Here is a 70,391-nt window from a genome sequence, read left to right as displayed (position 1 = left end):
AAAGACGCAAAGTAAAGAAAAAAGAACAGTTTACAGATTAAAAGCCAGTTTCAACATCTCTTCACAATTTGTTGTTGTTACAAAAGAAATTTATTAGACTTGCCACTGCCTCGTGTTACTTAGCACCAACTACTTTTTTGTTTAAGCAACTTAAAATCTTGACCATTTCTGAAATTAACACTTATCAAATATGTATTTTTATGTTTAATTGCACTACAAATGCTGCATCTTTTCCTATTGTTTTCAATTACTTTTTTGTTGCAAATTCCATTATTCACTCATACATATTTATCCTAAATTTTCTCATACAACATTAGGGCAGTTCAGTATTAAATTCAGAGGTCCTTTAATCTGGAATTCTATACCTCATATAATTACTAAGTGTAGGTCTATTTCAGTGCTCAAATGTAGACTTAAAAATGTTCTACTAAGTGACTGTATGTTAATATTGGAGTGATTTGTGTTGTCTCGTTAATTAATAAAAAGTTTGAAAATGTGTGTTTTTAGGATTTGAAGATGTGGGGGTCTGTACAGGGGGTGTAGTGGTGGAGCAGGTCTGTGAGGTAGATGGGGGCCAGGTTGGTGAGTGATTTGTAGATGAGCTGAAGGATTTTGAATTGTATGCGGTGTGAGATGGGGAGCCAGTGCAGTTTTTGGAGGACAGGGGTGATGTGTTCTCGGGAGCGGGTGTGGGTGAGCAGGCGGGCAGCGGAGTTCTGAATGTATTGGAGTTTATGGAGGAGTTTGGTTGATGAGCCGTATAGGATGCTGTTGCAGTAGTCAAGTCCGGATGTTATGAAAGCATGGATCAGGGTTTCAGCAGCAGAGAAGGTGAGTGAGGGGCAGAGACGGGCGATGTTCTTGAGGTGAAAGAAGGCGGTCCTGGTGATGTGGTTTATGTGGTGGTCAAACTTGTGAGGGGAGGAGGACAGAGTGCAGTTGTTGAAGGTGAGGCTGAAGTTTTGGGTGGTTCTGGTGTGGGATGTGGGACCAATGATGATGATGTCTGATTTGTCACTGTTGAGTTGGAGATAGTTTCTTTGCATCCATTTTTTAATTTCAGTGAGACAGCTGCTGAGTGTGGAGTGGGTGGTGTTGGTGATGGTGTTGGTGGAGATGTAAAGTTGGATGTCGTCGGCATAACAGTGAAACTGGAGGCCGTAATGATGGATGATTTTGCCAAGAGGGAGCATGTAGAGCAGTGGTTCCCAACCTTTTTCTTAAGGGACCCATATTTTTACCATTGAAAACTTTGGAGTTGATGAGCTTTCAGGACATTCTTCACTTTGACCTCACAGTGAAGTCAGATCTGGGGTTATATTCATGTAACATAACTTAAGTGTTTGGGGTGATGAGGTTTTGGTAACTTGTAAAGAAGCATGCTGAACATAATGTAGCATGCTAGCCAGTAGGCCTATTTGATTGAACAAGTTGATGTATCAGCCAATGCTAAACTGAAATATTGTGTTTGTATTTTTTATTAATTCAATCACTCAGCTCATACTCGCTACAGATGATGACATTCCCTGCATAACTTCATAGGAAGATCAGCAGTTTTATTCTCTTTTTTTTGCTGCTAGCTTAGCTTTTTGATCAATTATAAATGTATTAACTTCTGTAACCAAAAATACTATTATCAGTAGTATTTGTTGTGACTGATATTGCCCTGCTGTATATTATGTATTTAGGGCCGGATTTACTAAAGGTTTGCGTGTATTAAAACGTGTGCAAACGTGATTGCACGCGCAAACACATGTGGAACCTGATCTACCAACCGGACGCACCGAGGATTGCGTCTCTCAAATGGGCAAAATAGCACGTGTGATCCAATTAGCGTGTTTGCCTTGATGAATATGTAAATATGGGCGTTTCAGCCAGAACGTGCTAAATACTGGGAGGAGTAGATGCAAATCTATTGATTTAGCGCATGCAATGTGATTTACCAAACCAGGAAGAGATTGCGGTGGCTGTTTTTGCGTCTTTATTTACCACGTCTGAAAACCATGTACTAACTGATACAACTTTGCCAAAACTTATGCGTTTATTGGTTTGATACTTGTCAGAGCCCCATGATCTCACATCTCTGCATTTCCTCACGTCTGGGTAATTCTGTAACAGTTTTTCAGCCGTGTTAAAAGTCTTTTACGCGCCGTTACGCACGGGGCACGTCTGTCCTGCAGTGCGCTCCTCTCCTCTCCTCTCCTCTCCTCTCCTCTCCAGTACCTGGCTGCTCAGCTCCGTCTCTCGGTCCCGGTCCCGGACTGGGACACGTCACCGCTGCCTTCACCCGTCTTTGATCCCTCTGGTCGGTGGTCAGAGTGTTTAGATCCGTGTGTCCCACCTGAGCTCTCTATTAATCCACTCGATCATGGGCGGCACACACACACACACACACACACACACACACACACACACACATATTCTAGGTGTGTGATTGTCGCTGCAGCTGCTGCCTGTTCGTCACTATATGACGAGTTGGGCCCTGTAGCGATTCGTGTTTATTTATCTAAACAGAGCGCGAGAGAGATGAACACACATGCTGTCATTGTATGCATCGGATCAAATGTCATTCTGTCCCTTCGTCCGTCCAGCTCTCTGTCCACTCTCTCCATGGCGGAAACGATTACCACGCGCAAAACCCTCATTTACATATTGCGGTTTGCACGTGTTTTCATTTAGCGGGTTTCTCTTAGTAGATCACCTGTTTTGCGTGCACTAACCAAACACGCAATATTTTAGCGGGCGCAAACAATATAGCGCCCGTTATCTGGGACCTTAGTAAATCCGGCCCTTAATGTTTTAAAACTGTTGATATTCAATCATCTATTGATATAGGCCTATAATTTATTTGTTTATCTATTTAAATACACAAATAAATGTTTAATGTGGCCCTTGAATTTAGTTGATTTTGTCACATATGAATTAAATGCTTAGTCTACTCATTTATTTAACATTTTAATTACATTAAAATTATTAAACCCCTCAAAATCAAGAGGGCTTTGCGACCCCCCCTGGATCTTTGGCGACCCCCTTGGGGGGTCCCACCCCCCAGGTTGGGAACCACTGATGTAGAGGATGAAGAGGAGGGGAGTTTTGTACCTTGATGTATTGAGATGTCCTTCAGTCTTCCGAAGAAGGAGACAACAAACACTGAAAAGTCTTTATTACACTGCCCTATTTTTCTTACTAAACTCAAATTTCAGACTCCAGAATGTCAGCATGTATTGGAGTTGGCCTTATGGGAGTGGGAGAAAGACAAGTGCTGCTCTCTCACTGGCCTCACCCAGATTTATTTTACTGGTCGTCAAACTTTCATTTCTAAAGAAAATTCTTCAAACATTTGATCCAACATTTCAAACGATGGACATTTTTATATTTCTATTCATTATTTGTTGCAGAATCGTGCACCATCCACATCCCTACTCATCCAACCTTGGAAACGATTGGGTGTTTGCAAAGTGAGGCTGTGGAACTTAAAGTGAAATTCCGGCGTAAGTGTAAACCATGGTCAAACACACCGTAACACCGAGTTAGACCCCCCCTCGAGAGATCAATTTGCCCGACCGCTACATTCACGAGATCCACCAACTTCAGCAAATACCGCAATATCGCCACACACGGCGCTCTCCGGATCCACTGTGACCGCAACCAAAACGCCACCATTTGCCCAAAATAATGCTCAGAACTGCACCAAATGTCATCAATAGTACACACAGGGTCCCAGCACGTAGTACGAGTTGTCAAACATCTGCTAGCTTTGCCTGTTTTCTTTAGCAAGGAGATGCAACTCAACTCACCTACTTCTCCTCCGGGAGCCGCTCGTTGGTGAGGAAGCCCTGACGAGTCGATCACCGAGTGCACCGGAGTTCCGCAGCTCTTAAAAATGCTCACTTGCGCCTATATCGTGGCCAGCACTCGATAATAATAGTTATAAAGTGATATGCAAGATAAAAAAAAAAAAACTCTGATTGTATTTCCATGAGGTAATTGTTGATTGAGCTGCGGAACTCCGGTGCACTCGGTGATCGACTCGTCAGGGCTTCCTCACCAACGAGCGGCTCCCGGAGGAGAAGTAGGTGAGTTGAGTTGCATCTCCTTGCTAAAGAAAACAGGTAAAGCTAGCAGATGTTTGACAACTCGTACTACGTGCTGGGACCCTGTGTGTACTATTGATGACATTTGGTGCAGTTCTGAGCATTATTTTGGGCAAATGGTGGCGTTTTGGTTGCGGTCAGACAGTGGATCCGGAGAGCGCCGTGTGTGGCGATATTGCGGTATTTGCTGAAGTTGGTGGATCTCGTGAATGTAGCGGTCGGGCAAATTGATCTCTCGAGGGGGGGTCTAACTCGGTGTTACGGTGTGTTTGACCATGGTTTACACTTACGCCGGAATTTCACTTTAATCCATTTAAGTTCCATCAGTTTATCTATGACTTACTATATTATTATATAAGTATTTAAACAACTGATTATATATTTTCAGCCACAATAATGACACAAAGGATTATTATGTCAGTGTTTGTGTGTTGGTAAAATAATCGTTGGAGAAGCCTTCTGGATTATCCCACAATGTCACACTGTAGACCTCAGTGATCTTCAAACAGGATTAGAACTTAATCTTCTTATTAAATTGTCATTCACATGTTATATCAAGTTACAACCCTGCTGCAAAATGAATCCAATCTTTATTAGAGATGTCAAATGTGACCTGCATTTTGTACGCATTTGCTCACAGAGCATACTGTGCCATCACTTCTGCTTAAAATGAGGCCAAGTAATTTATCATAATTAATCTGCCTTAATATGATGGATTTGTACAAAACACAGTTTAATAATCATCATTCCAGGTTTAAAGTCAAACACTTTCCCAGATGATATTTTAATTTCAAGCAACACTTGCAGACTCCAGATGATTCACGTCAAGGATGTTAACTGAAATAAAGTGTCCTTTTTAAAATAAAAAAAAGTTGGAGCACCAAGTGTACATGCTTCACTCGGTGTAACAATTTAGAATTGACTCCACATCACAGCATTCAATTGATTTCTCCTGAACACCTCTATAGGTGGAATATTGAGTGAATGGAGCACTGAATGGCTTCAGGGTAAAGGTAAAAGGAAATCCATGCATGCAGGAGAGAGATAATGAAATAGAGTGAAGTCAGACCCTTAAGGCACATAACAGTGACTCGCTCTGGGTCCCATGACAATAAAGATTTTCCTCTTTAATTGAAATCTGGTTATTCTCTAGTCATGACGGACAACTTCTCAAATAAAGGCAGTGTCTCCTGGCTTCATGTTAATCTCCCTGACACTGCAGCAGCCTGTCCTCTGACCTCTCTCTAATGTCTGCTTCTCTGTGAGATTAATGTTTATATCCAAATATTATAATCATATTGTGTTTAATGCACAAACAGCCATTTTATTACCAAACTGCAGTTTACTCAGCCCACTTGCCTTGGCTATAACACTATAACACTAGAATATGGTGGCTCTGGGAGAAACAGGCTCAAAACAAGATGCTGGACTAACACATTTACATGCCTCTAGCCATGAGTCCTCTAGGGAGGCAAAGTTGGCACTGAGTCTTGGTAGATGGTTGTAGCCTCGTCTTGTAATTCTAAGATTACGGCAGCAGTGGAAAGTATAAGTACAGATCTGTGAGTGTTATATTTCCATTTTATATGACGCCTCATTTAAAAAAGGAACGTTTTTACCCTTTCTATCTGAAATATTTTGTATTTTTTTATTCTTTTTTTATTATTATTCTTTTGGGTATAGATTTTAAGTGAGATTTTTAACCCATGCTTGTGTGGGTTATTCAGGCTTCCAATCACAGTCCATAGACATGCTGGTTTAGGTAAAGTGGTGAATCTTACCTAAAAGTATGAATGAGACTGTTTGTCCCTATGTATTAAGCCTGTAATGGACTGGTGACATGTCCATGGTGTGGGATCACCTATAGACCCTGGCCCCCAGTCTCCCCACAACCATAGGGTAGTCTATATGGTATAAAAAAATATACATATTATGAATATAATGCAGGGCTCAGTCTGTCTTTTTTGTCGGCCTGCAGGATGACAGGTTATATTTGAAATGATGCTATATGGGACCAAAGAGCAACAGCTTCTTTAGCTGAAGCGTCAATAGCATACCAATAAAAACTTCTTTGTGGAGGGGTTTAGGACCTAACCTAACCACAGCCTGTCAGTTTGGTGTAGGCCTAATTCACATTACAAACTGAAATCTGTCAGATTAAGGTTTTCTTGAGAAATATTCTTTCTGAGCTTGGTGTAACGCACACTCGAGTACTATCAGTCATATCACTGAAAAATTAGGCCCTTCAGTCCTCCAAGCATGCATAAATAATGATAATGACTTGTAGGAGCTTTGATGAGGAGCCATCTCTGTGTTTTGGTGGTCAAAGTGCCCTTGAAAATAATAAGGGGATCTGAAAAATGGCTTTCTTGAAGCAATTTGTGCAATATTCCTTAGTTGAATCTTACAGCTCATTATGCATTTTGCAGCTAGGTAACCTTAAATTGCATTGTTGCTGTAATGTGTCTGATTAATCTATTTCAGTGTTACAAATGCCTGAGAGTGCAAGAAATAGAATGCTAAATTAGTTTGAGATTAGGTTTTTATAATAGGTTTCACATGAGGGGCATGTCCACGTTCTTCCAGAAACCCCAGCTCATTTAACACTTCCATCACAGCCAACAGTTCATGAGGTGGAGAGAGATTTGTGGTAAATTGTGGAGTTTGTGGAACAGCGCATTTAGCCCGGGGGGGATTTCTTTTGAATGCACTTTCAACTCCAAATGAGAGCACTTCTTTGGTCAAAAACCAAGCTTGGAAATCCACCCATTACATTTTTTCTGTTTGTTCTGACTAAGCCGCACTTGGCAGAAGTTCTCGTTTGACCATGAATGTTTTTCAAGGTATACACAGATTGTCCTTTTCCGTGTCAGAGATGCATGTTCTGGCAAATCCATCATGTGTCATCAGCTGTCAGAATCCGGGAAAAACAATTAAAGGCTCTGCTCACAGGTCGAGCTGCTCCAATAGTCAATGAGGTAACCTCTCTGTGTGTGCCCAGGAACGATAAATTCATTAGGAAATGCCAGTGAAGGAGGGATGCATGTGGAAGACAATTAAATGACCTACAATATATGAGGTTGAGGACACAGGGGACTGAAAAGACAAGCGATATGGAAAAACATGCACAGAACAAAGTTTGCTCATTTAAAACAATTAAAACAACTTAAGTCCAAAACAACTAAATGACACATACTGTAATTAAAGTCAGTGTGGTGGGAGAAACTCCTCTGGGCTGCAGGAGCTCTGGGAGAACCTCTGTAAACAAAACCTGAGGTTTTGGGGATGCAAAAGGCAATTATTATAATACACTCAGACACAACATTCATTTGCATGGAAACAATGCAAACATTCTTGGCATCTGGCCAAGTCACAGACAATTTACGGCCACTGATGCTGCCGTTATGCTGGTGCATGAAAGTGGATGCCCCATAATAGTCCACGCATGCAGTCAATCACAATGCTCAGTACATTAATGCTGCTTGTCAGTGTTGTCTACAATGCAATCAAGAAAGTGTGGACTATTGAATCACTGAGCATATTGTTCACTAACAATACTTGGCATGGCATTGATTTCAACCAATAGTCCTTAAGCCTCCAGGCACTGGGATGTAGCCCATTGATGAGACACTTTATCAAAGGGAAAAAAGGTCAGTTGAAGTGATTGATATCTTCTTTTATGAGTCGTAATACAGATGGTATTACTTACTCTCCATGGCATTTGTTCCAGTTGGGCCATAAAAGGCCAATATAGAGTGAGACTGAGTAATAACATCCTTATTTTTGTGTTTGAATGCTATGCATCTATAAAACATGCCTGGCTGTGATGTACGTGATGGTAGGGGAGTCGAGAGCCCCCGGCTCAATGTGCAAGTTCCTGTTGTTTATGGCCACCACCCTCAGGTAGCCTGGATATGGATTATTTGTTGAAACATTGATCCACACACAGTGTAGCTGTAAGGTGATGTGTCATTAATCTAATCCACCTCCTGTTCTTTTAGGAATACATGTGATGAATTGGCTAACAGAATTTGAAATGCACATTTAGGAGCACAAATGCAGAGATAAGCTGTGTGGGGATGGCAATGTCAGTGGGTCTGCTATACATTTGTCTAGAATTGAATAGTGACAATTGCATGGATGGTCATGAATTTTTCAGTTAACACTTACTAGATTGGTTATAGTAATTTGGCATAAAAGTTAGGGATATTGATGATATGATATCATGAAATTAGGGCATTTTTATAGAAGTAGACTATGGAATGGTAATTTCTTGATATCAAACAACTGATTGAAACAAAAGCTAACAACAGTGGTGTGTAGCCTATACCACAACAAAACATGTCAATGCCAAGTTGTCATGTGGCCAAAGGATGTCCACTTCTCTGTCTTTCTGTGACTCTTCCAGTCTCTCTGTGTCTCTGGTCAACCTGCTGATGACACTCTGTGACGCTCTGAGCTCAGTGGACACTTCCCTCTGACAACATCCCGTGTGAAGCCTCGGCATGTCCGTGTACTGTTGATGGATTGTAAGGTGTCGTCTTGGTCTCATGATGTCAGAATGTGAACAACCTGATGAAGAGCACTGTTTTAATATAAACTGTCATTGAACCATAACATTTAGTGGTCTATTCATGGATCAGACACTTGTTGTGGTTTTTGTATGTTGAAAATCACAGCAGCATGTTATGTTGTAAACTACTGAAACATTGAACAGTTGGACATGTGCATTCAAAAGTTTAGAGAAGGGCACATTAGGTTCACCTGTAAAGGTTATAGTGCATTTTAGATGCATTTTGAAATTTCATCCGAAAACTGAATATCCCTAACTTGTCCCGTGGGTGAAATAAAATAATGTAGCCTAGTCACCATTGGTCAAAACTGTACAAAGTCAATAAAAGTGAAAACAATACTAATACAAGTTGACATTTCCAGTCTTAGCAGTAGGCTACTTTCTGTTGTGCGAATTAGCAACTTCTAGCATGTACACATGCTTGATAATAAAGGCTAATACTTGTTAAACATCAACATGTTAGCGTTTTGGTCATTAGCCATGTTTACTCAAAGCTGTATACAGCATTGAGTTATTAAATGAACATCCCCTTGCAACATTTAAGACACTAAGAATCATCTCACTTTACAGTGAAGTCTATCAATAATTGTACAGACATAAGATATTTTATAAAATGAAGAACAGATGAAAGCTATGTCAGCATTCAGACTGTATACAGCTACCTTCTCATAAATTGGTTAAATTTAACTTCATTTCTTGACAAGATGACATCTGACTATAAGCACTGAACTAGATTGCATTGTATTTGCATAATGCATATTTCTCATCCCGTTCTGCTTACAGTGGCAAATTCACTTCTCAGCGTGATACCGAAGGATCCATGCATAGCTAATGCACAACGGTAAATTACATTAATTGTTTTAAACCCTGACATATCAGCACAATTAGACCCGTCTCAGCAGGCCAGGCAAATGTATTATTGATCAAAATGTTCACTGGTTAAATGATATCTGTCTTCAGCAAGAAAGGTGGAAAGGTGGAGAACTGAGAGATGGATGCACACGGGGAAAAAACAGATTTTCTACCTGGTCCATTCAGCTGTGATAAACCTCTTACCTTCCTCTCATCCCCACTCTCCTTTATCACTTCATTCGGTTTATCAAACTGACAAGATACATGACTCACTGTCAGGTTCATGTCTTGACTAACTGGAGTCTCATCCTCACTGAGAACTGCTGTCTTGCAAAATGAGCAGATTGAGGAGCAGGCATTCTTTAGAAGTACCCATATACTCTGTCACTGTGTAATATGTTCTATCTATCAAAGCCTTAATACTTTTGCTTTATCTTAATTGTCTGCTTGGTAACAGAACTCATCAAGCCGATGAAAAAAGCCTTCCACAAATTCTGCTTTGAACTCGCGTTCATAAAGATTTTCACATTAATTTTAGATGAAAAGACCCTTTAAAATTAAAGCGCTTTCTTGCATGCTGAAAACACAGAAAATCATCAACCAAGTTGACAGTCCTACAGGGTTCACCTCATTGTTTCACATCCAAGACAACCACAGTTACTGATGCTTTTCAGTGTTGCCAAGTCATTCACACGTTTTGATCGCATCTGACACATTTTCTGTCTTTCTCCGTTCTTCTCATATAAAAGCTAGTATCCTGACATTCTCTATCCATTCTACACCAACCACGTGTGAGATTCCATCCTCTTCCTACATCCACGGTGTGATCAAAAAGTCTCTCTTTGTTGCTAATACTGAATATTGTTAAACTGATTTCCTCCATTGAGTTTTAGCCCCAGTAGCAGTTTCCTGCAGTATGACTGATTAAACCTGCTTTATCCTACCTGTTAAAGTTAGACAAACCGTATAGTGATCACATTCAAACATCTATTTCGAGTCATCTTTCTCAGACGGAGCTATTAGAGGCAGGAACTGAGATAAAAGGTTATTAAATTCTGGATTTCTGTAATGTGGCCAGAAGAACTTCAGATGAATACTGATTTTGCACAAGTCAATGCCGACATTTTAGCTTTGACCAATTTTGTTTCTGTGCCTGAAGACTAAAATGGACTGATAAAAAAGTAGTTTAAAACTGTCTTGACAGAGTGTTCATCAATACAACTTAAGAAGGCTATAGATCTGAAATCCTTTTAACTTCTGTCATTTAGGTTTCCAATTAGAAAGAAACTATTATGTACAGATTGTGTGTTCAGATGGAGTCTGGCTCATTAACTTTGAGGCGGCATTGTGAGTTTTGTTGGATGACGTCATGACTTCAATTGTAAAGCTACAAAACATTACATATTCTTCAATGTCATAAGTTAATCACAAATGACATAACCAGTTTTGTCCAGCTAACATTTAAAGACAATTCTTAACAATATCTTGCTCTCTAGAAGTTCTTATAAATTCTACTTTTTGAGAGGGGAAATTGCATGTGCATCGTTTCAGCGAGCAGATATCATTTTTTTTCCATCAGGCCCCATATGTAATGAATTTCACACTCTGAAAAACAGATCCTGTCATCCTGAAACTCTAAATGTCCTTAGCCCATAACCGCAGTTGATGTAAGGTCTGCACTTTCCTCAAGTAAAGAGCATGCTGATGCTAATATTGCATAATCCTCATTTCGTGACCATTTTTACTCGGTCTTGGGCCATTTGCCTCCAACTGTTCTAATTTATGTCTGGACTTTAAATCGCTATTGAACATCACGGAGGCCAAGAAGTGCAAGCAATAACATGAATAATCCATTGGCAGTTCCTGTTAGACCGATGGAGAATGAGAGCTCAATCACCATTACACTCGGGGGGGAGTAAAACCAGCCAGGCCGTAGCAGCATTAACCTTTCCACCTAAAAAACGGAATGTGCTTTGCATATTGTGGTTGTAAACATACATCTTGCTGAGGGTTTGTGCTCAGTGATATCAGTGATCATTTCACTGCAAATGTATGATTGTCTTGTAAAAAACATAGACTGACCTCTTGCATTTTTATGTTTTTTTTTTTTTTTTAACTGCATCCAAAGAGCAAACTACAATGTGAAGACACTTTTGTAAGAGGGATTGGCAATTTATAAACCATCCATTCACATCTGCAGAACATCACCCAACACTGAGTAAAATGTCCTGAGGCCTAAAAGGATCTATCATTTGATTTGTCTGCAACCTTTCCCAGATAAAAAAAACCAAACAAAATCTTAAATTTACTTCTCAATATTTCGCAGTACGAGCATTAATTGCCTAAGACGCAGATGTAATGGAGTCAGTCGGCTGTGATTGGTTTCTTCACATCACGAAACTGAGCTTTAGATTACCTTCTTTCCTAAAAACACCGAAAACGTTTCCCACACTCGCTGCACACACCGCAGTTCCTTGACAAGAAAAATGGATAAATCTAACAGCTCCTTAACATCGAGCCCCGTTTTAAATTCATCGTGCAGACCTGCTGCCTATTCCCGGCACGTCTGTCAATCTGCCTGTGAAATGAAGAGCCAGAGGCTACTGACCCAGACACATCAGCTCCTTTTTGGCCATCTAACAACACTTTCTGAAGTCTTCACACTCACACATTGATTTCTTATTTTCAGCTTGCTTGCTGCCTTCTAGGACACGGCTCACGCATCAGTCTTTGTGTGGAGTCAGTGGGCAACAAATACAGTTTATGCAAAGCAGTTATGAAAAAGGATCAGAAACTATTCTAAAATCAAAAGGGAGATAATGGAAGAAAAGAGCTTCCGAGATAGAAAGGAACTGCAGCCAGGCATGAAAATAATTTCATTATACCGCAATTCATCTTCCTTTTTTTTACTGATACTTAATTGCTGTAATTTCATCAGGCTTCAGCAACACAGTATTAAGATGTTCTTTTAATATAAAGTGTATTCGCATCTACAAGTAGTGTACATTTACTTAATTGGGCAATGGATCACATTTACAATGCTTTGACATTTTCCATTCAACATCATAACGAGCGTATAAAATCCCAAGATTCTACAAACTGTATCATAGCGTTTAATCATCTGAGAACATTCAACTTTTATAAAATATTTATTTCCCAAACATTTGAGTGTTTTTCCTTTTAGCAGTCCAACATTAAACCCACAGATTTTACGTCGTTACAATCTTCAATTACATTGTTACAATCTCCAACAAATAGTGCAAATGTTTGCTAAACCGCAGATTTCATGACACTAACTGGCTTGATTAGAAACTAACTGCCGTCTATGACACTGTTCCAGTTCTAGGAAAATGTGCGTGAAGTTAGAGAAATGACTTAAATACCATAACAATGTACAGCAAACAAAGCTACGAGACTCCCATACCAGAGTATATGAAATGATGACATGTTAAACATCCAAAGTGCTGAGGTCAAACAATAATAAATACTGATCTATGAGTTTAAAAGTTCTCAACACTAATAAAGTACCGTAATAATAACAATGATGAACATTCTGGTGTACCTAATGAGTACCTGAAAATAACAATAACAACTTGTTTTCTATGATATACTGCATTGACAAAAATACACCTGTATACAACATTATATTAAAACAACTCTAATAAAAAATAGTCTCCATAAGAACGGTGTGTTTAAGTGCCGTTGTGTTTCTTTTCACAAAGATCTTGGACAATTGTAAAACGTGATTGTAGGTTCTCCCTAAAAAAACAAAACATTATCCCCTGATTGTCTGAAATACAGTAAGTCTGTTTATCAGGTATGAAGTCCATAAGCAGACAGGATGCTCTGTTTTAAACTCTTGGTAAACAGATGGCTGGTTCTTCCACAGTAGGAATGTGTGGTGGCCTGGAGTGATGCTTCTAGCGGCTGGAGCAACGAGGCCTCCATGTTCTCGCCAAACGGGTGCTGTGATGAAAAGAGGAAGAGAAACATACAGGTATTATATTTCTATATTTCTGATTGCAGAGATCCTGTAATAACCATATACATTAGATTTATTAACAGAGCTGCGCTGCTATTGTACAGTTAATAATTTCAGCTCTTGGAAAAAAAAAAAGTGAAAAATCAAATTAAGCAGATATATATTTCAACACCTGTTTCCTCCTGTGTCAATCATGACGGAACAATAAAACCTGCATTCAAATCAAATATATTCAGAGTCGCTCTCAAGACAATAACACTCTGCATTTGATTCATATCTGTCAATTCACCGTGTTTATCTATCTGAATATCTAGAACCACGGTGACACACAGAATGGGTTCAGCAGGGTGTGACAGCTCCAGCTGCAGAATTCCTCATCTCCTTCATCAGTGCATCCCTTTGTGTCAGCAGGTAAACAGCAAAGATAAAACTTCCTGCTCTCCAGCCAGTTTGATATCAACGATGGAGGCTTTTGTTAAATGAAAAGAAAGATCACTATTCCACAGCATCTCATTTGACTCTAGCTTTGCCAGGCATAAGCAAGCTTTCTTTATTATCATTCATATACTGCAGCAGGCAATAAAACACCATTAACAGCCTCCTATTGATTTTTATGTGGATGCTGCTGCTGCGTTGTCCACACAGCCATCATGATGTCTCAAACCGGCATCAGCACTAAAAATTTTACAACTCTTCTGTGGGCTTGGCTGCGTAATGGTAGTGCCCTTTATTGCAAGCTCCTCTGCTGGCTGGGAGAGTCTGCCATGGGAGCCAGGCTCTTGGTGAGATGGAAATGAGAGTTTCCTCCAGAATTGCCTGCTCCAGGCTTCAGGATGCCGTCCTCAAAGGACTGAGTGGGAACAAAGTGGGAGGGGGCCAGAGGAGCTGGAGCAACAGGAAGTTGATAAAAGCTTCAACAAAAACATAGCTTAGCACAACAAAGGATGAAACCGTCTTCGGTTAGACCAGGCTGTGTTTTAATAAGCTAATTGTACAACAAAGCCTCATATCTTACATCCATCTACTTAATACAGCGCACATTTTATGATAACTAATGAGAAACCGCAGCATTCTTCAACCTCCTGAAATAATTCCAAGTCTGTTGTGTGCTGTCTTGTGCTCCTATGTGTGTGTGTTTGTGCTGTCGGAGAGAGTGATGGAGGCGTGGGGGCCGAGTGCCCCGTAATGAAGCCTGCTCGTTTACTTAATGGCTGAGAACATTGCCCGCACTGATAGTGGCCAGGCCGGGCCCTGTGGCGGTAATGGATGGAGACCGGCTAATGAAGCTTCCCTCGCTCGACCCAGTGCTGCCTGCGCGTTGACCGGTGTGCTGGAATCAAAAAGAGCAGATCGAAGGCGAGCCGCCAATGCGACAGAGAGGGAGGGAGAGGGAGAGGGAGAGGGAGAGGGAGAGGGAGAGGGAGAGGGAGAGGGAGAGGGAGAGAGAGAGCTCTGCGGCTGACTTGCTTTGTCGCTGGTGATGGATGTGTAGTGGACTTTTAAGCTCTAAAAGCTGAAAAGCATTGTGAGGAGTAAATCTGACAGATGTCATACTTTCTTTCTTTCTTTCTTGCACCGGCAGCGCTCTGTCGGGTGTCACACCTGAATTTAGACTGCTACAATTGTGAAAATGTTTGGCTGTTCAGGTGCCAAAAAGCAAGAAGTTATTTTAGTTTTGAAAGATTGAAAGAACACTTCGATTGCAGCCAATTAATTGAATGCTTTTTCACAAGAATGAAAAAAGTCAGCCACCTGTGGGACGGAGTCGGACAATCCTGTAAAAACAGCATCCAATCATATTTAATGTCATAAAAATCAATTGGATCGGGATGTGTCAATCAAGCTGCCATCTCTCTGACTCTCTCCCTCCTCCCTCACCTAGGTGAAAAGTGAAGGTGCCAGAGAAGTCTGAGGAAATGGCCTGGGACTTTTGACTTGTGTATTTTAAAAATGTGACCGATTTCCAATCCTACCTTTAAAGGGATAGTTCACCCTAGAATGATATTTCGCTCATTATCTACTCACCCTCATGTTGACTAAGGGCTGGAAGAATTTTCAGAGTCCACCGTCCCTTCTCTGAGTTACAGGGGGTCTTGGCGTAGCAGTGCATTTCAATGCAATGGTTGCAAAGGGACACCAGAGCTCTTCGTAAAAAAACACACACAAAAAAACATCCAAATACCTCCATGATGCTCGTATGTAATGTCCGTCTTGTGCTGAAGCCCCAAATTGCGTAATTGTCCCGAAAAAAATTAAATAAGTCTATATTTTGTTTGTAGCGGAAGCTTCTCGAAGCTCCTCTTCCTGGTCCGTCCAAATCTCGCGTGATTTGCGCCGGCGTCAGTGTGGTTACTGCGAATCACGCGAGATTTGGACGGACCAGGAAGAGGAGCTTCGAGAAGCTTCCGCTACAAACAAGCTTAAAATATAGACTTATTTAATTTTTTTCGGGACAATTACGCAATTTGGGGCTTCAGCACAAGACGGACATTACATACGAGCATCATGGAGGTATTTGGATGTTTTTTTGTGTGTGTTTTTTTACGAAGAGCTCTGGTGTCCCTTTGCAACCGTTGCATTGAAATGCACTGCTACGCTGAGACCCCCTGTAACTCAGAGAAGGGACGGTGGACTCTGAAAATTCTTCCAGCCCTTAGTCAACATGAGGGTGAGTAGATAATGAGCGAAATATCATTCTAGGGTGAACTATCCCTTTAACTATGACAAGAAAAATAAAAAAAATAAAAATCGAATAGAGACAGTTTTTCAGTTACCATTTACAATTTCCTTTAGTTTTATCTGTCACACTGAAAAACATCTACAGTACATTTAATACTAAACATGGAGTAAAGCTAAAATGCTGTTGTTTTTAAGCATAATTGCTTTTGTCAAATAATTCTTGGTAATGGTGACACTGACTGTTTTATGAATAATTTACCACTGACCTACCAGTAATGATCCAGAAGAATCCAGACCTCTTTTGACCTGAACCAGTGTGACACTACAATTAGTGCTCAAAGAAATGTCAGATTAAGTGCTTTGAATTATAAGTTGCATCACATCTGCAACAAACCTGGTGGTATTTAGCCTTACAGTTAACAACATCTCAAGCAACCTGTGCACTGGTTCAAACTGGGAGGGGATCATTTGTCTGGTTTGGGAGAGCTGAGACAGGATGACGGAAATGTTTAACAGTCTATTGATTAAGCACTGGTGGACGGAGGCACCCATAGGAGAAAAGCAATGGTCTGGAGTGGCTATCGATGACATAATGACGAGTAAATGTCTCTCCAAATAGTCTGGTCCATTTACACAAATGCCCCCTAAAGAAACACCGGCACCAGAAAGACAGTCTATAAAGACTCAATAAAATAAACAAAGCTTTACAAATATAACTTCCCCTACATTAAAGGGATACTTCACCCAAAATCAATAATTCACGAATCATCTACTCACCGTCATGCCGTCAAGGAAGGGTTTGGAGAACAAAACTTTTTAGGAGTTCCAGGGGGGGTCTGGCTGGCAACAGATTTTCATATAATGGCGGCGGATAGAGCTCAGTTTTGAATTGTCCAAAACACACACTATGAAACATCCAAACCCCTCCATACTGCTTGTCTGTTCTGACCCAAGTGTCCTGAAGCCCCGACATGAAAAAGTTGTTAGGAAAAAAATAATTTGATCTCTGTTTTTAGCCTTGTTGTAGCAGTAGCCCCCAGTGACTCTGTTGATGTTTGTGCGCATGTGTGAGATTTGCTGTGAGATGTTTGTTCGTCGTTGTAAACCACTGGATGTATGATATAAACACGGAAGAACATCTCGCAGCAAATCTTGTGCATCTCGCACAGCCACTGGGAGCTACTACTACAACAAGGCTAAAAACAGAGATCAAATTATTTTTTTCTGAACAACTTTTTCATGTGGCGGCTTCAGGACACTTGGGTCAGTACAGATGAGCAGTATGGAGGTATCTGGATGTTTCATAGTGTGTGTTTTGGACGATTCAAAACTGAGCTCTATCCGCTGCCATTACAAGAAAATCCGTTGCCAGCCGGACCCCCCCTGGAACTCCAAAAGCGTTTTGATGACTCCAGAAGTTCTCCAAACCCTTCCTTGGCATGATTGGTGAATTATTGATTTTGGGTGAAGTATCCCTTTAAGTTTTCAGCTTGCCTTTGTCTGAAGTACTCTCAATAGAGTGGTTTGGAAGAATGAATATACTCAGTTCTATTCTTTTGCAAGACTTGAAGATTGTTAAGAAAAAAACCAAGAGCCCTTCAGAAACACTGGTGTTTTTTTGGTTCTGGTTAGTTGAGGCTTTCTCTACCTTCTGGATGGCCTCGTAGACAGCTCGAAACGCTGGCTGCTTGTCATCATGGTACACCCCCCTGTTACCATGGAGAATGAAGACACCTTCTTGTTCAGCCTCTTGACAGTTGCTGCCATAGATACAGTGGTCTGGACGGTAGTTCCACTGGCAGGGGAACACATACAGGCTCTCTGTAACACAGGATTGATGAGAAGTCTTAATAACTGGGTTTACTGAACAAACAAATGTTGGTTTATTTGATGGTAAATGTCTGAAAAAAAACTAAAATTGTTCAGGTGTCATAACATTCAAGACTTAAAATGTTTCTATATTGTTGTCACATGAACCTGGGTTATGATGAAATATGATATTCAGAAGGTCCTGGTCGCCCCAGGTGATATTAAGTTTGTACTTCTGGAGAAGAGGCATCAGAATTTCCTCCCACCGCAGTTCAACTGTTGTCATGTCATTCTGCAAGAACAAAACACAGCCCATTATATTAACCATATTATTTTACATGAGGGAACCGTGAGCCTGCAGTTCTGGGAAATGAATCTCTCTGTCAACACTTCAACTCAAAGTAACTGTTTCATCTGTCAGACATGTACGCTCACGGTGAGGCTTTTCAAAGGAACTACAAGAGTGACCTCAACTGGTCAATATCGGTGGTACAGCTTCTCCTGAGAAACCTCCTTTCAGTATTCACAATTCTTTATAGCAAGATTAAAAATGTAACACCTCTCAAAGGATTTTCTAATTAACGTAATATTAAAAAGTCAATGTTCAATAAAGTAGGATAAGGCAGCATCATATTACTCAATAAAAATAAATATCAAAGTAACTGACACAGCCCACTTACACTGATTGACTGACTGTTGCATTTGAGCTGCACGTGCTTTAGAAACATTCCTTTGCAATTATGATAAAATTCAAATATGGAAATAATAATATTCCTGTTTTCTTACATTTTAGATAATTCATGGTACTCTATGCCTTCTTAAAGGGATAGTTCAACATTTTGGCAAATTGGCCCATTGGCATAATCCATATAGTCATAGCAGTAGGTTCGTTACTTTTAATTGTCGGTGCAAGCTGTTTTTAGAACGGCGGAGCAGAGCCGCGAGTTGCTCAGAGCTACGCTACGGAGGCTCATGGGATTTCTTGGTTTCGCTCATCAAACTCATCGAATACACAGTACAACGACTCCAAAACGCTCTTGAGAACAAGTTGTGACCTGAACATTCACCACGCTATGAAATAATAACAGAACGATGAGGGAAACCAAGAAATCCCATTAGCCTCCGTAGCGTAGCTCTGAGCAGCTCGCAGCTCTGCTCCGCCGTTCTAAAAAATAGCTTGCACCGACAATTAAAAGTAACAAACCTACTGCTATGACTATAGGGATTATGGGAATGGGCCAATTTGCCAAAATGTTGAACTATCCCTTTAAGTGAGTCCTAATCAATGGATGTTATGACACACTAGTATTCTAAGTGACAACAGAGGTACTAATGTTGTTTACATCCTGCACACTGCTGTTTACAAGTACCTTAAAATGTTTCTCCCTGAGTCGTGTCATGTTCATGAGCATGACGCCTGAGTTGACGCCCGTCTTGCCATAATAAGGGTGACGGGCGAAGCGGTTGTACCAGCCGATGCGTGGCTCCTCGTGCTCTGGAGCCATGGCAGCTAGGTGGCTTGAGTTGAACTGAGAAAGCAAGGCCCAGATGTCCTCTACTGGCCGCAGGAAAAGGATATCTGTGTCCACATAGAGTAAAGAATCCACCTCCTTCAGGATCAGCTGGAAACAAGACGGCGATATTATAAGAATATGTTGCAAACGTGTAGCTATTACAAATCATACATCTATGGGAGATGACGCTACGCTTACTGGCAGGAAGAGCCTCTGAGAAGCACAGGGTTTGAAGAGCTTCTTCCACTCTTTCGCATTATCCTTGGGGAAGGTGATGGGATAGACGGTAAAGTTAAACTTGTTCTGAACTGCCCTCGGCCAGGAGTCCAGCTTTAAGAAAAGATAAGCACAAAGATGACAGAAGGTCAGATTTTGTCTCAACTCGGGTATATACTGTATCTAAGAAACTCACTTTAAGTGCTTGCGCAGTGACAATGAGAGACCACTTACTGCACTTCTGAAGCCGTCATGCAGATTATCCTCAGCAAAGATGTAAAAGTGCAGAGGCTTTTTGCTGAAGAGAACAGCGGACTTCAACATGGTGAGAGTCTCCTCTAGCCGGGGGCCACAGGCCACCACAGCCAGGTGACTCCTCTCATCACCGTGTCCCTTGACTGCTGAGCCCGGCCTCTCTCTAAGAGCCAAGACAAAGTTAAATGATTCAGTAATGAACCCCGTCTCTCATTATTTCAACAGCATGGATTCAGTGACATATAGTACAAGTAATGAAGGCATCAGCAGGCTCAGCTGACAGCCCTGTAGGGTTGAAACTGTCATTAGATGTAATGAAGAGATGTTCTATCACTCATGTGCTGTGCTGCCTCCAAGTGTTCCTTGTAAACTTGTACTTACAAGATTGAAACTCATAAATTTAAATGGACCGATTTTTAATCATATATCATAATATGGCAAGTTTAGCATAGATCAAGAGGTAGCAAGACAGATTTGCCCCAAGACCTATATTATCATGCTCTTTGCTACCTGAGATAACAATGTTGCACTGAATCCAGAAATTGCTACAGCTCCCAAAATGCCCCCTAAATCGGGACATTTTGCCACTAAAATGTGAGACAGTGCAAGTAAATTTTTCATCTACTTGCTCATGTGCACCCCAGTATTTTAATTTTAACACATGAACACATCCAACATGGAAGGGGCGACTCAAAGACTCTTGAATCTCGCATTACAGGTGGCAGGCCAATATGTGTGAGGATCCAGAATGAAAAAGAATGTACCATAAATATTTGATTTGCAAGTTGATTTATGGTTTTCTGCTTGCACTCCTAAAATTTTAAATTAGGGGCCACTGTGCTCCTAGTAAAAAAAGCGCAGAGCCCTGGTATTACTGTGTGTGGGATTAGAGATTATGAATAATCTGTCAGGGATTTATTGGCAGTCTTAACAGGATTATGTAGGAATGTCGATGACAGATATAACAGAGAGTAATGGTTATAATACAGTGCAGATAAATGTGTTTTCCACTAGATTATCTTTACATTCAGATGTAAAGGCAATCTGGTGGAAAACACTCAGTTGTCAGCATGTGTGATTTATGATAACTACGATTTATGACTTCAACAACTCATGAGCAGTCACAAGGAACACTGAGATAGCAGCACTGGGCTCATCTGAACTGTGAACCAAGAACAAGTAAGTGAAAGGTAAAATCTATGAGTCTATTCAAAGGTGGTATAGAGGCTTTATCACATAGAGAGGCACAAAATCGGTCATACCTAAGAAGAGAAGACTCCAATAAGCAGTTCACTCCACAAACATCAGCAGCCAGTCTCCCATACGGACTCCAGTAAGAAACTGACAGTGACTTACACCTGTCAGGATGAAAACGTGAGCTTTGCCACACTCAAAGAGTTAAATTAATCTGTCGGACATCAGACCGTGATGATGCTTAAAGGGATTATATACTGTATCTCCCCTGAGCTGCTTCCTACAGTTAGTCGTTCAACAGATGGCGGCGTTTGAAATCCAGCCGAGAAGCTAATGAGGCACAGTATTAGTTAGTTAGCAGCCACGTTGTAATGGTTCATCAATTATCAAGCTAACAGAAGGTAGATAAAAGGTTCAACTGAAAGTCAGCACTTGTAATTAAGCACACATAACGTTGTAAACAGTGGGTGTAAAACAGCACAAATAAACACTACATTTATCCTAAGTTATCCATTTTAAATTATTATTAGCCCGGTAGCTAACCTAAATCAGGTAACGTTGACTTTAGCCGTAAGGAGGATAGAAACCTTTCACCGGCAACTTTAGCTATAAGTATTTTTTTAAACCCATATTGTGCTAACTTACTAGCAACTGCGAACGCATCTTTATCTAACCACTACTTCTGCCGACAGTGAGGTGATGAAGCCGGCTAAGCTACCTGTGAAGCCCCGTTTCACCGTCTCGGAGGCCCGCTGCCAGTCCCGGCCTTTTCCTGAGGAGGTGGCCGGTGTCATGGCCGCTCCTGTCGGCCGCCCCCTGCTCCCTCAGGCGCCACTCGTCGCCCTCCTCCAGGGTGGAGGCGAGCTGGTTGAACACATACAGCAGCGAGCAGAAGGTGAAGAGCACGCACAGGAGAAATGCGTGAAGATAGCATCGCATTTTGCGTTCCCGGGTTTGTTGTGAGCTATCGATTCATGTTTGTTGATCTTTGCTGCCATCCGATGTACCAACTCTTACGTTAAGCAGCTATCCCCATAAGTCACGTCAGGAAGTAACACCAAAGAGCACGGCTGGTGTTTACTGTGGTCCGCCCCACCCACTGATCTCACACGTGTGTTTTGCTCGAACAACCACCTGTCAGTGCAGCATGTGTGTACAGTTCAACAGCTGCATTGTCAGATCTATATGCTGCAGACCCCTGCACAGTCAGACCACCGCACTTGTGGACCCGCACGTTCAGACCCCTTATGGTTTTTCGACAGTGCCACCTAGTGGTTGACTGTAAAAGTGTTTTTTTGACAGGGCAAATCCTAATAAAACGCCAAGATCTAATTGTTTGTGAAGCTTGGAACACTTTTACAACTTTTGGAAGACTTTTAAGGTTTTTTTTTAATGGCACCCCTCTGCTGAAGGACTCCAAAGTTTCAGAGAAAGTTAAGCAAAAATGAAATTTGACATCTGAGTGCCGTCGTTTATTGCACCTTTAATTATTGTTACAAGACATTAAAGATGAACTGAGAATGCACAAATTATGTTTAGGCTTCAACTGCTACTTCACATGCTCAGTTGCTTCACACAGGAACATTCTCCAACACCTCTGCTTCCACTCTAAAGGGATGTGGTTTTAATATACCATGACAAGATCTGAAAAATGCATTTAATTTCTGATCACAAAGCTACAGTATCATGCAATTCTTGGATTTCTGTTTAAAAGGCTTGTGGGGTGTTGACCATTGTTATTTCATTAGGCATGTAGTGCTATAAAGCTCATCCTTTCAGACTCTCCCTTGTCCACTATAGTAAACAAGTAATGCCACTAAGATATTCATAAATATACAGTATATAATAATAATAACTGCCCACTGTCCAGAAATCATATGAGGCTTCTTTGTTTTAACCTTATGGTAAAAAGGTAATATCTTGCTTTTCTAATGCAACCACTGCATGTTCTAGTTTCCTAAACCATACCACATATCATGGGGTATACAGTAGCTACAGACTATATACTGTCCATATAATCATATCATCTTTCAGAGCGAAGATGATTGAGATTTTGATATTTATCATCAAGAAGCAGCTGGTTGTCTTTGAAACAAAAATGGAGAGATGGATCTGTCAAATCAGTTATAATATTGACTATTATTACCAGTAGTTTTTTCAATGTGATTTTTCAAGTATAGGCAGCAAAAGAAGTTCAACAAGTTCTTCACTTCACACCTAACTTTGTCAGTTGATATTTAGAAAAAAACGTGTTCCTTTGAAACAATCTCCAGTTAAAATCTTATGATAATGTGTTATTCATTTTGAATATCATTTTTCATTGACAGAGGAAGAGGCCAATGTTCCAGTGAGTATTACATTCAATTAAATCATTCAACATTGCCCTCCTTGAGCCACAAGGTGAATAGACATGAGAATGAACATGCTGTTTTTTTATGTGGCAAAGCAGTAGAGAAACAGCAATAAAACACACTTATCTGTGTTGTTACCTGGAGGCATCAAGCTTTACTGATTGGATGTTTTAGATCAGTGGATACCAACAGCTCTTAAAGCTTCAGACAGAGTTTATCTGGTTTAGTGTGCTGTTAAAGGAGACACACTTGTCTTGAGGAAGGTGATAATCATTCAATATTAAGGACATCCAAAAAACATGAATGCATATTCAAATACAAAGCCAAGAATCCACACAGGTTGTGATTACAATTTACAGCTGGAAAAAAAAACAAAAAACAAAAAAAACACTTGGATAAGATGGACAATTTAAAAAAATATTTATAATATGATACATGTGATATTTTGTGCAAGAGGTTTTTGGGGCTGCAAAACCTGTACATTATGAACAAAGCACTTAAAACTCATTAGCGACCTGAAGGCAGAACACAGCTACAGAGCCATGATTGTGTCAAACGGCTAACTATGAAGATACTTGCTGTTTTTATCCACCTTTTTCTGAATGTCAAAAACGTAAGCCGGTTGTAAAACGTATGGATCATCACACCAGATTTTAACAATGGATATCACACAAATGGACATCCGTGTTAAAAGCCAGCATTAATAGATCCATGCGTCTACCGCAACTATAACAACAACTGAAACCATGGAAACGTAAACATACAATTCCCACCGGAAGTGCAAAACCGGCTTCCGGTTTTGACGTTCGGAATAAGGTGGATACAAATGGTTTCCATCAGTATACAATGGCTGTATAGAATTAGATTACATTTTTATATAAAGTGCAGAAGAAAAAAACACTTACAGTGAAGGCCTGAAGTGCCTCGTGACTAAGTGTAAACCCACCACCACACACTGAAAGCCTTCTCGTCATATAGCCAGGTGGTTGAGCTAAGTTAATTCAAAGACATGGCAGGGCAGTATTGCAAACTGTTGGCCTTAGTTCTGCTACAGAATATACACTGTTTATAAAATGTATGAAAAGGGTTACCAATATGTGCAACATATTGGATTTTACAAATATAATCAATATGAGCATTTGTGTAAAGTTGCCTATCTTCCCCTCTTATATATAGACACGACTTGGTTATGGTTCCTTCTGCACTGATGTATAGCACCATGGGCTCTCATTTGTCTCAACCTTGAAGATGAAATGACCTGAAATAAATGAAAGGCTTCATTCCTTTTTCAGGGGAAAAATACATTTTTGACATAAAGATATAAGAAAATATATGCACTGTTAGTGACTAGATTACATGTTTTCTTTATAGTTCATAATTCTAGTTTGTCTTAATGTTTCAAGATTACAAAAAAGAAGTGAATTCATAATCACAGTTAAGTCTCAAGAAGACAAGAGAGCAAAGAGGCATCAAGTGGTCCATCAGACTCTGTGGCACCTCTCCACATCAAAAACACCAGCAGCAGGGGATTCTGAGGGATTATCTAGGTCTGCTGGGAACCCTGTTAAAAGATGACATGAACAAGAGGTACACATTAGGAAGGAAGAATTGGAGTTAATGATTTAACAGGTCAGTATATAATCTGAAAAAATGTTATTGTTTCTGTGACCTCAGTCCTTACTGAATTGGTTCTTTTACGTTTCCAGCAGTCTGGATTTAGTCTTTTCTGCTCTTCAGCCAGAGCTTTGGCCTCCATGGTGTACATCCTTCTCTCCTCATTCTTCATCTTCTTCCACTTATCACCCAGGATGACGCTAATGGCTCTGGAGTGAAAGGTTAGAGACAGAAAATGAAATACTCCAAAACACACATAAACAGGTGTGGATCTATATTGCTCTTTAAAATGAGAATCACATTTTAAGCCTCTGTTCCTATGTGAGGACATATTATGGAATATAATGGTTCACAAAAATGAAATTGCAGGCGGTGGTGCCTGATGATAATTCTACACTTCAAAAAATATCCTGTGCAGTCATGTAGTACAGCAGGTCTTGTGTCTCAATAAAGGAAGATGAATTGGTCCAGCTCTGGTTCAGAAATAAGTCAATTGCTCACTTAGTTTTGAATGGTAAGATGCAAGCATTATTAATTTAATTGAGCCACTGATCATCCACAGCTTATCCAGGTATCACTTCACTAATCAATACACTGGTTAAATAATTGCAGAAGTGCAAATGTGACCCCAAGAGTCCCCATGTAACAGACTGTAACACTTTGACTCTGGCCAACATGATGGATGAGATTGAGCATGTGCTTTTTTAGTTATTTTCAGTCCTGAAAATGGACATCTCACATTTCTAATGATGATAATTAAATATAGATCAGAGCAAGTACAAGGGATGCTGCAGTAACTACAAAAGGTGATATAACAGCAAGGATGACAACCTTTCAATTTCCAAACACTTTGCAGTACCTCTAGTCATTAAGTGTTGAACAAAGGTGAAATTTGACCTGTGAATCTGCTGGAGCTGGCTAGGACAGCAGTTAAACAGGTGCTTGAATTTATCAGCTATTTGGGTTTTAAATATCTAGACAATTTTGCTTTTCAAAAGAGACCACCATTTTACATGTGTGAATAAATGCACCTGAGAGTATTGACTTTTACCTGTTATCCTTCCCAGGATACATCTGTGTGTATTCCACTCTGTACTTCTTGGCAAAGAGCATGAAGGCATTCATTGGCCTCTTGCATTTTGTAGGCGTGGCACTGCTGGCTGTCCCTGAGCTGTGCATCCTGTTTGATTTGCTACTTGAGGACTGTGGAAAGCTGGAGTGCTCAAGCTTATCACAGTCTGGACTGACAGCACCGCCGCTGGACAGGGAGGTCCTGCGCTGACGAGCCATGCTGCTGAGAACATACACTGCTGAGGAATCTAGTGGGGTGAAGTCATAACTGCGTAAAGAAGGAAAGAAAACAGTGTTTTGTGTTAATTGTGTGAATTCCAAGACTAGTTCACACTTTTATATACACTACGTACAATTACAACTGACCCTAACCATAGGTAAACAAAAATGGAAGAGAGAAATTAACACCATGAAACAAAATAATGAGTTCATAAATATGTTGGTGGCATATTTATGAACTCATCATTTTGTTTTCATGGTGTAAATGTCTATCTTCCATTTTTGTTTACTTTGATGTAAAAAAAAAGATTGCACTTTTCTTATACAGTGTAATTATTTCTGCAAGTCTTTCTAACCTGAATTGATGCTTACACGTTATCAGCTACACTTGCCAAGATAAGCAAAACTTTGTTGTTAGAAGGAAAATTCACTTTGCTTTTCTGATGATGACTTACACCAAAGTATTTTATTTCCCCAAATGAAGTACACATTATTTAGGAGAATGCACCTTCTGAAAGTGTCAAAGACCACGGAGTCATCACAGTTAATTGCATCTGGGTGGTTTGGTGGCAGGCACACGTCGCCAAGCTGCATTTCATAGCAAGGGATCCCATGGTGCACCACAGTAAGGCTTGGATAAAAGGAAGACCAACCTGGAGAGAGCAGACGACAGAAAAAAAAACACTTTGACCACAATGGAGGTATGTGTTGGCACATTTCTAAATAGTGCTCAAAATCAAAAGTTTTTATCTTTTACCAACAGATCTGACTTCTTTTTTTTATCAATCACATTTATCAAATACAAATGTTAACTTTTTGCAGTATATCAGGAAACAAAGTTATGAATTACCTTTATTTTTGACAAAAAAAGGGTGATCTAGTCGACACTCAGCTGTTAAAAGACCATCATCAGGTGAACCAGGGTCAAAGGTCAGCTTCAGAACTGCCTGGCCAAAAGATACCGTCTCTTCATGGCTCACCAACTTCAACCCATCTGATCCATATCTCTGTAAATGAAGCAAAAGGCCAATAAGAGAAGTCTTTATTGCAACTCAATCTAATTCAACACAATACTGAATATTTGGTGCCTGATTATCTGTTCAAAATGTTCTATCATGGCTATTAGAACAATCACCACTGAAAAAAATCATCAACACAAGAATGTGCTTCAAGACTTATTGCTGCAATTTTAGGCCTTGTTCACACTGCCACACAATCTGAACACATGAGATCCAATTTTTACAAATCGGTTTCAAACCACACATGGAGGTGGTTTCAAATGCTGTTCTGATTAGATTTTGAACAGATCCAATTGAATGTGAATGGCTCTGTTCAAATATGCAGAGTGTCCTCTGTGTCACTCGCAGCGCGACATGAACAAAAGCAACAACAATGGCGACGGCGCGTTAAACGACCAACATCACATGCTCTTGCATCCAGAAATGTGAGTGCCACATCACATCGTCCAACGTCCACCAGGCATCACTGCTCCACCTGCACCAAATCTGTGCCACTGTCATTCCAGTGGTGACGGCAGCACCACTCAGCAGTCACCTCAGCTGCTGTCGCTTCTCTTCACTTAACAGACTTTTATTGTTTATTATCAGACTATTTGTGGTGCAGCTCCACATGATTTGGGACAGAAACAAGTACAGTTCACTGTCATCTGTTTTGTTTTGTTTTTTTCTGGGAATAGCCTGTTACCATAGAAATCAATGTGGATAAAACACACGCAGAATGGATCTAATGCCCTACAACGGAAGAAAGGGGTAACTCCACAGAGTGCAGTTCTCAGAAAAATGTGTTTAAAGTATTTTTGTTGTCTAGTCAACTGTATTGAACTTAGTTGGTCAAATCCTTGCTTTTGCAAGTAATAGTAGTAAAATATTTAACTCAAACTTAACATTTTACCATTATTTCAGAGTTACCTCTGTCTATCTGTGCATTGAGGCAAAATATAAGCTGGCCATACAACACAAGAAAGGCCATTGGTTCATAAAATGGTAGTAGCCTGTTGTACAGTAGGGCGTGTTGTGCATTCTATACACAGATAGAAAAGGGTAACTCATGTTACGGTGTTCTGTTTCCCCACAGCTTTGGGTAGTTCTATACACAGACAGAATAAGGTAACTGGTGTTAAGGTGTTCTCTTCTCACCACAGTTTTTGGGAGTTACAGTGAAAACCACCCACAAATATATCCCAAATAAGATAACTTTGAGTCAAGATATTTATCCACATGATGTTGCAGACCTTTAATGTCCCAAAAATGACAACCCTCTTGCATTGTAGGGCAGTAATGCAGTCTGAACAAGGCCTTATACTCACCTAATGATGTTTTACTGTTAGCCTGCCACCTTGTGGCTATTCCAAGCCACTGACAACCAAAGACAATGAATGTGTCACATTGTATTTAACAATGCAACACTACTACGTATGATGGGCATAGGTGGGAGGTTTTCCACCCTATAGCAAATTGTACAGATATTTTAAGACACAGTGAAATAACTTACCTTTCGAGAGGAGGAACATGGCATCATGGTTTCATCATCTGAGTCATCATCTGAATCCCGGAGTTCATCCGCTTCCTGCCACTCAACATTAGGACCTCGATGGAAGCGCAGGCGAGTCCCTAAATATCACAGCAACATGATAAAAAAAGCAGATGTCCATTGATACTGATAGGAGAATACTGGTGAATAAATGCAATGCAGCTATTTGGAAACTACAAGTCAGGATCGCTGTACAAATGTCTGAGAGTCTTGTTTAATGTGACTCCGGAAGTTTTTGAAAGGAGAATCCTTTTAGAAAACAAAACGAGATTACTGTCAACGCCTAAACAGCTCCTGTCCAGAACAGTTTTGATTGCATGTTTGGTTTTCATCAGTAGAGTTTTAGGCCATAACAAACTAACAGGTAAGGCCTTTTATTGTTTGTTTTTTAACAGACAGGTATAACAAATCTTACAAAAAAACATCCTCATCCTCATCATATTTGAAAATTAATATTTGATCTATGTTGCATTTGCTTATAAACATTGTTGATGTCAACATTAAAAGGTTTGAGAACATTCATTCATTCGAATTGCACCCTAATGGAGACAACATGTTTACAGATGGACAGTGCCTTTAAGCTAAGAGGTTTACTTATCAAGAACATGCTTTTCTGCCAAAAAAATGTGTATTTATGCACCTTTAAGAAAGCAATGCCACGCTGTAGAGGGCCAGGAGTGGGACCAGGCCATGTCTTCATCATCAGAGAAGGATGAGGACATTGAGAACACTCCAGACTCCGACTCACTGCTGGCCTGTTGCAGATGATAAAACATCTTACAATGACATCAGTAAAACCAACAGTTTCATCGTGCATGTTATACAAAAATTGATTTGGAAATAATCACTGATTCTACAACAATGGATGAGGCTCAAGGCTCAAGGTTACCCTGACACGCCTGCGCTCCCTAAGGTGGCCTCTGGACGGGTTGGGTGCGCTACTGGCTAATGGGGGCCGCGCGTAGGAATGTAAACTATTACTGCTGCCAAAGATGTGGACTGGAGATGATCTGAAAAAAAAAAGACAATGATATTAATACAAAGTGTTTGTCAGTTGGTTGGTTAGTTAATTAGCTAAGGTGTCATTCACATACAAAATCCTTCTTTTGCAGTTGCAGTGGTGATTCATTTGTCAGAATATGAGCATAATTTCTGACATTACATGATAAACAAAGAACGAAAAGGGTCAGGAAAAGAGAACATAATGGTGACACTGTATAACTCTAAAATAGCAGCTTAATGCATTCCTGTAAGAGTTCAGTTGGCCGGATTTACTGATTGTCTGACATCCAGTCACATTTATCGGCGTTGTTTCATGTCTTGTATGTGACTATCCATGCAATTTGGAATACCCACAGCTATACAAGGGTTTACTTATGTTGTTATATGCACAGTTGATCTATTTTTGTGTAATGTCTCTTGTGTGTAATCATTAAAGTAGCTAGACTGTGGCCAAAACTGTTGCTGCAGTCAAATTCAAAATACTGCAGCGCGTTGTTTCCCCTCCCCCCTCGCCCCCAGACTTGAGGTTGCCAGAGAGCCACACGCTAACCTCCGCCTTGCTCCGGCTTTGTGGCTATGGTACCCCGAGGCACACTCAAGTCTCTATAGTCTCAAAGTTAAGATGATCATGCCTCTCTATAATATGTTAGACTGCATCATTGAGAGCGATGAAGCAGCAGTACATCTACATCTGTTATCATAAAATATCTCCAGCCGAACTGACCAGGCCGGACTCATCTCATGAACCGTTCCACACGTTCACCATCACTTTATTTGCCATTGGCTCCACTTTCACTCACTTCCTCCGTCTTTTCCTACTTTCACTTTATAATTCTTCCCTTTAGCGTAAGCTGAGATCTTTTTTTTTATCTCCATAGCTCAGTGGGAACTGGCAACCTGGAGGCCGAAATGCCACTGACTCTGTGACATAGTGAGTGATTGTATGATTACTTTCCATACATTTCTTATATATAGCTCCTTTAAAGTAGCTGAAAACTACTACATATTTACAAACCTCTTATGAGGGGCATCCTTCAGCAAAGGGCTTTGAGGACTTGTAGCAATATTAGCCAGCTCAGCAAGCCAATTGGTGCTGGGGGAGCAGCTGAGATCTTGGTGAGACACTGCTGCTCCAACCTGAAATAAACCTGGTGATCTCTGGTCTTCCTCCACCTCCTGCAGCTCTGGCATGTCATCTGATAAAAGGTTAAAATTAATATTCACAAAACACATTAGATTAAAAAAAAAAAAAAAAAGCTCAGTCTGCTTAAATGTGACTTCTTGTTGGTATAGTATTTTACCATAGTCCATGTGGCACCCAGGTGGGGATGGCAGGTCTTCAATACACTTGAGGGGATCAAAGGGCTCGTCCATTCCTACTTCTGTCGTTTACTCTATCGTTTATTTGTATTTTTTACTTAAACTGGCTACAGGTCCGGTTACTCAGCCTCCATCATCATCCTCTGTCACGTCAGCTGGTTAAGGCAAAAACAAAAGACAAAATTAGAATTTCACACAGTGAAACTGCAACAGTTTTACAACGCTGTTCCAATAATACCCACTAATAATGAAAATGGGATGTGATAGATCTGAATAGTATGAGTATTTTTTGTGGTAATACTTTAGACATAATGAAGGGATCAATGGAATGAAAAATATTAACATAGCTTGTTAGATATAGCATAACAGCAAATGAAATGTGATTCCCATAGCCTACTGCAATAAATCATTTCCAGAAACGTCACGTATTGCGTTAATACAACGTAAAAGGTAGACAGTCTTTAGGAGATCCTTTGTCTCTGTATCGACACAGTTAACCACTGTAACTGGTCATGTGACACGCTGCGTGGAGGCCTTGTTTGTAAACTAAAAGGGATTTTAGCGCATGCGTACCACAGCTCATTCATTCATAACTGCGTAGCAAAAGTGACTAATATGCAAAAATCGTCTTTAAAGCGTCGTGTTGAGGCTCGAAAATAAAAAGTTAACGATAAATACGACATAACATTAAGGACACACTTGATTTCATGTTTATAGAGGCGCAACGTAAAGAGAAAAAACCATACAAAATGATTTTTAAAAAGTCCCCAGAGTATTGAATATATACATTAAAAAAAAAGGAAGAACTAACTGTCATTTGCGAACTGTGACAACCGATCAACGTTTGCTCTCTGGGCTACGGGTGGATAACCCCACGGCGCTTCCATTTCTTATGTAAATTTTTTTTTTTTTTTTTTAAATAAAACAACATGTAGCCTAATTAATAAAACATTTCTTTAGTAGTATCATATCCAAAAGAGCGCGTGAGACCCAGGCTTGTTATTGTCTCACTCCTTATTAAAAACAACAACAGTCTGCTGAAACCTAGGGGCTGTCGGGTTTAACACTGTAAACAAAAGAATGTCAACAAGTTGAGGCATGACGCAACCGCTCTGCCTCGCGCAAAATGAATGACACGAAACACTCCGCAGACCTAACAACAACATTTACATGCCACCTAGAGCACATTTAACCGATTCAATGTCGTACTTCGGTCTACAAAACTGCTGTCGGATGGGTTTGTCAACAGAAGAACAACAAGCACCGACCGAGCGAAGAAAACACGTCGAGCACAAACCTGCGATTCGACAACACACAAGCGCGTGACAACCCTACTAAAACACGGTGTAAGAATCGCAGTTACACGGATTACACAATGCAACGAGTTTGAAATTATTGTGAACCTTTTATTTCTTCGAAAAGAAGTAGTCAACTTCCCCACTTACCAGACCTGTCGCCATCAAAAAACTCTCTGGCATTCACTCGAGGGGTGGGAATGAATGGCTGCAGAGGACGCCTGCTATTGGTTATTAGGGACGTCAATCATAGGAATCCAGGCTATATATTGGTCAATGTTGTTGAGAAAAATGTACAAGGCGGGGCCTAGTTTGTTATTTATCATATTATTGGTTGAAAGTACATGCCTGTTACTACCCAGTAACAGCTGATTGGCAATAACAGGAACAATACACGATTTTTTTTTAATCTGCAATGTTGCAATTTCAGCAAAAAAGTAAAAGTAGGCACTTGGTAACATGTAATTTTAGATTTGTTTATGTTTGATCACTTTTACTATTTACCACAAGATCTGGCGAATAACAGTATAGATACAGAATGATGAATGCATGAGTGGTGAATGGACAAGCTTAAATCTTGTACTATTTTCTTGTCTTCACAAACAAACTCATGTGACACGAAAAATAGAAACAAATGTTCTTTATTGACATGAAAAGTGAAACATACAGTACTTTCAGCCAGTATTATGGGTTTGCCCTCCGAAATAACAAGTAGCCTACTTCTACCTGCATAAAGGGGGTAAATAAATCTAGAATATTTAAAATTTAAACCAGCTTTAAACAGCTTAAGATGCAGTATACCACAAACACAATACGGGGGACTTCAATTAATAAGACAGAGGACCCATGTTAAATTTCTGCTCAGATGGAAGTTCAGAATATGTGTTTTCAAATTGTTTAAGTTGGCAGAGGTAGACAGCAATAATCAATGTAATAAAATAGTAATATGTTTCACTAACACAAAAAACATGATGAGTTAAATCTGATACTAAAACACAGGAAAATCAGTTGTGTCAAGACAATGTAGTGGGGCACCTTATCAAATTAAAAGTGAGCCTATACAATAATAGTAAATACTAATTCAAATTTTACAGCAATATGTTGTATATTCTTACAAAACTTTTTTTTTTTTTATTTTTTTTTTTTTTGCAAAAGCATAATATCAGGCTACCAGCCACAAACACTTACCAACAATGATAATACAGTTTATGAACATGTATTTAAGGGATTAAATCTTATGATGAACAAAAATGCATTGTAAAAACGTTTAAGTACTGCCATGTCTACATTCTGTTGTGATCAAAAAGTGAACAATGATATTCAAACACGGAAACCAATTTCCTATACAATTTCTTTACAATTTATGATTTGTTTATGGTTTCATATTGTCATGTCGAATCATGTCATATCACAGCACCTCATGCTGCTAGTGTTAGTGTTCTTGCCAAAAATTACAACAGAATGTGACGTACGTATATGCTCACAAAGTAAGAAATTAGCTTTGGCATATGGTTTTAACAAACAATGTTTAGAAATGTACAAACAACATCATACTGCAGTTTTAACTAGAACACTGTGGCAAAAAGGTGAGAGTTAACAAAAGTATCAGTATCCTAACAGATATTGCATCTGACAGTGGCAAACAAAATGTACACTTACATCTTTAAGGTGAGAAAAGAGGTTGTGAGAAATCTAATCTAACCAAGCTTTAAGCAACTCTGCTTTGGCTTTAGTGATAACACTCTGTAGCAACTTTGTCTTACATGGGATTCTATAGTTTGATTTATCTGATATACAAATATCTTGGTGTGTGATTACATTTCTTTTAAGAAAAACCTTTTAAGTACTTACAGGGGAAAACATCCATACAAACCTATTTTTCATCCACCTTTTCACGGTCCATTGGAGCCATCTCATGCAGTCTGCTGCTCAATCCCAGGGCCACATCCAAACAGGGTGACCAGCTGCTCCTCATAGTTTGCAATGTTTCTCTTCATGATGTCCATGCATGGGCCCAGCAACCTCTCGAAAGCTTGAATATCCATCACTAAAAAACAAAACAAAACAGAATAAAATGAATGGAGAGTGTAAAATAACTGGCCCTATCCTAAATATTTTATATTCAGGAATCTATAAAATTGCAAAATGATTTACCCAAGCATTTGACACTGCCCACAGCATATGCTGAAGCAGCTCTAGGCTTGTTTGTGACAAGAGCCAACTCCCCAAAATACTGGCCCCTTGAGCATGTGGCAATATCAACCTCCTCTTCCTCCTGGTCTTTTTTCGTCTGGCAAGAAACACAATTACACAATAACACAACAGAAAACACTACAGATCTGTCTATACATTTAGAAATCAAAATGAAAACTGGTCAAACGTACCCTGCTTCTTGTCATGGTGATTCTAACTTGGCCAGACTCAACAATGTAGAAGGAATCTGCTAAATCACCCTGTGACACAAAGTATTAATGCAGTTGTATATATAAAAATAGATGGTCCTATTTTCCAAAAAATACTCTGTTGAAGCAGAAAAGGAAATCCATGAACAGAACACACAAAGAGACTCATCACCTGAGCAATAATCTGCTGTGAATCATTGTACGCCTTAGTGGATAGCACATCCACAACCTTCATTCTCTCTGAGAGCTGTGGATGAAAAGACATTTGGTTGACAGTGGTTTTAATGTAAATGCACAGGTCAGATATTTAATGCAGCAGGTGATCCCCCAAACCTCCAATGAAGTAAGCAGTGGTAGCGTTTCAATGAATGCCTCATACAGCCTCCTCTTCTTGGCATTGTTTTTCACTATGATCCTCCTGAATGTCAGACGATCCTGAAGGAGATTTAAAGAAAGGGCATAATATTTGTGTTTAAAGACACAGTGCAATAAATTTTACATGAATTCTTATCTTGTGTTCTTGCATTATTGTAAGTCACAATCAGTCAGTCACCATCCCATCCCATCCCGCCCATTTTTCTTCCTGCAGTAGGGGAGAGAATGAACATTGCTTCCCCCTTCTTCCTCTATGATTGGAGTGCCACCATCTTACCGAGAATATTTGTCTTATTTCTAGTCAAAATGTCATTTCTAGTCAAAACTAATCTCATTATACTTACAATAAGACTCATCAAATAAAAAGTAGCTTGTTTTTAGACACTTTTTGCTTATTTCGAGCATATTTTCACTTGAAATAAGTAGAACAATCTGATAGTGGAGCAAGTTTTTCTTCCTTATTACAAGCACAAAAAACTTGCTTTCACTGGCAGATTTTTTTTAACTTATTTCGGGTGAAAATTTGTTTGAAACAAGTGAAAATTATCTAAAAACAAGTTCATTTTTAGGTGATGAGTCTTATTTTAAGTGGAAAGAGATTCGTTTTGACTAGAAATGAGACATTTTGACAAGAAAGACAAATATTCTTGGAAAGATTTTGAGTTTTTGCAGTGTCAGAGTTATAGTAATAATGAGATACATGGCGATAGAAAGTTTGGCATAATTACAAATAATGTCGCAGTTCCTGCATTCTCTTAATTTTTGGATGAGTGGAAGGCGATACTCTTTAATTTTTTAAAACATAGTTCCAGATTCTTCTGTCAATCTTTCAATCAACTTAACTGATTTGAACCAGAATTTTGCTGGCTGCTGTAAAGTAGCCAGCAAAGTAAGACATCTCCTGCAAACCAGAACACTACTCAGGATATTATAACCACGTGTCACCCCGCCCTTTCTTTCGGTGATGAAATTTTATAAAGCTCAAGGTTGCAAGCAATCTCAGTAAGATGATGTGCAGTTCAGTTACAAATAATGACCACTAAGGAAGTTTATGATTACACATGGAACTGCTTAGGGCGCCCTCTAACAGTCAAAATAAAAAACAAAGCAAAATCATACCAAAACAGGCCAACATTCGTCTTTAGCCATAGAACTCAGAGAAATGTAGTATTAATCAGGCTACCACTAAATCACACTTCAGTCCCAGGTATAAATCAGACTCGCGCTGCCATATGAATGTTTGCACAGAAGCCCCATCAGCAGCACTATTCCTCCTCAGTTTAGGTGATGAACACAGCTAGCTAGCTTGTTCACAAACTCAAACACACATTATAAATACCCAGGTAAACAGGGGAAACAGTTGAGATCTGCACAGTGACGACACAACAAAGCTGTTACCCACAGTTTAAGGACATAACCCTTGCTGAGTCGTTAATAAACCAGCTGCTTTACAGAAAAAGTTCAAGTAGCAGCTGAATATTCAAGACAGCTGTTCTGGACTCAATTCATGAAATAGCTGGATGTTGTGTAGGAAAAATATCACTAAACTGAAACTCAAAAAGAAATCCTAATCATGCTCCGTGGTGCTGGCGGCCCCACTTTTCATGTTTTGATTTTAATTTGAAGTCAGCTGCCTTAGTTACTTTCTAGAGTTGCATATTCGATAAAAGAGACTTGTTTCACTGAACTGATCTATAGCAGGACTTTCAGAATGGACTACAAAAATGTTTTGTAGGAGGGCTGCACCAGCATTCACAAATATGTTTTCATATTCAGTTTACACATGAATTGCCACCTCTCCCATAAGCTGCTTGTAGTCTTCTACCACTGCTGTATGGTACACTACACTAGCTGCACAACAGCAGAAAAGAAGGCGCTCCAGAGAATCCTGTCTGTCTGTCTGTCTGTCTGTCTGTCTGTCTCTCTGTCTGTCTGTCTATCTACCTGTGTATCTGTCTGTCTGTCTGTTTATCTACCTGTCTGTCTGTCTGTCTGTCTGTCTGTCTGTCTATCTACCTGTGTGTCTGTCTGTCTGTCTGTTTATCTATCTATCTATCTATCTATCTATCTATCTATCTATCTATCTATCTATCTATCTATCTATCTATCTATCTATCTATCTATCTATCTATCTATCTATCTATCTATCTATCTTTATAAAACGGAAAGGTGAAATCCGGCCATCTGATTGGTTGTTAACCGTGGTTTATTGAGCATATACCACGGCTACTATTCTAAAACCTTATCACAGCGTAGGCTATCACTCCGCGTCAGGCACGTATGACTGGTATCAGAGCGATAGCTATAACATGTTGTATGTTACATTATGTTATATCTATCGCTCTGACTGGTATGAATGGAAGTTGTTGTCATGTATCCATGACAATGGACTGTCGCAGTCCGTAGCAAATACAGCTGATGTTTTTATGATGTTAAAAAACGGACTAAAGTAGTTGAATTCACATGTTCCCCTCCGGGGAGGGTTAACAATGGTAGAGGGGATTGAGCAGTGACTTTCACCTGAAAAAAAGCGGAGGAAAAGACAACATGCAGAGCTAACTTGGAGCTAACGTCTGGAGAGGTGGGACTATTTTTTTCACAGTGAGGCTATTTTATTGGATAATATGTATTTCTGGTTGAATAAAACTACATGAAATTGATTGCGTATCCCTCTTTCATATTGCCTTTATTGGTAACCGTTTTATAAAAGCAATATATCACTCCAGTCCGTGGTATATGCTCATTATACCACGGCTAAGGGGCGTTGTTCGGCCCGACGCGAAGCGGAGGGACGACAACCCCTGTCGTGATATATTGCTTGTGATATATTGCTTAAATCTATCTGTGCATGAGACCATCTGAGTTCTTGCATGAGGATTTCATGGTGTACTCACTAGGCACCAAACGGCTCCAGGTGAGGTGGCGATTATTGTGGCTGCCCTGGGGGTGTTGTACATCAGCGCTAGTTCTCCAAAGCTGCCTGTGTTGTCATAGCAGCCTACCAGCTTCTCTGTGCCATCAACCTTCATGAAAATGTTAAACACCCCACTGAATGAAAACACAAAGCAGGAAAAAATGCAAATCAGAGAAATATCACAACACATGTCAACCATATTGATGACTTCTGAAATATTAAGTTAGCAATAGCATTGGATAGAGATAATTTTTGAAAATGACATTTTACAGTCAATGATTTGATTATGTGAGAATTTGCCTTTCAATGACATAAAAATTGTCCCCATCATCATCTTGATCAATGATGTGCTCTCCTTCTGTGCAGAACTTCTCAAACATGGCATCCAGTACCTGAGACATCTCCTCCTGCAAGGTATAGCAACAGCAACATCAAAAAACAAACAAACTTATTTGACTTAAAGGGATATTTAAACATTTTGGCAAATTCACCTATTGCCATAATCCCTATAGCCTTAGGAGTAGGTTCATTACCTTTAATTGTCGGCGCAAGCTGCTTTTAGATCGGTGGGGCAGAGACGCGAGCTGCACAGTATTTCCACGAGTTTCCCTCACCAAACTAAATACACAATCCAACAACTCCAAAACGCTCTGGTGGACAAGTTGTGACCTGCACATTCGCCACGCTATGAAATAATATCGTGTAATTATGTAACAAATACTCAGAACTACTTGCTTTTTATATCACTCCACCCAGCAGCCGTGTCTGAAATGTAGTTTCGGTTATGCATTTGCCTCGAAAACAACTCTGTCGCGTGATGTTCCATTGTAATAGTATTTCATAGCGTGGTAAATGTGTTGGTCACAACTTGTCCACCAGAGGGTTTTGGAGTTGTTGGATTGTGTATTTCGTTTGATGAGGGAAACGCGGAAATACCGAGGGCCTCCGTCTCTCCCCCGCTGATCTCAAAACAACATGCACCGACAATTAAAGGCAATGAACCTACTGCTATGACTATAGGGATTATGGCAATAGGCGAATTTGCCAAAATGTGGAAATATCCCTTTACTGTAACATGTTGAAACAATCGTGCAGAGTCAGTGTACCATTTCAGCTACAGATAAACAACTTTAAAACCCATGCACAGTGCGCTGAGCTGCTGTTCTCCTTGTAATTTTAGAGATGGCAGAGCACAAACCAAAGGAGTGAGGGGGCTTATGCAATAATCCACTCACCGGATCCAAATTCTTGAACAGAAGAATGTCCCTACATGATTCCTGTAGTCTCTGTCTCTGCTCATCGGTTTTTGGGTGTGTGACCTGCAAAATAAAATTAAAAAGAATGCACCTGTGATGTGGTCACTCACATGGCTTATATCCAATAGGTCATCCATTCAGGTTCAGTTACATTCAGTCACAACAGAGAATACAAGATAGTGCCACAGCCTACCCTTGGCTCTTTATCCTCCTCATCTTCATCAGGATTGAATGCCTCCGCACACACTGCATGTAACGTAATTCAATAAATGAATGATGGGTCAGTCACTGTCAGACAGTTGGTTAAACAAATGCCATGTTCTTAATTTCATTTATTTTCTGCAGTCAATCCACTAGCTTCTTCTCATGAATTAGTTTATTCCATTTTGTGGATTTGACACATTGCTTGTCTTATTTTTCCCAGTTGTTGACAGTGTAAGAGACAGAGAACCCTACCAAACTCTCTCACCCCCACATCTCCTGTCTGTATACTACCACAATCAAATAAAGGCACAAAAAAGGAATATGACAAATTGTTTCATATAGCTACAAGTGGTCTAGCAGCACGACTCTCATCCCAGTCTGACAATAGCTGAATCTCACTGAGGATTCACTTGCATTTCATGCAATAAATCTTTAAATGAACACAACTCTCACGTATAGGGGACTGGGCGGGTTGGTGGTGGGGTTATTTGAATAAATGTTTCATTTCATAAACAAAATAACATAATATCCATGAAACGATACACACCAGTACCAGTACTGTATAAGATATGACTTTTACAGCCTCTAATTTCTTTGGCTTAATTTTTTGTCTAAATTTTAGCCATTGTTGTATCCAATGCAGCTGATCAATCAAGCTTCATATTATCCTTTCAGACATCAAACTATCGGTCTCGAGTACAGAAAATATATTTTGGTGAAGCTACGAACTCACTATCGAGAAAAAGAGATTATTATTAGTACTTGTCTGGATCTCCCCTCCGACATCACTCAGTGACATTAGCCAGGCCCCAGACAAAGTGCTTTCACAAACTAATAAATCAGCATTACTACAATCATGTGAAGACTGTGAGAAAAGACAGAAGGAAAAATACATGAAGGTTGCTAGTAATGGAGGTTCTCTGACGCAGCCTCAGTGTTTGTATGTCAAACAGGTTTTATATATTTACAGCACTGACAGTGTCCAGAGTTTTTTGTTCTCAACAGAGCAGGATTTTGACAGATACAGCTATAGCTAAAACAGGCAGCAAATAACAACTCACCTGATGCTCTTCTGATGAATCTGTGTATCACCGGGGCTGAAAAGCATAAAAAATATATCAACATGTGAGATGTTATCATGTCAAGTAAATCTATAATAACTCAATTTTTGAGAGGATTAAGTTACAGTAATCCTCTAGTTTTCTCCATCTAAGGGGGCAGAGGCCTGTGCTCAATACAGATCCATATTCATTTGGGTACAACCTGAATAAGGACAGCTGCTTTGAAGTCCTTTTTACCTCTGTCATAAAAAATTTTAATGAGAAAAAATTTAAATTTGAAACAGCAAAACGTGCCATGCTCCAACACAATAGCTTTGGCTTGAAATATACATGAGGTAGGAAGCCTCCATCATTACCAGGATGCCGGACAGTGTTGTCTGGGGAGGAGGCTCATTGAATTATCAACAAGACAAGACACTAAAAGGTGTGATGGTGCATGGTGATAAACCAAAAACATGACAATAGTTACTTTAATGATTAATATTGAGTCCTCATGTAACCATCCCATACTGCCTAGTTAGACAACACCACTCATCTGGATGCTGTGTCAGAGCTCTAGGTTGCTATGCTACTTGCTGCACGTTATGGCAGTCCAGCACTGAAGCACTGAAGCACTGTGTTCATTATGACCGCAGTCATATTTGATCAGGAAGCACCAGATGAGTTCTTGGCTGTTCTCTGTTGCATAGACAGACAGACAGACCACATTACTTCTGTTTTCTATCTATCTGTGGTTTGTCATATTTTTGATACACGTTCATCAGGGTATGGGCCCATGATCAGGCCTGCGGAGGAAACAGAAAATTATTCAGTCGACCTAGAGGTTCATGGTCCATCTACAAACACACACACACACACACACACATAGAGAGGGGGGGAGAGAGACAGACAGACAGAGAGAGCATTACAGAATGTGTCTGCATAGATGAAGCATTATTCAGCCTCCATGACCATATATGGCTAATTATAAGAGCCGTAGTGGATGCAAGGTGGCAGCGCTGGAGCATCATCATCATCATCATCATCATCATCGCACTGTCTGTCCGTCTCCCACCGGGCAGCCGCCGCTCTCTATTCCCATTAAACAATGCCTGGTCATACATATTCGCTGTCATCCAGACATATAGCCTATATTGTAAATCCTTTTAACCCTACCTATGAATTCCTCGTCATCGTCGTCGTCCTCCTCTCCGTTTTCCGAATCGATCTGCATGGCTTCGTCAATGAAATTGACCGCTTTTCCAGGTCTTGGGGCCGAATTTTGGTCATTTCCAAATGAGGCCTCTTTGGTCTCACTGTCCTTCAGCTGGGTGAAGTACTGTAACGCAAACTCGAGCAAATCCCTGGGTTGATTCCTCAAAACTTCCACGGTAAAGCTCTGTAACAGCTCCGTCAGTCCTTCAGGAATTTCTATACTCATTCCTGTTATCAGTCTATGGATGTGGATTAAACAGGTTTGCTGAGAATTTGAAACGATCGAAATCTCACAGATAGGATTTCCACAAAAATAAAAGAAGCCCAAATAATAATCAGCAGACGGGTGTAGTCAAACCACCCAGTCAGTCAGAAAACCGTCCACAGCGGATCCTCTTCTTTCCTTGAATGAAAATGGCTCTGGATTTCTGGTCCAAGCATCTTCTGCTGCTTCTGGCTACAGGAAACCCACGCATGTGACCCAGGAATCCATGGCAACCACCTATCATGGGATTGCGTAGCAGCAGCACAGAAACTGCAGTGAGTCGCAAAATACAAATGATGAGAAAGAGAAACCTTCGGGAAGAACAGTCAGAGCTCGGGTTTCTCTGAAGAGACAGAGGGAAACAGATGATGTGGAAATATCATGTGTGTTTCTAGCAGCTGTGAAACACCAGCTGTTCTGTGGCTATGCTTCTTTTTATACTCCACAATAATGATTCATTGTGAAAGATGGCCATATAAACCTGTAATTTAAAATATAATAAAGACAAATTGTACTGCATTGAATACTGGTAATTAAAAAATTAAGAAAAAAATTACAAAGGCCTAATCAAATCATCCACTGTGATTCATTCATAATGATATAACAGGTAAAAATGACAGCAGCTGCAATGTGCTGCAAGAAGAAACACAGCCTTGCAGGCTACTGTAGGCTAACTCCAGTCAGTATTAATCAAATTCATAAACTAATTGATACAAACTACTTAAGCAAAAGGCTGTCCTTGTGGTAGTGCTGGGAGCAGAAAGAATGGTAGTGCTGGGAGAGAAAAATGTTTTGGTGTCATGGGACCGTTCAGAACATTGACTACCAGGCCAATTCTCTTTGCTGCTGGCAAGTTTCATATCATCAGTATCAGAAAGAATTCAACTACTGTACTGTGACCAAAACTAGAGTCTACACGCCTTTTATAGTTAGATATGGTCTGTCTGTTGCATTGAAAGCAACAAGTGATGTAGTCACAGAATACACTGGGATTTTTTTTATGTTTTCTTAAACCAGTAAAATGAATAACTTTCTAATTGATCATCTTTTACAGTTTACAATTCAAAGAGCTGGAGGAGGGAGAAAGATGTAAAAAACCCACAGATGATGACAAATAAACAGAGAAAACAACTACACAGCCAACAGTAGGCCTATTTGGATACAGTTAGCAGCAGAGCGTGACAAAATCCAGAAACCCACAGTTTTAAACTATGAAAAATCACTACGACTGCTAAATTTGTGCACCATATTTGTAGGGATATCACCTTATTTTAAAAAAAAATCTCAAATCATTACATTTTTGTTATGCCTTTCACTAGTCTGGTTTTGTTGATTTATAATTGGTCTAGTACTGGTCTTAATTTCATTTTATTGGTCTGTCATCACATGTTTTTATTGTTTTAACTGTCTTTACCTTTGTGAAATGAGCAAGGAGAGATGAAGGAGTAGTTCTACAGCTGGGAAGAAAAAAAAAAACTGCCAAAAGAGCAGAGCTATTATTTGCCACAGTTGCCATCGTAGCTCTGTGAGAACCCTCCTCCCCCTGCTCTGGCTCATATCCGTCACCTTTAGGCACAACATATTCTAATTCAGGTGAACATATGACATGACACAACCGAATGCAACAGTGCTGCAGCTTATCTGTTAAACTCACAATTTAAAACTGCAGGTTTTTAAGACAAAGGGTTTGATCTGAATCATACTGATATCAAATGTTAGAAGAGACCAGAGACAGTTCATTTCAGGAGATAACAAGAATTGTGCGTATACTGTGCTCCCTGAACCATAGATCCTAAAGGTTGTTTCTGCTTGATGCCTCTCCACAGACCAGTGGAGCTCACCAGCTGTGAAACTGCCAGACTTACAAATGTGAAGAAATTCTGAATCATGCTCACATACAGTGCATACGCAAAGTATTCCCCCTTCAATGTTGTTTATTGTGAGTACCGGTATGTATGTATATATATTTAGATGTATGAAGCTCACACTGCATGTCCTTTTTCCAGGAAACATTTATTCGATCAAGAGACAGGATCGCATCTTTCCATAAACAAGTCAGTTAAATATTAACAAATTTACAGTCATGAGGAATGTAAAAAAAACCCAAAAACAAACAATGCACGCCTTAAAAAACCCAGAGATGCCACCCACATAAATCGACCACAGAGGCATTGGAACAAGATACAAATCCTGTTCCCAGCTGTATTCTTAAATCTTCTTCCATTCAGTGCTTCACAGTTCATCTTTGTCCGTCTTTGTCTGCAAAAGGAGCAAAATCAGGATTAGGAAAAAAGACAAATGAGTGAATAGTGTGCAAACAAAGTATTTCCATCTTCATCAAGATGCCATGTCAGTGTTCTCACCGTTTCATCATCATCGTCCTCATCTACAATTTCGTCTTTATCTTCAGAGTCATCATCCTCAGGTGACTCCTCTGGCTCCTCCTCTGGTTCTTCTTCAATCTGTACAACAGTCACAAAGAGACAAAATGAGAAAATGAGGGAAATGGGAGGCATAAAGTGTTTAAAAAGACAGAAGACTACAAAAAGTGGAACTATTTCTAGTGAAAACACAAGTTCAATCATGTCAGAGAATACGTTCACAGACTATGAAGGGGAGACGACTTGACAACATTTGCTATATAAATGTATATGCACAATAATACAGTAGCGACTTGCCTGTTCATCCAGAGGTACATTCATGCTGAGTCGGAGCATGCGCTCTATCCTGTCACCATAAGCCTTTGTGTCGACCAGCTGGTAACCCGAGCGCAATGTCGCCGTCTCAAACAGAACCACAGCCAGATCTGATGCAGTCTGGTCCTCAGCATTAGTCTGGGGGGCACAAGGTGAGGAAACCGTTAAGATTTGTGCACATCATAGATTAGATCCCCATATCAGATGTGCAGCGTGTTTTAAAGGGATAGTTCACCCAAAATTGAAATTTCACTCATTATCTACTCACCCTCATGTGGACTAAGGGCTGGGAGAAGTTTCAGAGTCCTCCGTGGCTTCTCTGAGTTACAGGGGGTCTCGGCGTAGCAGTGCATGTCCATATAACGGTTGCAAATGGATACCAACTGTCTTCGTAACAAAAAGACACACCAAAAAACATCCAAATGCCTCCATGCTGCTCGTATGTAATGTCCGTCTTGTATTGAAGCCCCGAAATGCAAAATTGTCCCGGAAAAATTAAATAAGTCTATATTTCAAGCTTGTTTGTAGTGGAAGCTTCTCGAAGCTCCTCTTCCCGGTTCGTCAAATTTAGACGAACTGGGAAGAGGAGCTTCCGCTACAAACAAGCTTGAAAAATAGACTTGTTTAATTTTTTTCGGGACAATTTCGCATTTCGGGGCTTCAATACAAGACGGACATTACATACGAGCAGCATGGAGGCATTTGGATGTTTTTTTGTTACGAAGACAGTTGGTATCCATTTGCAACCGTTATATGGACATGCACTGCTACGTCGAGACCCCCTGTAACTCAGAGAAGCCACGGATAACTCTGAAACTTCTCCCAGCCCTTAGTCCACATGAGGGTGAGTAGATAATGAGTGACATTTCAATTTTGGGTGAACTATCCCTTTAAAATGGTCAAAACTAGATTACCTGAGATAAATGACATACATCTATGACTTTTGCTTAGCAACAATATCACACTTGTCAGACTTACATCGATTCTGTTAAGCATCTGCTTGATGAGGGGATGTTTAGGGTTGATTTCTAGTGTTTTCTTCTGGCTGGCGTAATAACTAAAAAAAAAAAAAAGAGAGGCTCTCAATAAAGATTTAGACATGCCATAATATTGTTATTTACAAGATAATCATCCTTATCATTACTCACTTTGTGGAAATGTCTTTTCCTGTCTGGTAAGCCTGTGCTTTCATGATCCTCTCCATGTTTCCTGACCAGCCGTACTGACTGGCAACCAGAGCGCAGGGTGAGTCAGTCAGCCTCTGAGAGAGCACAGCTTTCTCAATCTGTGGAACAGACAGCATCATAACATGAGTTGATAGAACGACCATAACCAAGTAGCTGTAGCCACATTTATAATACTTCTGTACCGATTTTCAATGTCATATTCATTGCAAATGACTTGGCCCTTCACCTTGTCCTTCAGGGCCTTGTCCTTCAGCCAAGTGGTCAGAGGTTCATACTCCTTCTCCAGCGCCTCCCTCTTCTCTTTGGCCTTGTCGCTCTCATCGAATTTGACACCTTCCTTTGCCACATTCTGGAAACGTTTCCCATCGAACTCGGGCAGTGCCTGGATGCAGTATTCATCCACAGGCTCCGTCAGATAGATCACCTCGTAGCCCTTCTTCAGCAGCTTCTCCACGAAGGGAGAAGATTCAGCCTGCAGAGGGAAAAAAACTGTTAATCACAAGATTCAGACAACCTTTATCGTACAAGTTTGCAGGTCTGCAATTTGATCACATCTTCTATCCACCACTTTATTTTCCCTTGATCCATTGCGTCACACCAACAAGTCGGTTTTAGTAGCATTCTAGCGAGCGGCTAACTGGTAGCGTTAGCCACCGGTGTAGGTACCAAATGTGGGGGCTCCGGGCTGCCAAAACCGTTGTGACTAAATCTGATGTTTGTTAAGTCTATAAAATGAATTATTGAACAAACATTACTATTTCTGTGTGCACGTTTTTGTAATTAGTCATGGTTATCGTAGTTGTTAGCTTTGCTGCTGCTGACAGCTAAATTAACAGCATAGCAGTAGCTAAGCTAACATCAGGAAGTCAGCTGTCAAAACCCTCCCGTTGTGGGACACAACATGAAACTACTCCAGTTAGCTCAGTCATGTTGGAACTAGGATATCCGCTGGAAAAAATATTTTTCATGGACCGTTTATTGAGTTATTGTTTATTGACACTGCTAACGGCTAACAGCTAACGGTTAGCCCAGCTAATCTAAAACGTTTGTTCAACAATTCGTTTTATAGACTTCACTGACATCAGAGTAGTCGCAACGGTGATATAGTGACGTGAAAATGTGACATAAAGCTAAAACCTCGTCCGTATTGTTCTCATTAAAATTACGTGATGATTATAAATAAAGTCATCACGGCCAATGTCTTTTTTTTTTTTTTCGGCCAATGTCTATCAACCAGTCTATGCTATCAACAATACAGTAACAGTGGAATGGAGTGTCATGGCGACACCCAGCGTCATTCTCCGGAAAGTGGTGGATAAAGGTGTTTTGTTGTGTTTGTCTTTTTTCTCTCACCTCCTTCCTGCTTGTGCCAGCCATGAAGTAAATCTTATCCTGCTTCTCCTTCATGCGCTCAACGTACTGCTCCAGGCTTGCCACCTCTGTTTGGCTGTTGGAGGTCTGGAAGCGCAGCAGCTTGGCCAGACGGGTCCTGTTGGAGTGATCCTCGATCACACCCAACTTGATGTTGGTTCCAAACTCCTTCCAGAACTTATCGTTGTACTCTTCCTCTGCAATCTTCTTGATCATGTCCAAAGTCTTACGTACCAGCTTCTTACGGATAACCTGAGCAATAGGGGTGGGAGAAAAAATCGGTTCACATAAATATCGCAATATCTTTTTGTGTGAATTTTTTTGAATATTGTGCAATGTGCATTTGTTAGCCTTTTTTACATACAGAGAGTCCAGGTTTTGAAAAGGGTTTAAGTTCACTTGATAATAAAGTATGTTAAGGCTCCTACAGTATTTGTGTGCAGATAAATCTGCAATATCGTAGAATCGCAATTTAAATCGAATCGCCATCCAAAAAATCGTAGAAGAATCGAATCAGGAGAAAAGCATATCGTCCCAGCCCTACTGAGCAAGTACAACAAGAGCAACAATTTCTGAATTGTTCACTTATATCAAGCTCCTTAACATGTTCCCCATTTCACTTTTTTTCCCTTTCCCCCTCTTCTACCCGAAAAACTTCTGATTTAAATGTGCTATGTGAATATTGCTTGTCTTTTTGCATCTAGTTTTAAAATGCCAATTGATATCAGTGAAGGCCAGATACATTATATTCTATACATGTAAATATGGTACTGAGATGTTTTATTCATGTTTGATATGGAGCTCACCTTAAGCAGTTTGTGCTGCTGCAGAGTCTCTCTGGACACATTCAGGGGAAGGTCATCGGAATCAACCTGACAAAATTAATTTACATTAAATCACAGTGTAGATGCAATTTACGTAAGATATGGCTGAAAAGTGCAGAACAGCTGAACAGCACATAAGCAGTCAGAAATCACTCACCACTCCCTTGACGAAGTTCAGGTACTTGGGCATCATGTCGTTGAAGTCATCTGTGATGAAAACTCTCCTGACAAACAGCTGTGTCAAAAAGTATATGTAAGGAATGAAGCAGTCAATAAAATTTCACAGTATCATTCCACAAGTAAATACTGCCCCTTAAAGGTTGGGTCTGGAGTTTTGTGCCCAAAAATAAACATTAGGCTTGTACAAATGAAATCCGTCTTAATCATCACCAATGGGCTTCTAGTCCTCTGTGGTGGTGGATGTGTCTACAGCGCCCCCTCCCCCTGCCTGGATTTTGGTCTTTTGCTCTGTTTTGTTATGCACATGGACGTTTTTTGGGCGGACAGCGAGAGAGTCGCGAGAGAGTCGGTGTTTCTCTCCAGCCAATGACTGAGCTCAGGTAAAGCTATGTGCAGCAGCGTAGGAGGCTCAGGGCTGCCAGCCGCACTAGCTGTATCTGATGCTAACGAGGGCTAGCACGTCTTTCTCTCTCTCAACAGTCAGGACCGCAAAGAAAAAGAAATACAGTCTGAGTGAAGCGCTGTCACCGACACTGGTAACAAGTATTAGGGCCGTTGTAGTGAGCTAGCTCGATGCTAACTTCGGCTAGCGGTAGTGGTTAGCATCTGCCGCTAACACCGTCTTCCCAGCTCACCACAACGGCATAACAACTAGGGCTGCAACTAACGATTATTTTCAATATCGATTAATCTGTAGATTATTTAAGCAATTAATCGATTAGTTGTTTGGTCAATAAGATGTTAAAAAAATGTTGAAAAATGTCAATCAGTGTTTCCCAGACCACAAGATGACATCCATATGTCTTGTTTCGTCCACAAACCAAAGAGATACTTAGATGTGAATATTTCTGGTTTCTTTGTTCCTTTATGACAATAAACTAAGAAGCTGAAATCAGAGAATTTGGACTTTAATTCTTATAAAAGCTACTCAAACCGATTATTCGATTATCAAAATAGTTGACAGTTAATTTAACAATCAAATATTGTTCGATTAATCGATAAATTGTTGCAGCTCTAATAACAACATAACACAGAGGCTCCCATTGGTGGTGATGGACGAGTATCGGCCCACGGCTCCAGTGCTTCACTCAGACTGTATTTCCTTTCCTTTCGGTGCTGACTGCTGCTGCTGTCTGGGGCAGGAGGCTGCACCGTTGAGCCCGAGAGGAGGGGCGCAGTTGGAATGTTTTGTTTACAAACTGCAACGAACAAAACTCCAGACTCTACCTTTAAAATAAAAGAAGAAGAAACAAGAGTATAGTTGGAAGCCCATACCTTGATGTAGTCGTTCTTCTTGGAGCCGTACTCATCAAACAGGCCGCGGGGAGCTGACTTTGGCACGAACAGGATGGACTTAAAGGTAACCTCACCCTCAGCTGTGAAGTGGATGTGGGCCAGAGGGTCGTCACTGTCCTGTTGGGGAACACAACATAGTCTGATTTACTAAAAGACCCATTTTGCCCAACATAGTTACTGAACAAGAAGTACATCAGAAGGGAGGTTCATATTGCCGAGAGTGTATGTATAATACAAAGAACAGTTCTGTACAGAGAATGGTTGTCTGGAACTCTCTACCAGTTCATATTGCTCATGAAAGTAACAAAGATCGGTTTAAATTGCTGTTAAACAGTATCTCCTAGAATTTAATTAATTATGATTTAACATATTTAGTTTATAAAGAGGACTGGTTTACAGTTGTGGTTGTACTCTTTTTCTTGGAGTGGATATATGTGTATGGGTAGTTGAAGTGCATGGTTGCAGTCACTTCAGACAGTTAATGCTTATTTATGTGATTAATTTTATTTTTTTTAATTTATTTACTTTGTGTGTGTATTATATTAGATTATTCAAGGTATTTAAGTATAGAATGGAATCTGAGTAGAGAAATGGTGATGTCTGTGGTGTCTGTCAAATGTCTGTCAGATTTTTTTTTTCTGTGGTTTGTTCATTATTAGGGAGCCTTTGTTGTTTGTTCTTGTTGTGTCATGTATAAATGTGTGTTTCTTATGTGTAAATGTGGATGTTTATGTGTATGTTGTGTGTATGTAGGACCCCAGGAAGAATAGCCGATGCTGCTGCGGGTGCTAATGGGGATCCTAATAAAGAAAAAAAAAAAAAATTTAGGCTGATGATGATGATAAACTGTCACTTTCCAGGTACCTACCTTGGAGAAGGTCTTGTAGAAGGCCGTGTACTCATCCTCCTCAACCTCCTTAGCTTGTCTTTGCCAGATGGGCTTGATGTCATTCATCAGTTCCCAGTCCCACACAGTCTTTTCAACCTACGGCACAAGCACCGTGCAATTTTAAATACATTGAAAAATATAGTGCACGATATTAATATAGTAAATACAAATGACATCTGACATCACATGCCCTTTACTGGACTTCCTACCTTCTTTGTCTTTGGCTTGTCTTTATCCTCCTCCTCTTCTTCTACCTCAGCCTCGTCCTCAGCAGCCTCTTTCTCTGGTTCGTCTGCTGCTGCGGCGTCTTCGTCGATTGGCTCCTCAACTGTCTCAGTCTGGCATATTGAGAGGAAGAAATTATGCATCAGTCATTTGATCATTTCCATATTTATCAGTTTCATGAAAGAACTACACTGAGATGAGGTTTAAAGGGATAGTTCAACATTTTGGCAAATTGGCCCATTGCCATAATCGCTATAGTCATAGCAGTAGGTTCGTTACCTTTAATTGTCGGTGTAAGCTATTTTAGAACGGTGGAGCAGAGCAGCAGGCTGCTCAGGGCTATGCTATGGAGGCTAAGGGAATTTCTTGGTTTCCCTCATCAAACTCATCAAATACACAATCCAACAACTCAAAAACGCTGTTGTGGACAAGTTGTGACCTGCACAATCACCACACTATGAGATAATAACAGAACGTTACAAGACGGAGCTGTTTTAGAGGGAAATTCATGCAAAACCGCTGATGCGCGTTGTGTTCAGGGACAGTTTTTCAGCAAGCAGACTCTGTATTTACCCTGTATTCACCTCGAAAACGGCTCAGTTTCATAACGTTCCATTATTATCGCATAGCGTGGTGATTGTGCAGGTCACAACTTGTCCACGAAAGCGTTGGAGTTTTGGGATTTTGTATTCGATGAGTTTGATGAGGGAAACCAAGAAATTCCTTTAGCCTCCGTAGCGTAGCTCTGAGCAGCTCGCCGCTCTGCTCCGCCGTTCTAAAAATAGCTTACACCGACAAATAAAGGTAACGAACCTACTGCTATGACTATAGCGATTATGGCAATGGGCCAATTTGCCAAAATGTTGAACTATCCCTTTAAGTGTGGAGGAAGCATCTCATGTAATCACCTTGCTGGCCCAAACGTAGATGGGGAAATTGATGAACTGAGAGTATTTCCTGACGAGGTTCTTGATGGTCTCAAGCTCCAGATAGTCTGAGGCCTCCTCTTTAAGCACAAGTCTGAGGTTGGAAGATGGAGAAGATTTAATTTCAGAATGGATAATATTATAATGTGAGACTAGTATTAGTATAGAACGGTGTTAAAGGTCTATTTGGACTTGGAGACAATAGAAAACAGAATGTAAACTTACGTGATGGTGGTTCCTCTGCCTAGCGTGTCCCCGCGGGGGTCCTCAATGACTGAGAACTGATTCGAGTCAGATTCCCAGATGTGCTGGGTGCCGTTGTTGTGCTTTGAGGTCACTATGACGCTGTCGGCGACGAGGAAAGCGGAGTAGAAACCCACACCAAACTGGCCGATCAGCTCTGAGGTAGACTGCCCCTCCGACTGTCCCTCCGACTGCATCTCTGTCATTTTGTTGAGGAACTCACTCGTGCCAGACTTCGCAATTGTGCCCAAATTCTTCACCAACTCTTCTTTGGTCATTCCAACACCAGTGTCAGTGATGTGCAGCATGTTCCTCTCTTTGTCAGACTGGAGAGGGGAACAATACCGTGAAATTACTAACAGACCAAGAATTATAGCATTACCAACCTAGAATACTACTAACATTAATAACTATAATCACCCTATATCTTTTACATACTTTTATTTTGATGGTCAGCTCTTCATTGGCAGCCATGGCATCTTCATTGGTTAGAGACAACAAGCGGATCTTATCCAGAGCATCAGAGGCATTGGAAATCAGCTCCCTGAGGAAGATCTGGAACAGGGAATCCAAGTATTAGATGACTCCTTGCCATGGAAGAAAACCATTCATGTTGGTACATCAAAATACTTCCTACTCACCTCCTTGTTCTTATAGAGAGAGTTGATAATCAGCTTCATCATACGGTTAACTTCAGCCTGAAAGACGTGTTTTTCAGACTTTTCCCTGATTTCCTTCACCTGAGCTGCATTCAGCCCATCCAACTGAATCGCCTCCTCCTCTCTAGGATTAGACAAATGTGCAGACACACAAACACACAGGTGAGATCAACTACCATCAACCATGGAAATCTGTTTTCTGCCTGACCTACTAGTGTACGTTTACGTGCAGTAAAAATTGCAGAACTTTTCCTGCCACTAACATTTTGTGTGCACAACTTGGTCACACTGACCTTGGGCTGTTAACTTGAGGCTTAGCTGACCTTCTCTAACAGAGGTATAAAAAACAAGTGACTCTAAAAGTGAAATGTGTAAATATTGAAAGTGACACCTACCTTTGCACCACCTCGTCATCTGTTCTGGAGCCATCCCTGCTTTTACCCAGGTCATCCTCTACTGTCCCGTCAATGTCCACTTCATCATCATCTGCCTTAACAGCAGCTGCCAAGGAGGAAACGTGTGTCAAATTTAAGTCAATCTTACTCAACACTGCAGATAACGTTACGCCTAAAGAAGTCTTTAGCAGCTAAGATTATCTTTAGGAGAATGGCGCTCTGCTAAGGCATGCTCAGAATCACCAAATAAGCAAAGTGTAAGGTTAGGAGCTAGTCTATGGATGTAGCGTTACATGAGAAAGAACAGGTTTTAATAGCGGTGTTAGCTTAAACATATATGGTGTGGCTGGAAACTTCTGGAAAGGAAATGAGGAATAAATGGATACTAGCGTCACTGGTAGTAATGTAGGCTAACGTTACAGAAACCAAGTGGCCATACAGTACAGCCTGTCATTCGGAAAACGATTACAGCCTACTTGGAAACTGCAAATCAATGAGGGCTGCAATCTAAGGTGAGCACAGAAAAAGCATAAAGCAAGTTACCGTTACGTTAGCTTACCAACTAACCGTAACCGTTGGCTACAATGTCGACTAATTAAAAAAGAGAAGTGAAGCAGTGACGCAAACCCGCCCGCTACTCACCAAATGATAAGAGTGCGACAATAACACCTATCAACCAAACTCGTTTCATTTTAAGCTCAATGGCGATGTTGTTCTTCAGCTGTTCAGACAAAAGCCGGGCACCAGCGCACGCTGCTCTGCCTTTACAACAGAGACTGACAAGCTGGCTCTCCCACCAAAAGAGCCCACTCTGTTCAACCCGTGACAACCGGCCAATGGCTGCGCACCACGCACAACCTTCGCCCAATCACAGCCGAGCACACCGTACATGCTGTCCAATCAGATTCTTCAACATAAGTCAATACCCGAAAATCGTGGCTAGACACCATTGGCCAAGAATGAATGATCGGCACATCACTTCCGAAAATGTAACTTACCTCTAGTAAAGAAAAAAAAACATTTGTGTACATATTAGTTAAACTTTGATTTGCTGATGCAGTGTCACATGTTGAAGTGACATGTTGATGCCATAGACTGTAAAAAGAAGGTTGATGCCTGACGAAAATATGGGTGTGATTTGCAGCATAATGTTCTGTCTGTACCATAGACTGTACACATGACTATTTATATTTGCATACGATAAAGATGTGGTTCTGTAGTAATATTTCCTACTCAAAGGGGACATACTTAGCTCATCTAATGTGTTCTTGTCCCATTGGGTGGCAATGTTCAGATTTTATTCCCAACACAGATCTGTTATAGCAGCAGGTTACCGCTGCTGGATAGTGCATGCCATTCTGCGCACACGACGGCTGTGTGTCTGCCTACCCGGATCCGTCATGTGTAGGAGTACAGTAGGCTACAAGTGTCACATTGCAGTTATATGATGACATAGCCTACTAAATCAGAATAATGTCGAACATAGGTTAGGCTAATTTGTCATTTTAGAACTATTTTTGGCTCCTCTATGTGCCATCATGTAGAATATTAAATATATATATCAGTGGGCTATAGCCTATTGTTTTTCCAACTGTCAAAACTCCAAAGGGTTGATTTAAAAAAAAAAGGAAATTAGCAAGCATGGCTAGTATCAACTTACAGATGCATGTTTTAACTTGTTAAATTTGTTCTTTGTTTTTTAATTGATAACTGGGGCATTATCTGGAGGTTCTCTGAGTGTCTGGGTATGACACCGCCATACATGGCAGTTAATGCAGCTCAGTCAGGTCTGTAGGCTACTTTACAGCAGGTATGTAATGATTGATTATTTTCTGGATTATGTATATGTAATGCATATAGTGACTGTCTCAGCTGCTTAATGGACAATAAAGCAACTGAACTCCCAGGGTCAAAGGATCCAAACACATGACCTGCTCACCATGCTGACTTTTCATTTTAGGTGCAATAGAAGAGCAACAGGTCATTTTATTTAAATGTGTATGTGCTCTCAGCTGAAGGCACTGACAATTTGAATGGGTGGAGCAAAGTAATTGTAGGAAAATAGTCATATGACTGTGGCATGCTCTGACAGGCATGAGCCTACTGGCACAACAAAATATCATATCTTAATTTATTATTGGAGATAGCCTACTGTATACATTTACAAGATTAGTGACTTGAGGAAGGGATATTGCGTTCATATGGATTTAGGCATTCTGGGAAACGAGAGGACAAGCTGGCAAAAGAGGCAATTAGGAGCTGTCCATGCCAGTATGAAATTGTCAAAAGCATTGTCAAGGGAAATAAATAAATAAGTACAAGTAATAATCAGCAGACTGGGGATTGGACACGGTAACTTCAATCGGACATTGCACATCATGGGGAAACAGGTCGGTGTGACCTGACAGGAGGCTGGGTCAATTGAGCAAGTTTGTTTATTTATTTATTTTGCACCAACACATCATTTAAAACAGCATGAACAATCATCATGACTGGTCAGGGCCGTTGCTAGGAATTCTGGACCCCCTGAAAGTATACTAAAGTGGGCCCCTGCCCCCTGACTTTTCCACTTTTTTTCATAGACTACGTATGTATTATCATTTCTTATTTAGCCTACTTTGTTTTGATGCCAATGCAGCATTACTATGAGTATCAGTCAGGGTCTTATGCACAATAATTCAGTCATACAAAGATTAGACTACTGGGGGTTTTTGTGGGCCCTACTGGTCCCCTAGAATTATCATCACCTTTCTCCCCTATACAACAGCCCTGTGACTGGGATTTATATATATATATATAATCATGTAGAAAATTCACACAGGAGAGATGGGCATTGCTGGAGGATTTGAGGAAAATAGGACAGGTGGCCAGAATGAAGAGCATTTTAAAATATGGGGATAATATGCATAATGCATTTTTTCTTCTTTTTTTTTTACCGGTGACTGGACAAACCTAATATAATACATCCATCCATGGGACAAACCTACAGTAAACGAATTGAGTTGAAGATATTGAGTGGATTAATGGAGCCTGAAGGTGGCAGCACTGCAACACGGGGGATGCTAGCTGGCCTTAAACCAAGATGAAGAAGAAGAAGGGAAAAAAAAACAATTTTTTTCAATGAACTTTATTGAAAAAGGTTGACAAGACAACAAGAATTCCCAGCAGTTTTTAAACACGGACGTGACGCAGGGAGAAACCGTCCAGGCAGGGACACCTTCGACATCTCAGAGGAGTCTCTGCTCGCCGCATGTATTCGTCCAGTAACGTCCAGTAGTCCGCTGCGACAAACAAACACCCGGGCTGTCATTCCAAGAACAGAGCTATGGCGCCTTTGTCTTTACCGCTGTTGTCACTCCTGAAACACAAGAACTGTCTGCAGAAAGCGACTGTTTTCTGCAATGTCTTTCGGGGTTTACACAGTCGGCCATTCAGGTCTTGCTTATGGAAATGGAATTTTAGGACGATACACCTTCGAGTCGGTCAGCTACTGCCACAGCAGTCCACAGTGAAAACCCACGCAGCGTCTGTTTCTAGCAGCTCTTCACACCGTCAGGACACGACAGAAAGACTGTGGTCTGTTTACAATGAGACCAAACGGCAGACAGAAGGTAATGAGCTACGTATTCAAGGTACAGCTTTGTTGTGAACATGTGAAGACAAGTGTCCAAAAGGCATCAACTGTTGTCACAGTCTGGCCTACACATTTCATAGAAATAACACACTGTATCTATGGGCTGTGATACTTTGTTTTAATCATAAAGAACAACTGTAAAGGATAATACTATCCAGTGCAGCAGGCATGCAGTTAAGGCTGCATGTTTATTTTTAGTTTATACTGGTTTATTATTAGCCTTAACCTATATAATATTTTAGTGTTTGTGTTATTTTGTCCTAACTCTAAAACAATTTGAAAACTATACCCAGTGTCCAATCAGGTAGTACCCAAATATTAACAGAAAACAACATGAAACCGTAACATACGTATAATGTACTTGGTTGCGTGTGTAGTGTTGAGAATTTGACAGATTAAAATAAATTCAACCCAAATGGAAACAAACTGCAGAATAATCTCCAGTGTCTTTATTCTCAGATCTCATCCCTGCCATATTCACCAACTCAGTCAACCCAGATACCATTTTTGCCAACAACGAGATGAGCTTGCGAGACATAGAGATCTATGGCTTCGACTATGACTATACCCTGGCATTCTACTCCAGCCACCTCCACACCCTCATCTTCAACATAGCCCGGGACATCCTCATCACTAAACACAGGGTTTGTGACTGGTTTATACCTGTCACTAATCTGTCCACACATTTTTTCCAAATGCAATACAACCATATAACCAACCAACACGCACTTTCCTGTATCTGCTATGTTGTCACTGAAAACTCACGTCAAGCACTTTTTTTTCTTTAGTATCCAGAGGGTCTGCGAAAGTATGAGTATATTCCAAATTTTGCTGTAAGAGGGCTTCACTATGATGTTCAAAAGGTAATTTTGTCTTTTTTTTTGTCTAACCTGAACAGAATGAAACATTTAATTAAAAAATATTTTGCACATATTGAACTATAAACCATGTGTGAGGATCAGTTCAATTATTTTTTTCACAGGCACTGCTGATGAAGATAGATGCTTTCCACTACATCCAGTTGGGAACTGTTTACAGGTGTCCGTGCATTATAATAATAATAATAAAAAAAAATAAAAAAACAGGGTAGTGGGTAAATGTATGAAACACAATGTGAGTTTAATACAGTTTTTTTTGCACCACAACAGATGTAGACAGTTAAAATGTTTGAATGGTGCAGTGATTCAACAGAACTTACTGTGCTTCCTGCTTATGTAATAGTCTATGTTTCTCTTCCAGGGGTCTTCATCCAGTTCCCGATGAGGAAGTCATTGCCATGTATGAAGGTTGTCACGTACCATTAGAGCACATGAGCGACTTCTATGGCAAGGTGATGAGAACTTCAACACTTGTCTGTATTAATGCAGATGTAGGCATAAACAACAGCATCTAATCATGTGTGTTATTCTCCTGCAGAGTTCACATGGGCACACAATGAAACAGTTCATGGATATATTCTCCCTACCTGAGATGACCCTTCTTTCCTGTGTTAATGATTTCTTCATGGGGCACAATATTGACTATGAGCCAGTCCACCTGTACAAAGATGTAAAGGTAAACTCTCTTCTTATCAGACTCTCATACCCTTATTCTTTATTGTTTACAGAAACTGATTTAATGAATGTTATGTATAAACGTGTTTGAAGTTTGACTTGATACTCCTGCCATTCAATGCCGCCTTATTTTAGCTCTGAAAACTGGTGTCAAATTTTAGTCTAGCAAGCCTGCCTCCAGTCATCTGAGTCTGCTCCTGGTGGCTCTGCTACCTCAAAGGGAGAGAGAGGGGTGAGACATCAGTAATGTGTTCCTGTTCCCCCTTTCAGGGCAGTTGTTGCACTGGTGCTGTGCGTCACTGAAGCGTTTTTGACAGATTGCTGTCATTAAAAAGCCCTCACACACTATTTCATGAGTGCTTTCTAACATCTTTTCAAGGGCGCCCTCCTTTTCCTTTTTTTCTTACCAAGTCTGATTCATTATTCAGCATTAAAGGACAATTCTGGGCAAATTCTGTATTTTCCTAACATTTTAGGTCTAAAAGAAGGAATCTGAAGATTTTCAGTTTAATTGCTCCTGTTTTGCGGTAGTTGTGTCTGTCCCCGCATCGCCATGGCAGCGATGAATGGGAGCGGATTGAAGTTCCGCTGCTTAGGCTGTTTACATCCCTCAAAGCCGCAATTATTTTCCACAGACAGCGTCAGATGGCTACTCAAACATGCACCGAGAAGTTTATTTACTTCAAGCAAGCCGACATGTTTGTAAAACTAGATCTAATTCAAAGTCTTGCGGAGTCTCACACGAGACCCAAGTTGACGCGCTCGCTGTGTTCACGTGCAGTTGGACTCGGAAGCTCTTGTTTGTGTCATAAACACAGGAATATCAACTCTTGACTTGCTTTAAGTGTACATTTTTTTCCACAGACAGCGTCAGATATCGACTCAAACATGCACCGAGAAGTTTGTTTCCTTCAAGCAAGTCAAGAGTTGATATTCCTGTGTTTATGACACAAACAGTAGCTCCGACTGCACGTGAACACAGCGAGCATGTCAACTTGGGTCTTGCACGAGACTCCGGGAGACTTTGAATTAGATCTAGTTTTACAAACATGTCGGCTTGCTTGAAGTGCACAAACTTCTCGATGCATGTTTGAGTCGCCATCTGACGCTGTCTGTGGAAAAAAATTGCGGCTTTGAGGGATGTAAACAGCCTAAGTAACGGAACTTGCATCCGCTCCAATTCATTGCAGCTGTGGCGATGCAGGGACAGACGCAACTACCGCAAAACAGGAGCAATTAAACTGAAAATCTTCAGATTCCTTCTTTTAGACCTAAATGTTAGGAAAATACAGCCCGGAATTGTCCTTTAAACCTGTCTTTAAAAAAAAAACAAAAAACGTATTTTCCTTTAAGTTTGCCCATAAATGTGCAGCTCTGTTCATTCATTCAGTGATTCACAAGATACACTCTTCAAAATGTGGTGGATGAAATTTCTCTTGTTTCACATGGTTTGCTTTCTTGAAGTTTATTTGAACTCAATGATGCAATTTCTTTATGTTTCCAATCAATCATCCATTTACATACAGAACAAAGTGTTGCTAGGAGATCTGACTGCTAACATTGTGCCACTCAAGTCAAGACTTTCTTGCTGAGGGCTGTTTACTTTTTTGTCTTCACAGGAAGCCATTCGAGATGTTCATGTCAAGGGCATTATGTACCGAGCTGTGGAGGCAGATATTGGTAATATAACTCTGTTTGAACTAATGTTTCCAAAACAATGATATGGCCACAAATTGAGTTGTTGCCAAGACATGAAAAACTGATTTGGAAATAATGAGGCTATGATGTGAAAACACAAAGTGGTGTATTGCTCACTCAAATTGTATCAATACCACTCATACACTTTTCCCTTCCCTTTCCTTGCCTCACTCTGTTGTTCTCTGTTGTTCCTTAGATAAATACATTTGCTATGGTGAGCAAAGCCACGCTGTGCTGAAAAAGCTGTCAGAGCATGGAAAAAAGATGTTCCTCATCACAAATAGCCCCTTTGACTTTGTGTAAGTGGGAGCAAACAGAGTGCAAGTTCTTGCCGGTGTGGTTAATTAAAATCATTGTGTACTGGTTTACTGTGTACTATCTACAAATATTTGATAGATGTCACAGCATAATGCTCCCAACCTTTATGGATGGGGCAGAAAAACACACACATAAAAGTCATACTGCGTTTACATGGACTTGAGTATCCCGGTTATGATCATATTTGGGATACTACAGACATGAAAACCTGGTTATTCATATCCTTGTTTACATGATAAATACCAGTATCCCGGTTTCTGACAATTGCATCTTATTTGTGCAGGCGCTTGTGGTTCTTACTCTTACTTAATAACACAAGCCGCAGCAGTTTTTACATCTGTCGAAATGAGACCCTAACCAGCCTTGTGCAGCCTATTCACTGACTTTAACAGCTCAGCGTTTCAATGCTTTTTTCCATCGCAACATCGAAGGATGTTTAATACTTTAATTTGAAAGGCAAAGCTCCATTTCCTCGTCACTCCGAAATTATGAATGGTTTTCCGCTGTCGCTGTCAGGGAGGAATTTGTGGTGATGCCGGTGAAGAAGTAGTACCAGAGTCCTGTATGTCTTACGCTGAAGGAGTTTATTTACTTGATCAAGGAGAGTCGTCAACACAGCATGAGTGTGTGAGGCCACCTCAGTTCTAAGGGTCAAACAACAAAGCTCAGATTCTTATACTAGAAAGGTGGACCGAGACAGCAAGGGGGAGATGTGTTAACATCCAACTGGCTATAGTGCATAAACATGAAGATAAGGATTCACACCAGCTAAGTGTTATCCAGTGACAGTGAGCGTTATCCTCTGACTCTACAGCTATGTCTGCAACCTGCCAGAGAGTGAGATTGAAGACGCCAAAGAGCGACCATGGCCTTGGCATGTTCCTCAGAGAGATAACTGACCCCAGCAGTAATCTAACAGAAAGTCCTTTAATTCATAGCTCTCCACTATAACACAGAGGGGTTGACCATTAACTACACAAACTATCTATAGGGAAGTGAAATTATTCTCTAACAGTCGCAACTGTCAGAAACTGGGAATAGGCGTGTACATGCTACAGTATTGCGTTCTCTTTCAGAGTTCTCCGGGTAGCAAAACTGGGTTTCTCTAAACTGGGATACTGGTTCATGCACAAACACAAAAATGGTAGGCCTACACTCAAAAATCCAATCGTATTCGGGATACTCAAGTCAATGTAAACACACTGACTGACTGTGATTACCTTTTGCATAGCCCTTGATCTAATATGTTGCTACTTTAAGTCATCACAGCAACAAACACATGCAACAGCAAAATTTAAAATAACATGGTTGTCACACTGTTGTAGTAAAGACAGACATGTTATTACTGATGGTTGCATCACTCTCTCTCTGTACTGTGCTGTCAGCTCAGGTGTTTGAAATTGTGTGCTCACTGTGAGTTGTGCGTTAAGATATTACTGACAAAATAACAGCTTGACTCTTTGTCTTCCTCAGCGACCGAGGAATGAGCTACATCGTAGGGAAGGACTGGAGGGATCTGTTCGATGTTGTCATTGTTCAGGCCGACAAACCTGGTTTCTTCAATGACAGGAGAAAGTAAGTTTGTTGCAGCCGTGTCCACATGTCAAATGAAGTTCATCCTATGCCTGTTGTGTTCCACTAAAGGTCTCAATGGATCACACAGACCTGTAATCACATTTGTAAAAAGAATATGCATAGATGTATGTGTGATTTACAGTTTGTTGATATTATAAGATATTTTGTTTTTACCAGACCCTTCAGGCGAGTGACAGACAAAGGTGCGTTGCTGTGGGACAGGATTCACAAGTTGGAAAAGGGGCAAATATACAAACAGGTGAGATGGCAGGAAAATGTCATGTCATGCTAGCTAATTATGTCAAATTACACCTGAACATATCTTGAAGGAACTTTTTGCTCTCTAGGGAAACCTTTACGAGTTCCTGCGACTCACTGGCTGGAGTGGATCCAAAGTGCTCTACTTTGGTGATCACATCTACAGCGACTTGGCAGTAAGCAATACCCAGACATACTGTATATACAAGAAATACCTCATTGCAACTGCACAAAACAGTGTGGTATGATCTACATTTTGATATTAAGATTACAGAATGGACTGCTGTTTTAGTTGTTATTGCTTACAATTTAAATAGGAGTTCATCTTTACATACAACAGTCTGAATCCAAAACGCTCTGGTGGACAAGTTGTGACCTGCACATTCACCACGCTATGAGATAATAACGGAACGTTACAAGACGGAGTTGTTTTCTAGGCAAATGCAGAGACTGCTTGCTGAAAAACTGCTCCTGAAGGCAACTTGCATCAGCAGTTTTGCATGAATTTACCTCTAAAACAACTCTGTCTCGTAACTTTCCGTTATTATCTCATAGCGTGGTGAATGTGCAGGTCACAACTTGTCCACCAGAGCGTTTTGGAGTTGTTGGATTGTGTATTTGATGAGGGAAACCAAGAAATCCCATTAGCCTCTGTAGCGTAGCTCTGAGCTTGGCCGTTCTAAAAATAGCCTGCACCGACAAATAAAGGTAATGAACCTACAGCTATGACTATAGGGATTATAGCAATGGGCCAATTTGCCAAAATGTTGAACTATTCCTTTAAAATGCGCGCAGGCGGCTGCATCAGCTAAAACAACGATTTCTTCTCCATTCTCCATCCATATGTTATTTTGATCATGCACGGTGAAAAACAAGGATCTAAAGGCAGTGTTGGGCAAAATATTCTGGAAAAGTATTGATTACTCCTTTTAAAAGTAGCCTAATCAAGTTACTCTTCTGATTACTCCATTTCCAAAGCATTTAATTACCGTATGCAAGTTACATTATTAATAGTTACAAATAAAACTCGTCAGTTTGGCACAGACTCGACTTTTCGCTTTGATGGCGTCATGTCCACTTCCATGTCTCTCTGTATACACCGACATCACCGGGATTACGGCAGTTGAGTGACAAGCGACTGACGACCAGAGAAATGACGTGGACTTGGGATTTCCCATCTCGAGCGACGAGCGACTTTTCGCGTGTTTCTCCAGACTTGAAGACCAAAAGATTGATCCCTTTCTGACAGGCCCCGATCGCTCCTGGTGGACTAAAAACCATAAAACATCCATGCTAAATATCTGCAGCCTCTTGCCACCTGTGCGCGTTTTAATGACGCCATCAAACACCCTTTGTGGTGAGACACTCACGTGATTGGCTACAGATGATCCCTATTTATGAATCTTATGTTTTTTATGTGAATATTCTTTTAATTACAAAACATATTTGTGTGTGCATTGAAAATGTATTTGTGTTTTGAGCCACATATATATAAATCCCCAAATACATTTGTGAATCTTCTTTTGTGCATTTATTCCTTTCTGTGTGCATTTATTCATTGTGAGATTGTTCTAGCTCCATATTTTATGCATGTGGACACAAGCCAAACACATAATTTGTTAATCATAGACATTCCATGCATGCTGTATACACTGTTTTGCAGCTGAAGACTGGTCTTCTGGTCCTTTGTTCTGCAGGATCTAACTCTGAAACATGGCTGGAGGACAGGTGCCATCATCCCTGAGCTGAGGAAAGAGATCAAGATAATGAATACGGAGGAGTATGTGCATATGATGACTTGGTTACAGGCACTGACTGGACTTATCGAACAAATGCAGGTCAAGAACTTTGCAAAAACTTTTGTGTCACATCTCTCTTGCAGCATTTCTCCTTCCTGCCTCTGAGCTCAACTCTTCGTGCTTAACTTCTGTGCACTGCTCCCAAACAGGTACACAGGGACCTGCCATCTCAAGCTGTTGTTGAGGAGTGGATCCAAGAAAGAGAAGCCATGAGGTAATGCAAATGATTACTTTGGCATTCATTTATTCATTGGCATACATTTACTAAGCTCCTCTATTAAAGCTGAACTAACCACATGCCTAAGTATGAATGTAATTTAATTGCAGGCCACAGACGAAGGACATCTTTAACGCACAGTTTGGGAGTCTTTTCCGAACATACCACAACCCCACTTACTTCTCACGCCGACTGTCGCGCTTCGCTGACATCTACATGCCCTCCATCAGCTGTCTCCTCAACTACGACTTCCAGCACACCTTCTTCCCCCGCCGCACTCCCCTGCAGCACGAGGCCCCTTTCTGGCCTGAGAACAGTTCTGCTAACTCCACACAGCTCCACAAGACCAAAGCAGGGTCTGATTAAAGACAGGGCAAGTGATTGTTCAGATTGACTGATCTCCATTGCTGATTTAAAGTTAACCCTTTTTTTTTTCAAGTTTTGGGTTATGGCATTTTAGAGGGCGCATGTCACATTTTAAATTGTGTATAACTGGTAACAACCATATAAATTGTTGATGTTTATTAAGCTTTAAATTAGTACGTATAAACTGCCAAATAATTCAGTGAATGTTGTGCTTTTCAAGCCAACTGCCCTGTGACAGAACAAGCTGCTTGACTATTGAATTGGAAAAATGCATACTGCACTTGGACCTGTAATCAGAAAGCACTGATTGGTTTTGGTTTGCATGCCTGAGTGTGCGTCTTTGTATGAGAGAGGCATGTAGTGCAACATTGAGCTAGAATTATGCATTGACACTGTTTAAACAACAGGGGGCAGTCACATCAAGTCTACAGTAGATCCCCGCTGCATGAATCACTACTCCTTGAGAATCATCTTTGCCTTTTCAAAACTGTAGAGAAGAGATTATGATTACGAGATACGATGAAATATTCATGTGCGTCATTTACATTACAAATGGTGTGGCCTTAATCTCTTGTTAATACTGCTGCATAGCGTACTGTATATTTTTCTAATGGCCTAATATAATTACGGTAATCAAAATTTCTAGTTTTGCCAGTTAGTTAATATCATTTTGAACTGAACACTCTGACGCATTGTACTTTGATTGTCAGATCATTTTTTTATTTATTCATTTTTTACAAAACACAGCCTGTATTTCTCATTTTGACAGATATTGTAATACCTGTCAGAAAAATATAGAGCAGCATTAGTGCATAAACTTTGGTTCATGGACTGTATATAAAAGAGGTGTGGTTACTGCGAGTGTCTGTGGGGTTCTCGCTTTTTGCAGAAAATGTGTGGAATGCTAGAGTGAGGGCTGCAGAGAGGGAATATATTTATCATGTAAAAGCTGAAATCTTATGATTTTTTTACACTATTAAATTGGAAAAGGGGGATTCTTTCATACCAGTGGCCACAACCAAGACTTCATGGCGTCTTTACTTTATTTTCCCCTGTAGTTTTACATTTGTCTTGATAAAGTGTATTTTTATTTCACTATTTATTAAAATGTAAATGGCTCAACTGTCTCAGCCCAATGGTTATCTCATTAATGTGAAGCATCTTGAAATGACTGCGTCCAGTCCGAGTGAATGTAATACAGTGGTTCCCAACCGTTTTTGGTTCGTGACCCCATTTTGACATCACAAATTAATGCATTTTATTTGAACTCAATTTATATTCGAGAAAGTGAAAGTATAGAATTCAGTTCTTTAAGATTGTGTGGTGTTTTAATCATAATTTTAAAAAGAATACGAATTAAAGGGACAACGAGGAGTTTTGGAAAAGCGAAGCGTTTTCACACTACATTTATGAGCCTCCGCGCGCACCGTAAAATTCTTTGACCGGCGCGAGACAGACTCATGTTTTCATTCATCAATAATTAAAGTCAGAGGTTCAAAGAGGTTCACATACCGTCGTAGTTCTGAGTAAACGGCGATTCAGCTGCGTTATTCTCATGACTCGCCACAAAACCGAAAGTAAGGAAACGCTGGTCGGCTCGACCAGCATTTCCACCACCACTAATAATAACAAAATAACAATAGACACGTATTCATATCTATTTCAAGCACCAAAACAGTTCATTCTCATGACTGAAGGAGTGTTTTCACAAGGGATTTGAAATTCAATCCTCAAATTTCCAGCATTTGGCCTAAATTATTTCTTTTATAACCGAATAGAAACTCCTCGTTGTCCCTTTAATTAAAAGAATATATTCATGAGTATTTAATTTTATCAATTAGCTACTAGACATTTCAGGCGACCCCACGTGGGGTCCCGACCCCAAGGTTGAAAAACTCTGAAATATAGGCTACTGAACGTGTAGTCTAGGCTACTTGTGCACTGTAGGCTACTTCTACGTTTACCATGAGCCCTATGACCAACAACAAATGACATGCTGCATGACTAGAAAATTAAGTTTGAGGACTAATTAATCCCTTGATAATAACCCCTTCAACTTTCCAATTAGCATTATAGCCGCAGGCTTGTTGGGATTAATCCTTCCAAATCGTGTTACGGACCAATTTCCTATATTGAATTTGGGGCTTTCTCCATCGGACCAGGTGCTCAAACTGGCAACTTGGAAACAGGAAAAAGCCGAGTGATTCAACAGGGATCAACGATGATAAGATCGATGACGCCGTGTCCTGGCCTGAGCTCGGTGTCTGTGGCTTCAGTCTCACTTGTTTTCACCTCAACTTCCCCACGGCACCATGGACAGCAACGTGACGACGCCGTGGAACTCCAGCTCTCACCCTCCATCCATCCCTGCAGCGATCGAGACCATGGCGCCCACCGTCTTCCCTCGGGTGGGCTACAGTGTACTTTCTTTCCTCATGTTCATCAACACGGTCTTGACAGTTTTCAACAACGGGCTCGTTATCACTGTGATGCTGAGGAATCCTTCTCTCCTCCATCCTATGAACGTTTTCATCCTCAGCCTGGCTCTGTCTGACCTGATGATAGGCCTGTGCGGCTCCCTGGTCGTTACCATCACTAACTACCAAGGCTCTTTCTTTATTGGCCACACAGCCTGTGTGTTTCAAGGATTTGCTGTCAATTATTTTGGTAAGTGAAGATGTGAAACAGGGCTATAGCACCATTCACACTATTATTCACACTATATCCTAAAAAGAGTATGTAATTTTCTTTAAAAAGTGGTCATTAAATTCATTCTTGATTTATGAAACAAGCCAGCTGTACTCCAGAGTGCAAAATCCTCAGTGAAGGAGTTTACCCACTTCTTATAGAGATTCTGTTTGGACCAGGAGTAAGATTTATTTATGTTTTTGCTTTCCCAGGCTTGGTTTCTCTCTGCACTCTGACCCTGCTTGCCTATGAGCGCTACAATGTAGTGTGTAAACCAAGAGCTGGTTGGAAATTGAGCATGCGGAGGAGCATCATCGGGCTTCTGTTGGTCTGGGTCTTCTGCTTGTTTTGGGCTGTGGCTCCTTTATTTGGCTGGAGCTCGTATGGACCTGAGGGAGTCCAGACCTCCTGCTCCCTGGCCTGGGAACAGAGATCATGGAGCAACTACAGCTATCTCATCCTCTACACGCTCATCTGCTTCCTTTTCCCAGTTGCAGTCATCATCTACTGTTACTCCAAAGTGCTTACGTCTATGAACAAGGTGGGTTCAGTATGCTTTTTCATCATATAAATAGAATCATATAATATGAATAATATCCTATTCATCATACGGTAACACTTTACAATTATGGTCCCTTAATTAACGTTAGTTAGTACATTATTAAGCAAAATGAATGTGTTAATTAATGCTGAGTAATGCATATATAATGATAACTAATTGTATTATTCAACTTTTATTATTACTTAACAATTTATTAACTAACTTTGAGTAGTAAACATTAATTAACTGCTTACTACATGAATTAATGGGTTTCCTAATCCTAAGTAATACATAAACAGTTAATTCATGCTTAATAATGTACTAACTAACGTTAATTGGGACCCTTATTGTAAAGTGTTACCCATCATACATTTACACATTTAAAACAGCATTGGAAACCCCCACCTGTGTCCCCATGTGTTTTCAATCTACCACCTACAAACCAAAACAGGTTATTAGCTTTTAATGGAGGTCATATTTGTTTTTCACCCACAGCTAAACAGGAGCGTTGAGTTACAGGGTGGGCGCTCCAGCCAAAAGGAGAATGATCGTGCCATCAGTATGGTGCTGGCCATGATAATAGCTTTTTTTGTGTGCTGGCTGCCCTACACGGCATTATCAGTGGTGGTAGTTGTGGATCCAGAGCTCTACATCCCTCCACTGCTTGCAACCATGCCTATGTATTTTGCCAAGACCAGCCCCGTCTATAATCCAATCATCTACTTCCTCTCCAACAAACAGGTAAGCTGAAGTCCATGAGAAAGAGAGCAAGAACAAATAGTGGCACAATACAGTTTTGCATGTGTTAATGTCTGAAAGGGAGACTCATGTGTCTGGGAGGCAACCGCCATTCTGACATCCCACCAGTCCAACATATTGTCTAAATGGCAAACACTTAAAGCAGAAGTAAGCGATCCGGTGGTTTTGGCTAACTTCTTGTCAGCCGATGGAGTTAGCAGTCCCCGCCCTCGTCCCTACGTCACCACATGCACGCGCATCCCTTGGCTGCACACACAGAGAGGACCGCCCCTTTATGCCGTTCTCTCTCCTCATTGGATAAAGGTTGTAGGATACAAGGAAAGTTTTCTCCTCGGCTTACAGCAGAGCAGAGTGACCGACAGACCCGTGTTTCAGACCAAACACTCTATGTAAGTGATTGCCGTCGGAAGATACAACTATTTAAGACTCATATTAACACAAACATTCCACTTACTTCTGCTTTAAATTTCTATCAAATGTCCCGTCATTCCGACAATTTTTTCCTCCTATGGTCGGAATGACGGTATTTTTTTCTTTTTTTAAACGTCCTGCCTTTCCGACAATTCCTATAATAGCGTATTTTTTCCCCCAAAAGATTTTGCACTGGTTGAGCTTAGGCAATGATGAAAGGACTTGGTTAAGTTTAGTAAAAAGACCAGGTAGAGACTAGGCAGGCAGACTAGTCCCTGTCTGCTCTGCTGCGTAATTACCAAAACCATGTGGATTTTCCTCTATCAGCATGTCTTAAAGAAGGGAGTCACCTGTTGAGTAATGCACATTTCCTTATATTGAAAGCCTTGTCGAAATGGTGGGATGTTGACATGTCGGAATAGCGGTATGCCGGAATGGTGATACGTCTAAATGGTGGGATGTCGGAGTGGTGGGATGTCGGAATGACAGCATGTAACCCATGTGTCTCATGACAGGGTGAATATGTCTTTTATTTCTCTGTCCAACAGTTCCGTGACTCTGCTCTGGAGGTGTTGTCATGTGGCCACTACATCCCCCACGGGCCCACAGCCGTCAGCATCAACATGCACACCTTCAGCAGGAGAAGCCGAGTGACTTCGTTAAGCAGGAGTGTCAACACACACAGCAAGGTGCTGCCTCTGTAACTTTTCCCCAGCCTGGTTGTCAGTTTACTAGAACCTCGTCGAGGACACATCTGCAGACTGGTGCAATTCAGAGAGATCATCACTGTAACCAGATGAGAACAAAATCAGTGCAGAGACCTACAGCTGATATTCAGAAGGTGGACAAAACAGCTGGAAAACCATAGTACATGCAGTTCTGCAATCCAATCCAATACCACTGAAAAAAGTTATTTTGTTCATCATTTGTTTTGTTTAATATCTTTTTGAGACTTATGTCTTGGCATTTTATTGCAGGGTGTTCCTGCTGTAGGTTTTATATTTCTGTGATTTCCTTAGCTCAATATACTTAGCCTTTTCATATACTGTATGTGTGAATGTGCTAGCCAAAAGAAACAGACAACACTGACTGAAATTAATGTTTTCATTTGTATTTTCAACAAGACTGGGCAAGTTAAATACAACCAGACTGCAGCGAGAGAGAGAGAGAGTGAGTATGGAATTCAACCTTTGACCCATGACCTTTTGTTCATGCTCTGAACCTGTTTTTGTGTAGTGTGAAAAGATGAATCTTACTTCATATGTCAAAGTCACGCAGGTGACCAAAATATTGCCAGGAAGTTGCATGAGGTAATAATGATTCATAAATATAATAGACCAGGCATATTATGTTATACGGCCTTCTTCTGGGAACTGGTGCTCAGATTTTATGTAAGATATACTACACAGTACCTCTTCCTTT

At 40.5% G+C, this 70,391-nt stretch overlaps 6 protein-coding genes across 8 annotated transcripts; 2 read left to right on the top strand and 4 right to left on the bottom strand.

Annotated features, from left to right (window-relative positions):
- Positions 1-12,469: 12,469 nt before the first annotated feature.
- Positions 12,470-22,247, bottom strand: gxylt1a (glucoside xylosyltransferase 1a). Of its 3 annotated transcripts, none has more exons than XM_085778135.1 (8): positions 21,887-22,247; positions 21,237-21,332; positions 19,954-20,137; positions 19,702-19,833; positions 19,360-19,611; positions 18,158-18,281; positions 17,829-18,001; positions 12,470-13,485 (listed from the first exon to the last, which is right to left on the bottom strand). In XM_085778135.1, the coding sequence occupies exons 1-8, from the start codon at positions 22,105-22,107 to the stop codon at positions 13,333-13,335; spliced, it is 1,335 nt and encodes a 444-aa protein (XP_085634261.1). In that variant the 5' UTR covers positions 22,108-22,247; the 3' UTR covers positions 12,470-13,332. The 3 variants fall into 3 exon arrangements, with proteins under 3 accessions (XP_085634261.1, XP_085634262.1, XP_085634263.1); XM_085778136.1 differs by having other exon boundaries at positions 19,954-20,144; positions 21,247-21,332; XM_085778137.1 differs by lacking the exon at positions 21,237-21,332.
- Positions 22,248-24,339: 2,092 nt separating this feature from the next.
- On the bottom strand, positions 24,340-32,768 carry hbp1 (HMG-box transcription factor 1). Its single transcript, XM_085778130.1, has 11 exons — positions 32,741-32,768; positions 31,277-31,450; positions 30,991-31,171; positions 29,863-29,983; positions 29,614-29,728; positions 28,935-29,053; positions 27,274-27,430; positions 26,932-27,076; positions 26,185-26,472; positions 25,201-25,342; positions 24,340-25,080 (listed from the first exon to the last, which is right to left on the bottom strand). Exons 2-11 carry the CDS (start codon positions 31,347-31,349, stop codon positions 25,063-25,065), a joined length of 1,359 nt encoding a protein of 452 aa, XP_085634256.1. The 5' UTR covers positions 31,350-31,450; positions 32,741-32,768; the 3' UTR covers positions 24,340-25,062.
- A 436-nt stretch (positions 32,769-33,204) lies between these two features.
- prkar2b (protein kinase, cAMP-dependent, regulatory, type II, beta) lies at positions 33,205-42,613 on the bottom strand. Its single transcript, XM_085778138.1, has 11 exons — positions 41,958-42,613; positions 40,803-40,838; positions 39,731-39,783; positions 39,517-39,600; positions 38,582-38,688; positions 38,262-38,415; positions 35,326-35,427; positions 35,165-35,239; positions 34,975-35,043; positions 34,745-34,880; positions 33,205-34,637 (listed from the first exon to the last, which is right to left on the bottom strand). The coding sequence occupies exons 1-11, from the start codon at positions 42,220-42,222 to the stop codon at positions 34,504-34,506; spliced, it is 1,215 nt and encodes a 404-aa protein (XP_085634264.1). The 5' UTR covers positions 42,223-42,613; the 3' UTR covers positions 33,205-34,503.
- Positions 42,614-44,255: 1,642 nt separating this feature from the next.
- Positions 44,256-53,923, bottom strand: hsp90b1 (heat shock protein 90, beta (grp94), member 1). The gene is made up of 18 exons (XM_085778133.1): positions 53,795-53,923; positions 53,153-53,258; positions 52,740-52,881; positions 52,537-52,653; positions 52,081-52,424; positions 51,838-51,949; positions 50,914-51,042; positions 50,684-50,800; positions 49,795-49,932; positions 48,497-48,574; positions 48,322-48,387; positions 47,498-47,767; positions 46,371-46,616; positions 46,106-46,242; positions 45,936-46,014; positions 44,940-45,095; positions 44,625-44,723; positions 44,256-44,520 (listed from the first exon to the last, which is right to left on the bottom strand). The coding sequence occupies exons 1-18, from the start codon at positions 53,841-53,843 to the stop codon at positions 44,494-44,496; spliced, it is 2,412 nt and encodes an 803-aa protein (XP_085634259.1). The 5' UTR covers positions 53,844-53,923; the 3' UTR covers positions 44,256-44,493.
- Positions 53,924-56,390: 2,467 nt separating this feature from the next.
- Positions 56,391-65,146, top strand: nt5dc3 (5'-nucleotidase domain containing 3). The gene is made up of 14 exons (XM_085778129.1): positions 56,391-56,763; positions 57,246-57,430; positions 57,575-57,649; positions 57,769-57,824; positions 58,026-58,116; positions 58,203-58,340; positions 59,959-60,019; positions 60,234-60,336; positions 61,829-61,930; positions 62,108-62,189; positions 62,278-62,364; positions 63,886-64,026; positions 64,137-64,201; positions 64,315-65,146. The coding sequence occupies exons 1-14, from the start codon at positions 56,478-56,480 to the stop codon at positions 64,568-64,570; spliced, it is 1,728 nt and encodes a 575-aa protein (XP_085634255.1). The 5' UTR covers positions 56,391-56,477; the 3' UTR covers positions 64,571-65,146.
- Positions 65,147-66,864: 1,718 nt separating this feature from the next.
- parietopsin lies at positions 66,865-69,685 on the top strand. The gene is made up of 4 exons (XM_085780532.1): positions 66,865-67,237; positions 67,471-67,799; positions 68,295-68,540; positions 69,518-69,685. Exons 1-4 carry the CDS (start codon positions 66,883-66,885, stop codon positions 69,671-69,673), a joined length of 1,086 nt encoding a protein of 361 aa, XP_085636658.1. The 5' UTR covers positions 66,865-66,882; the 3' UTR covers positions 69,674-69,685.
- Positions 69,686-70,391: the final 706 nt, after the last annotated feature.

The sequence above is a fragment of the Trachurus japonicus genome, chromosome 6, assembly GCF_045865225.1.
Source record: "Trachurus japonicus isolate A0001 chromosome 6, Traja_1.0".
Lineage (NCBI taxonomy): Eukaryota > Metazoa > Chordata > Actinopteri > Carangiformes > Carangidae > Trachurus > Trachurus japonicus.
This window is presented reverse-complemented; position numbering and strand designations above follow the sequence as displayed.

Coding starts and splice junctions, on each gene's coding strand:
- hbp1 (XM_085778130.1), bottom strand. CDS start 31,349: ATGGACGAGCCCTTTGATCCCCTCAAGTGTATTGAAGACCTGCCATCC. Junction 26,473..26,931: donor GTCTTTGACACTTTCAGAAG/GTGCATTCTCCT, acceptor TTCTTTACGCAG/TTATGACTTCACCCCACTAG. Junction 25,343..26,184: donor TATCCTGGGAAGGATAACAG/GTAAAAGTCAAT, acceptor CTTTCACTCCAG/AGCCATTAGCGTCATCCTGG.
- hsp90b1 (XM_085778133.1), bottom strand. CDS start 53,843: ATGAAACGAGTTTGGTTGATAGGTGTTATTGTCGCACTCTTATCATTT. Junction 51,043..51,837: donor TCTACGTTTGGGCCAGCAAG/GTGATTACATGA, acceptor TCAATATGCCAG/ACTGAGACAGTTGAGGAGCC. Junction 47,768..48,321: donor AGCAGCACAAACTGCTTAAG/GTGAGCTCCATA, acceptor CCTATTGCTCAG/GTTATCCGTAAGAAGCTGGT.
- prkar2b (XM_085778138.1), bottom strand. CDS start 42,222: ATGAGTATAGAAATTCCTGAAGGACTGACGGAGCTGTTACAGAGCTTT. Junction 35,428..38,261: donor CTGGAGCCGTTTGGTGCCTA/GTGAGTACACCA, acceptor AATCTCCTTCAG/GATCGTCTGACATTCAGGAG. Junction 35,240..35,325: donor CACTGCTTACTTCATTGGAG/GTTTGGGGGATC, acceptor TTTCATCCACAG/CTCTCAGAGAGAATGAAGGT.
- nt5dc3 (XM_085778129.1), top strand. CDS start 56,478: ATGGCGCCTTTGTCTTTACCGCTGTTGTCACTCCTGAAACACAAGAAC. Junction 57,650..57,768: donor TTCACTATGATGTTCAAAAG/GTAATTTTGTCT, acceptor TTTTTTTCACAG/GCACTGCTGATGAAGATAGA. Junction 58,341..59,958: donor ACCTGTACAAAGATGTAAAG/GTAAACTCTCTT, acceptor TTGTCTTCACAG/GAAGCCATTCGAGATGTTCA.
- gxylt1a (XM_085778135.1), bottom strand. CDS start 22,107: ATGCGATGCTATCTTCACGCATTTCTCCTGTGCGTGCTCTTCACCTTC. Junction 21,333..21,886: donor GGTGAAACGGGGCTTCACAG/GTAGCTTAGCCG, acceptor TCATCCTGACAG/GTGTAAGTCACTGTCAGTTT. Junction 18,282..19,359: donor TCAGGGAGAAACATTTTAAG/GTACTTGTAAAC, acceptor TTGTTCTTGCAG/AATGACATGACAACAGTTGA.
- parietopsin (XM_085780532.1), top strand. CDS start 66,883: ATGGACAGCAACGTGACGACGCCGTGGAACTCCAGCTCTCACCCTCCA. Junction 67,238..67,470: donor ATTTGCTGTCAATTATTTTG/GTAAGTGAAGAT, acceptor TTGCTTTCCCAG/GCTTGGTTTCTCTCTGCACT. Junction 68,541..69,517: donor ACTTCCTCTCCAACAAACAG/GTAAGCTGAAGT, acceptor TCTGTCCAACAG/TTCCGTGACTCTGCTCTGGA.